The sequence below is a fragment of the Diceros bicornis genome, chromosome 2, assembly GCF_020826845.1.
Source record: "Diceros bicornis minor isolate mBicDic1 chromosome 2, mDicBic1.mat.cur, whole genome shotgun sequence".
Classification (NCBI taxonomy): domain Eukaryota; kingdom Metazoa; phylum Chordata; class Mammalia; order Perissodactyla; family Rhinocerotidae; genus Diceros; species Diceros bicornis.
Window position 1 is genome coordinate 64,114,899 of NC_080741.1, and position 72,089 is coordinate 64,186,987.

At 38.8% G+C, this 72,089-nt stretch overlaps 1 long non-coding RNA gene across 1 annotated transcript; it reads left to right on the forward strand.

Annotated features, from left to right (window-relative positions):
* Nucleotides 1-6,187: 6,187 nt before the first annotated feature.
* On the forward strand, nt 6,188-29,893 carry LOC131418364 (uncharacterized). The gene is made up of 4 exons (XR_009222890.1): nt 6,188-6,344; nt 18,559-18,651; nt 26,230-26,278; nt 29,523-29,893. It is a non-coding gene; the product is annotated as an uncharacterized LOC131418364 (long non-coding RNA).
* Nucleotides 29,894-72,089: the final 42,196 nt, after the last annotated feature.

Here is a 72,089-nt window from a genome sequence, read left to right on the forward strand (position 1 = left end):
GCTGCTGTAAGTCTTTTCTTAACCAACATCGTGCTCCACAGTGCCCATAAATGCCATTGGTACATTCCCCATGTTACCCAAGAGATGGGATTAGGGAATGAGCCTGGCTCTGTTTTCCTATATGCTTCCCTTGGGGGCAGAGACGTGACCTTCAAAATGTCAAAACCCACTCCTGTTCCCAGGAGGACTGTTAAGTTACTTTCCTATCCTACTTCAATATGCACTGACCAAGAAAGACACTAATGTGGAAAATTCTGAATTCAGCTACATGCCATCCCCAGTTTGTCTTCCAACAAAAGCTCTGTGTATCTTTTCTTATAAACCACAATGTTCCCACCAGTCAATGGGAATTCGATCCTAAGGTAAACATGAGTAATTCAGATCTTTCTTTAGACCAAGTATTTTGGGGACTTTAATGATTGGTGGCCCTAGAGTTAGAGAGTCTCAGAATTTACTTAATAAAGAAGTCACAAGAGGTCCAGGAAAGGATAACTTCAGTTTTATTAACACCTAATGAGTGGTTCTCAATTGGGATGCACATAACAATCACCTGGGGAGCTTTGAAAAATCTTGACGCCTAGGCCACACCCCAACCAAATTACATCAAAATTCTGCGAGTGGGACTCAGGCTTCAGTAGACGAACTACATGATTCCAATGTGCAGTTGAGGTTGACAACCACAGACCAGTGCACTAGATATGGGGTCACTGGAGATGTAGTCCTGTAAGACTGCTCACTGATCCTCCTCCTCCCTCTCTTGGTTCCCCCTCTCCTGTGTCCAGATGATCAGTCCTTCATTCATTCATTCAGCAGTTATTTATTGGAAATCTGCTATGTTCTCATTTGAAGCTGGGAATCAGAAATTCAAAAATCCTGCCCTTGTGGAGCTAATAGTACCACAAACAAATTTGTTGTTTTTTTTAAATTTTAGATATGAATAGGTGCTATAAAGAAGATAAAATAGGGTGTTAGTGTAGTATGCAGACATAGCCTCCCCGAGAAGGCGACATCTGGGTTCTGGATTGACACCTGAATTTTGGGAAGGACAGAGCCATAGGAATATCTGGGGAAGAAGTTCTTTAGCAGAAAGAATAATAAGTGCAGGTAATGGGAATGAGCTGGGTAAATTGAAAGGACAGATGAAAATGTCAAGGTGGCTGGAGAAAAGTGAATGAGGCATGAAGTTAAAGGAAAGGAGATCATAGTGGCAACCAAGAACCAGATGGTGTAGGTCCTCATTGGCCATAAAAAAAGAGAGTGGAAGAGATTGTTTGATAAATAACTGTAACAGTGGGAAAATATCTACACAAAAGACTATACCAATCACGTGAACAATGGCCTATATTCTAAGATAATAGTGCTTTTGAATTTTTTATTTTACTTTAGTTTTTGGTAAGGTGGGGGCAGAGTTGGTACTGTTCCTTGTGAACACATATTAGAATTGCCTGAGAGAGGGGTTCATTTGAGCTGTATGGCACACATTGTCCCTCTTCCCCATAGGTGCAATTCTCTTTCACTCCCCTAGGGATGTGACCCCTACCCATAGTGAGCGACTACTACTACAGGAGGGGGCCACACCCAGTGGTATTGCAAACCAACAATAGCACACTCAGGACTTTCAGGTCTATATCTTCAGTCCAGTTTATTCACCCTAAACTTCAAGATCTGTACCCTCTAAATATGTCTAGCAGGATGTCCCACAGCACCTCAAACACAGCATGATCAAAACTGACTCATCTTTATTCATAAACAGACTGATATCGCCTCCTATAATCTCAATGTCAGTTGGTATCAACAAATAGTGGTTGAGTCTGGATCATCTGATGGTTTCTTCACTCACAAGTCTGCTGCCCAGGCTGGGATGGCCAGAATAGCTGGGTGGGAGCTAGTCAGGTCTCTCTATTCCCTTGTGGCTAACTTGGGCTTCCTCATAGCATGGTGATGTCAGGGTTCTTGGACTTCTTATATGGTAGCTGGTTCTCCCTGAATGAGTGTTCCAAGAGACAGGAAGTGGAAGCTGCCACTCTATTAAGGCCTGGACCTGCAAATAGTCACAGCATCACTTCCTCCGTATCCTCCTGCTCAAAGCAGTTTCTGAGCTCACCCAGATTCAAGGGGAGGAGTCGTAGACTCACCTCTCCACGGGAGGGATGTTGATAAGTTTGTGGCCATGTATTGTTCACAATATAAAAAATATATATATATATCTATATTGTCTGGTACATACTAAATTATAATCTTTCAAATAGAATTTACTATAATAGTATCTAAATGCTATCCTAATTACCTTATAGTGATGTCCTCCAATCTTTTCATAAACTTAGTGGAAGATGGAATCAGCAAATGTGTGGGGGGGAAACAGCGAAAGAGTGACCAATATAAGCATTGAAAAGAAACATTCACTTCCCTGTCAGAGGCATGAGTCACCCTCCATTTGTTGGGCACTGTAGGACTGCAGGAAGTTACTATCATAATTCTTCCAATGCAACCATTGTGAGGTTGCACAGAATAGGGGGCAGCCAGGGAGACTCATCTCATTACCGATATAGGGTGTTCTGAGTGCTGTTGTGTTAAAAGGTGGCACCATCAGCAGGGAACAGGATACGCTAGTGTGACAGTGAGTCATCGAGGGAAATCATGGCTTCTCAGGTTCTGATGCCTGCCATGCTGGGAGCAATAAAATTGTCTCAGTGTCTCATCCCCTCCATGGAAAGATCAAAGGAGTTTCATCTTGGGACATATATTAGGAGAGGAAAGAACTTGGTGCCTCAGCTATTTTCATATAAGAGTAATACTGGATTGTTTTTAAGGGCAAGAGCGATCCACAATTTTTTAAAAAATACATTATAATGAAAAAGTGAAATAAGCCAACCTAAGCAAATAGTACGTTATATTGGAAGATAATTCATTATGACCAAGTTGGGTTTTTCCCACGTATGTAAGGCTAGTAGACATTAGAAAATCTAATTGACATAATTCACCACATTAATATATTGTGGTAGCTTGTCTCTAAAGATGGCCTCTTGGCATCATATCGTTGTGTAGTCCCTCTGGTTCTGAATCTGGGCTGGTCTGTGACTTACTTTAACCAACTGAACGTGGCAGAAGTGATGCTGTGCCAGTTCCAGTAATATTCCTTAAGAAGGCCTGGTAGCTTCTGCTTTGCAGTTTGGGCCACCGTGTAAGAAATCAGCTACCCAGCTGAAGAGACCACGTGTAGAGGCCACAGAGAGAGAGAGAGGCCCTGAGACTACATGGAGAAAGAGAGGTCCAGCCATCCCAGCATCCCAGCTGCAATGACTTCCAGCCATCCCCACCAAGGTGCCAGATAGGTAATGAGCCATCTGGGACATTCCAACATCCAAGATGAGCTTCCAGATGACTCCAGCCCCAGATACCACCTCACTGCAACTGCATGGGGACACCTACATAAGAGGAGCAGAAGAACCACCTTGCTGAGACCTCCCAACCACAGATGTGTAAGGGGTAATAAAATGGAAGTTCTTTTAATCCACTAAATACTGGCCTGGTTTGCTACAAAATGATGGGTAAATGAAACATTAAAAGAGAAAATTCATAAGATTATCTCAAAGGATGTAGAAATGCAGAAAAAGCATTTGAAAAAAATTCTATATTCATTCACCATAAAATAGAAAACCTTGTAGCAATCTAGGAATAGGAGGGGCCTAACTCCCTTAATCTAATACGGGAGATCTACAAAATAAACGCCAGCAGTTATCATACTTTAAGGTGTATTCCCACTTTGAGATCAAGAAAAAGACAAAGTTGCCCATTATTGCCACTTCTAATCAGAATTATACTGAAGGTTCTAGTCAGTGCAGTAAGGCAAGAAAAAGAAATAAAGGCATAAGGATTAGAAAGGAAGAAACAAATTTGTCACTTAAAAATGATATGATTTTATATGTATGAAACCCAAAAGAAACTACAGATATATTATGTGGCTTAATGAGAGAATTAAATATGTTTTCTAGATATAATATTAATATAAAAAATTAATTGTACTACTGTATACCAGCAAACAAAAAATAAAAGTTTTAAAGAGATAGCATTCATAATAGCATCAAAATATGTAAAAATAAATCTAACAAAAGAGTTAAGACTTCTACTGAGTAAATTATAAAGTATTATTAATGGACAGTAAAGAAGACCTAAATAAATGATCATAGATTGAGAGCCTTAATATTGTAAAGATAGAAATTCTCCTCCAATATAATATATCCCAATCAAATTTTCAAAATTTTCAACAATATGATAAGCTAAATATAAAATGTATATGGAATTGCAAAGGATGAATAAGATGAATAAGAGCCAAGAACAACAAAAACAATATGAGTGGTGTGCTCCACCAGGGATCAATAATTACTGTATACTAGAATTAACTGTGGATCAGGGTTGGGCAAACAGACCAGTGGAACAGAACATTGAGCCCAGAAACAGAACCATGCATGTAACATGGGCATTTGGCACTTGCTGTATGACAGAGGTAGCATGGCAGTTTGGTAGGGTAAGGACAGATTTTAATAAACGTTGCTAGGACAATTGGGTATCCATATATTTAAAAAGAAGAAGAAGAAGAAGAAATTATACCTCTACCTTACATCATATACAAAATCCCAATTAATTTATAATCCAAATAGGAGGTGATAAATTATAAAACTTAGAAAATAATATAGAACAATATTTTCATGAGTGCAGGGTAGATAAGAATGTCTTAAACAAAATACAAAGAACTATAAGGAAAAGGTTGTATATTTCACTGCATTAAAAAAAAACTGTTTATCAAAAGACACCATTAAGAGAGTGAAAAGAAAAGCTATAAATTGGGGAAATGCATATAACCAACAAAGGGCTTGTTTTTCAAATGTAAAAAATCTCTCCCAAAACAAGAAGAAAAAAATAGACAATAGAAAAATGTCTGCAAAAGAGTCAAGTCTTTTGCTTTATAAAAGAGAAAATCCAAATCACCAATAAATATATGAAAGGTATTCAACCTCATTAATCTCACATATGCTGGGGCCCGCCGGGTGGCGCAAGCGGTTAAGCGCGCGCGCTCCGCTACGGCGGCCCGGGGTTCACCAGTTTGGATCCCGAGTGTGCACTGACACACTGCTTGTCAAGCCATGCTGTGGTGGTGTCCCATATAAAGTAGAGGAAGATGGGCACAGATGTTAGCTCAAGGCCAATCTTCCTCAGCAAAAAGTGGAGAATTGGCATCAGATGTTAGCTCAGGGCTGATCTTCCTCACAAAAAAAGAATAAATAAATAATCTGGCATATCCAATAAAAACCAAAATGAAATACTATTGTACATCTACGTACAATAGATTGTACAATAGATTGACAAAAAATTTATACTCTGAAAATATAAAATGTTGGGAGAGTGTAGAATACTTGGAATCCTCATACACAGATGATGTAAATAATATAATCACTTATTTTGGCATTATCTACTCAAGTTAAAGATATATTTATCCCATGACTCAAGGATTTCAGTCTTGGGGGTACACCTTAGAGAAATGGGTGCACATGTGCCCTAGGATTATTGCAGACTGTTAGTAGTGGTACAAATCTGGGATGTCTATTCTGAGTAGAAGGGATAAATTATGGCATATTCATACAGTGGCATGCCATGCAGCCATGTACATGAACAAACTACATGGATAAATCTTACTAATGTACATTGAGCCAAACAGTCAGACACAAAAATATGATTCCATTTCTATAAAAGTCTAAAAACAGATTATTTTGGGATATTCATTCATATTCGGTAAAACTAAGAAGAAAAGAAGGAAATCACAATGGTGGTTACCTCCGAGTAAGCCTGAGGAGTTGTGATGGGGAGAGGCTCATGGGCTACTGGCAATGACCTTTTCCTGGCCCAGGGTAGTAATTGTATCAGTGTTCGTTTTTTTTTATTGTCGTAAAATATACGTAACATAAAATTTACCATTTTAAGTGTACAGTTCTGTGGCATTAAGTACATTGTTATGCAACTGTCGCTGTTCGTTTTTAGAATTATTCAACTAACTGTAAAAATGTTTTATGCACTTTTCTGTGTTTGTTATATCTCAGAAGAAATTAAGCAAAAATATTACAAAGTCAAAGGTGTGTGTTAAAGATTTAGTTACAGGGGTATTAACCATAACACTGTTTATAATATGAAAAAAATCTGAAACACTGAACCACTACTTTGGATTACATGAAGAAATGGATCAAATACATCACCACACACAGAGCCACAGAAGGGAGTTCATGCAGCCTGCAGCAATGATAGCATGGAAGAATATTTCATGGCATCTAAAGACAAGTGAGGTGTATAGCAAGGTGGGAAAAGATATTTGTAATACATTATACACAACTATTCCAATGTTTTAAAATAAATGGCAAATATTTACGCAAGGAAAAAGAGAAATACATTATACATATGGAGAAATACATTATAATGTTAACTATGATTCTATTTGGGTGTGGTTTTAGGAGTGATTTTTGTTTTCTTTGTTTTGCTCATTTGTATAATTTCAATTCTGAGCAATGAATATGGATTACTTTTAAAGGAAATAAAATGGAGATAGTAAATTCTATTGGGGAAAATATAACAACAATGAAAAAAGCCTGGAGATCTTGAAATGGGAATAAGAAACCTGGTATTAGTGAATAGGTATATTTAGAAAACACCTCAACTCCTATCAGCTCCCATCAGTCTATTTGAATATAATAGCTTTTCCCTGCTAGTTACTTTTTTCATACCTGGTTACCTTTTTCCCAGAGTCCTAGCTCTGATAGTAAAATCAAATTCTGGCTGTCTGCTTTGGAAGCAAGTAGGGCAGTGGGAGGCAAAGGCGATCCTTTGAGAACAGCCTGCTCCTAATTAAAAGGGAGTGAAAATCCTCCAAATGTTGCAGGGAGAGTTGATAGATCATCCTTCAGTTCTCTTCCATCTGGTCCGCTGCCTCTTATGGAAACCAAGACAGGAAGAATGAAGTGAACCTAACATAGGAAATGAGGGTAGTCATTGGGATGACATAGCACCAGCTCCCTGTAAAATGTTTGGGGGGGGTGTGGGCAGTGAAACAAAGGGCACTAGTCATAGTGCTCATGACTGACTTCACACTGGGTAGGTAGGTACCTGAAGACACCAACTGATGGGTGAGTACAGAGGTCTCCACAGTCAGTGCACAAATATTCCCAATAACCAGGGTGAGTTCACCCTGTACATACTTGTTAGCTCATCAGAATGGAATTCCCAACTGGTACGCTGTGGTACAGTGGGTTTCCCCATGCTATTGGTTCCCTCAGCCCTTGGGGCTGTGGCCTCCTGTCTGGCCCAGCACTTCATAAATTTATAGAATAGAAGAAGTCACAGAATATTTTATGGCAGGCAAAGATAGTCAAAAAACATTAAGTGGAAAAAAAGACGTTACTGATCCTTTATATGTATATGTGTGGCGTGCAACTGCTGTAATTTTTATTTTACTTGTCTATAGGTATCATGACATACAAAGGATTGGAAAGTATTGGAACTACTATAGGTCATTCTCACATTAAATAAAGTCTGAAGAAAAGAAGGGCTGGGGAGTGGGAGAGGGGCTTGCGGGTTGAGGTACTACTTTTCAATGGAAGTCTAGTTCTTGCTAATAGGTGTGCTGTAAAATAGGTGTAAAGTGAATTTGGGAAAAGCTAAATAAGAGTATACATGGTTTCAGGAATTCCTAGGGTCATTAATTGACTAAAATGCCTTATGACTCTTCAAAAGTAGAAGGAGTATGGAGTTATTGTGCAAAATCTTTTTGACCATAGATATCATCAAAATACACTTTGGAAATTGCTTCAGTAAAGTAATCCTTCTCTTGCTGTTTTATCCACGCAGGAAAGACAGTGTACTCTTCTTTTGCACGGGCTTCATCGAAAGTGTGATGTAGAATGGGTTTATCTCCACACAATGTTTCCATACTTTCCCATCTGATGATATGCTTGTTCCCACACTGGTTTTTCCTTGTGTTTACAGCAAGTGATAAACCTGATGAAGCCCAAACTACTAACAAGTATCAGGGGTTTTCATCAACCAGACTAAGTTCAGGGCCTTTGCAAAATGACCCTCCAGAACTCAGAGGTAGTCTATTGCTGGAAATGTTAATACTTGGCCAGAGAGTACACTTTGTCTTTGTTTTCAATGTATTTTCTTTCCCAGAAGAGAGAAAACAAATGGGCTCAAAGAAATGATTAGAGGAATGTGTAGAAATGCCTTAAAAATGCCATCTCCATGACTTTGCCAAAAAAATGAAGAATGAAGGCATAATTTATCTATGTACTCTCACATGCTTGTCACACATAACTGTCACTCTTGATTTTCTTTGAAAATAATGGAATATAAACATTCAGTCAGAGGGATTGTCCTATAGATGGAGTTTAGTTACGTTGTAATAAGGACTAAATTGAGTAAGAGCATGGCTAAGAATTATGTAGCCTTCTTCCTTCACTTTTTCTAAGCTTCCAGGTAGCCTATTATTTTGCATTAATGGAAATTCCAGCCATATTAGCAAAATTCAAATGAAGTCGACATGCCAAAAGAAATAGAACTTAGCGCTTATTCTCTGCTCCTGCTTCCACTGGGAAGGTGCCTTTTCCCTAAGAAACACGTTTAAAAGGACATAAAAGTGGCTTTCTATTTTTGGCCAGAAGCAGAAAATAAAAGACAATGGAGAAAAAATATTAGCTCAGCTTTTTCAGACTTGAAATAATGTGTGATTTTTGCTGTTTTTCCAACTTTTGAGACCAAGTCTGGTAGAATGCTTAATTCATTCAGCTGGTGAATCACCTTTCCTTTGTGGGAATATTAATGCCAAGCTAAAATTTCTCCATATGAGGAAGGAAAAAAATTTAAATGCAGCCAGGCTGGGGGTATATTGGTAAATGGAATCATTCTGTCTCTACCTCATTAATTCTGCCTTCATCGTTTGGAGGTCCTGTGGGCTGTGCATCATTTAAATGGTACCTTAGGTGTTTCACTGAGACATAATTAAAATTGATGCTGTCATCTGGCGTTTCCTTGTGCAATTTGTCCAACTCCTTGCAAATGGCAAAACAGAGCTCTTCATTATGACTTTTTTCAAGAAACTGCCCCAGATTTCCTGGAAGTCCTCTGGAAAACTGTTTGGCCAACTGGTCACCAAGTTCCCTGCAGGGATTTCCTTAGCAATATATCCAAGTGGTCCATTTGAATGGCCCTGCTGTGACAGGCAAGTCAGTACCCCCAAGACTCTATGTCATAGTTGAACAGCACTAATGAATTTTTTAAAAATCTTCCTTATATTTATTTATTTCCTCAAAAGATCTGTATCAGGCTCATGCTATGAACCTCCCATTGACAAGAAGGCTCGTAGGCAACAAGATCCCATCTCTTAGTGGAGCTCACAGTTTAGCAGAAAGGCAGATGCCAAACTAGTAATTAACAATAACACTTGATGAGCACATCAAGAGGAAGTAACCGGGGCTGTGGATTTAACCTAGGGGTCAGGAAGGCCACCTTGAAACAAATGCAAGAAACTTCCTGAAGGATGCTGAGTGAAGATGGGACTGAAGAGGGTACCAAGTGAAGGGAGAGGCATGAGCTGTAGATTATGGGAAATAAAAGGGCGAGGCACTCACTTTCTGTCTTTCATATTTTGGTCCACGTTTCGCCTTCAGTTTTTACATAGACTCAGACCACTTTCTCCACATAGAAGACTATTAATAAGATTCTGTTTTCTACTGTTTTCTTTAGAATGTAATGACTTAAAAATAAGAGCTAGTATTTGTTGAGCATTCACTTTGTGCCAAGCCCATTGAATTCTCACAAAACTTTTTCTTTTATCCACATTTGAGGGAAACTGGGGTTCAGAAGCTTACCCAGCCAGGTTATGGCTGACCTAGGATCCAAAGCCAGATCTGAGACATTCGAGTGCAAGATTTTAACCACTCTTACTGAGGTTCTTCATGTTCAGATCTACAAACTGTCATCAAAATGATGGGGGCAGTGGAGGAGGGTGACATTTGTTAAAAAGACCAATTCCCAGGGCTCACCCAGCTGTTGAGTATGAGTCTCTGAGGACGTGGTCTGGGAATTTGCATTTTAAGACGTTTTCCAGGTGCTTCCCTTGCATCTGAGAATCACTGAACTTCATCCCGGTTCCATGCGCTTGTGAGAGAGGAGGAGTCGGGGGAAGGATGGAAAGATGGGGAGAGAATGCAGTTTACTATATGCTTATCCGTGTCCTTGGAATGCTCTTCTGGCCATTTGATGAAATGCAACAAAGCAAAATGGTTATAATTTTCAAACTGCAAAGAATTTAGCCTCACAAACTGGCAAGATGTCTAGGCAGGGCTCCGAGAGCTGCTTATTCAGGCTTCAGCCAAGCTGTGAAAAGTGAGGCTTTTTCAGAGGAAGTGAGATAAGACAAAAACTTACAAAAACAAACATCCTGAGGCCGGTGTTCAAAAGGCCACTGGCAAAATCTATAGTCTAATGCGAAGTGAGCTAAACAAACACATTACTGGGCCATCCAGGAAACGTGAAGCAGATGCCTGGAAGCGGGGTGTGTGTTTTCAACCTGGATAGAAATATCCTGGGGAGTGATGATATGGAATCAGACACAAAGTTCAGATAAAAACAACAAGGGGGATTTGCAACAGGCAGTGTATCCAGGATGAACAGGAGGTTCTCCAGTCAAGTGGTTCAGAGCAAGTTCAGGGTAGGAGGGAGACGGGTGCTCCAATCTCATTTAAAGTTGTTTGCCCCGGTTTCCTCCTCCTCGTGGGATTACCTGATGTCTAGTTAACTAGTTAACTAGGGAGTGGCAAGGGAGACCCAGTGACCAGGGCCAAAACTTTAGAGCTTTTGAATATTGAAGAGAATCTGGTGCTGCCTCCCCCCTCCCATTATGTAATTTAAAATAAAAACAATATCAATTCAAAATATGAACAAAGGTAGTTCACAGCAACATTCCGTGTTTTCCTCTGAGACTAATTCAGTGCTTTTTTGGAAATGCAAAATAGCAATTTCTGGCAAAAAAAGGTTTTTGTGCTTTGCTGGTGCCCTTTACACAAGCTTAATTTGGTGATATACTGTTCACAAAGTGCTTATTAAACTCCCTGGCATGGAGGAGGCACTCTCTCAGTGCTAGTTATTATTACTTTTAATAATAGCAACATATGTTCCCAATTACATTTACTACAGCTTCCTTCCCCTTAGAGGAATGCTAAGGCTCTCCCTTCTGTGGATGCATTTTTGCTAGTATTTTTTGCTAATACTTTTGCTAGTATTTTACTATTTGGCATTTTTTGAACTGGCTCTGCAGAAATGAGGAAGTTGCCCCTAGTCCCCCTCTCCTCAGAATCAGACTCCAATTCTCTGACAGTTTTCCCAGAACTCTTTCTTTCCTATCTTTCCCTGTCCCATCAAGACATTTCATTAGCTATCATTTTTTGCTTGCTTTTAATTAAAGAAACACCGTTTGCACTCATCCTGGAATCATTCACTGAATGCCATCTGATTCTTGACATTTATTTAGGAAATATCATTTTGCAGAGTTTTTATAGCATGAATATTTGATGACTAGAGTAATTCAAGGAACTCTCCAAGCACAGGTTCATTCCTCTTCTATAAGATAATACCAGTCAGGTCAACCTTTACATTCATTATGACTCCATCACATTGAAATTTCAACTGCAGTTTGGATTGACATTATCAGTACTAATTGGGAAAATTATAGTATATTTCAAGATAACCATTATTTTTGTTACGCCTTGAAAAATGACATGTATTTTCTCAACAAAAATTTTTCCTTGGGAAGTGATTTCTTTTGCTACCAGCAATTTTTGAACATTGTGGTTGTCATGGTAATGTCGAATTATTATTAGACAATTAGTAAATTGTTCCAGATCTAGATCTGAGTACAGGCAAGATATACTCCAGGAAATAAAAAAGGCAAAAACTTTTTGCCACTATTTCCTTTGTTAAAAAGTTGCATTCAGGTCATTTAATTCTACCCATGACATCAAGGATGCCTATTTTTATGAAAAGCTGGTTTTACAGCAGGAAAATTGGCCCTTTCGTTATGATGCCTAATGATTCATGGTTGTTAGAGAACTCTTTCACAGAACAAAGCAGACTGGCTTCGTTGGTGGAGTTTGCATTCCACCGCATCTCTTAGGATCTCCACGGGGGTCAGGGATTTAGGTCTTGGAAATTGTGTTTGGGCTCCAGGTTGTCCAGTCCCATTTTCTGCAGTCTCTGAGGGCAATTGTAAAACTGGTAAAGACGCAGCAATGTCAGTGGAGGCAAGACACCACTGCCCACGACAAGACTAGGGGCCACTGAGGGTCTCAGTTCTTAGTCATGAGGCAGAGATGCCCCCTGAGAGGGAAAGAAGCACAGGCATAGAGAAAGGTGGCCATAAAAGGGGTGACCAAAAGGCACATAGAATGGTTTTAACTGTTCACAATTACATGGTTATGTTCTCTAAGTCAGCCTTGGGATAGCCAAGGTTTCCTGGCCTCAGAAACATCTCATTGACTCATTGAGGGCTGGCTGTTAGAGGATTTCTCCTATTCACTCTTGATCTTCTTACCCAAGTTCCTGATTCTGTCATTTAGGCCTTTACCTACTGGCCAGTTTTTGGTAATCTCGGGGCTGATCATGTTTTAGTAAACTTAAGCTGAGCACCTACAATGTTCTAGGCCCTGGGGTTAGAGTGATAAATACTGTATGTCCTGAGTTCTACAAATGCCATCCATCAAGTTAATATTGGGGTGTAGGGAGAACACTGTATTGATATTGTAAGGTATATCCCCAGTTCAGAAACTTTAAAGTATGACAAAAAGAGAATTTATCTTAGAATAGAGTGCTTGTGAAATATTCAAGAAGGCAGTCATATTAAGAATATGGCTTTAAATCAGACTGACTTAGGTTTAAATCCTGGCTCTACCATGGATAGGTGAACTTACACAAGTTATTTGACTTCCCCATGCTTCATATTTCTCATCTTTAAATTGGGATGATGGGAACTATTTCATAATTTTTGAGAGACTGAAAATAATGTTAGTAAAGCATCACTATTATCATCTTGATCATTGTTCTTCTAAGGTCTGGGCTAAAGATTCAAAATGTCACAGTTGTCAACATACAGGGACTAGGTGAAGGAGTAAAAATAGTGATTAAGAATTTGGAACTTGATACCTGGGTTTCTATCTCAGCTCTGCTGCTTCCTAGCTATGTGACCTTGGGCTTACTTAACCTCTCAAGGCCTCAATTTTCTTCTTGGTAAATGGAAAAAACAATAGCACTGATCTCCAATAGTTAATGTAAGGGTTAAATTAATGATTAAACATAAAATGATTACCCTAATACTTGGTATGTGGTAAATATTCAATAAATAGTAGCAATTTTCCTTGTTATTATTTTACTATGCTTATTTAAAAATTTTTTATGGTCGTAAAATATACATAACATAAAATTTTACCATGTTAACCATTTTTAAGTGTACGATTCAGTGCATTAAGTACATTCACATTGCTGTGTAATCATCACCATCTCCAGAACTTTTTCATTTATCCCAAACTGAAACTCTGTACTCATTAAGAAATCACTCTCCATTCCCCCTTCTCCAAGCCCCTGGTAACCACTGTTCTACTTTCTGTCTCTGTGAATTTGACTATTCTAGGTGCCTCATGTAAGTGGAATCATACAATATCTGTCCTTTTGCATCTGGCTTATTTTACTAAGCATAATGTTTTCAAGATTCACCCATATTGTAGCATGTATCTGGATTTCCTTTCTTTTTAAGGCTCAATAACATTCCATTGAATGTATTTACGACATTTGTTTATCCTTTCCTCCACTGATGGATATGTGGGTCGCTTCCACCCTTTGGCTATTGTGAATAATGCTGCTATCAACATTGGTGTATACAAAACTCATTAAAATACAGCATCAGGGAGCATGAAAGAGAAACAGTGGGATATAGAGAAAACCCTAGGGAGCCCCAACTTTTGAAGGGCAAGCAAAGGAAGACTTGCCCTTTAGGAAAGTTAGACTCCTTGAAGGGTTTTTAAGTAGAGGGCAGGTTTGGTCTCATTCATGGGCTGTTTGCAAAACATGTCAAGAGTCTGATTTAGGACAGTGGCATTGTACACAGGAAAGAGTGAACATACATTTATACCAAGGAAATATCACAAAAAGAGATTACACCAGCAAGAATGACCATAATCAGAACTTTACAGCACCTTCTAGAAGGATTTGAGGTCCTCGGGTGCTTCCAATGAGCCTGGCACTGTGCTAAGTCCATTACGTTACACCTTTAGTCTTCTCTGCTGCTCCAGAGAGTACCATCCCCATCTAGCAGATGAGGAAATGGAACATCATCTTATACCTGCTGTAATTTCACATAGCTAGCAAGTAGTCCAACCAGCATTTCACCCTGGGGTCTGCCTCCTGCTAAAACGTGGGTTCAAAAGCAATGTACTCTGTGCCAGTCCTAAACAAGGGAAGAATTCATTTCACATTCGGCAGACTCTTCTGAATCCTTGTCTCTGGCCTGATAATCTCTTGGCACTGTCTTCAAGACATTTCAAGAATCAAACATGGTCCTTTGAGTGTCTAATGGACTTGACACACTTATATTTATAAATTTTTAGCTTGCCAAGGAGACCCAAAAAACAGCTCAGCATCTGATTTCCCTGATCTTTTCTTCACTAAATGTTCAAGTTGTGCTCTAGGGATCACAGCATGGAAAAGCCATACAAGGGGTAAATCAGAAGCCGGGAATTTTCCCTGACCATAACCCTCTTCTGTTTCAGGTTCTATAAAATAGGCAATTCAAGTAAGAAAATCGCTTCTAATATGATTTGCTGCTTTCCAAAAATATGAATTTTTATAAATCAGATGTGTGGCACAATTGTGGCATACCACACAATTTACCACTTCCAAGGCAGTCCCTAAAGTTCCATTTTCCTCCTGGGTGAGTTCACTCATTCCCAGTGGGAGAGACATAAGCAGCCCACACCCTGAATATTTCCTTCTAGAAATACTTGACATGTGACAGATTTATTGGTGACTCCTCAATAATTAAGGTGTTATAACAAGTTGAAAAGCCATTTCAAGAGATTCAATAGGCAAAAATACTTCCCTCTCTATAAAATGGTTAGATGCCAGCTATAATTCTAATAGGATTGAAGTGACAATCAAACATGGCAATATATGTAAATCTGTTTTGCACACTATAAAGTACCTTATATATGTAAGAGATTATTATTATTTTTATTAAAAATGAACTTGTTTTACATTTGATGTTACAAACTTGAAAGCACTTTGCATCAGAAACCTATTGATGTACCATGTCAAAATCTAAATTAAATTAAATATTTAACTTTTTCTTTTAGCATGCTTACAAACCCTGGAAATTGGCACATGTGATTATGGGGTTGAAGGAGTGATGTAGACCCGGGTTTCTCAACTTTACAACTATCACTACTGACATTTTGGTCCAGAAAGTTCTTTGTTGTGAGGGCTGTCCTGTGCATTGTTGGATGTCTAGAAACATCCCTGGCCTCTGCCTGCCTCACCCATGAGTCATGACAATCAAAAAGTGTCTAGACATTGCAAATATCCCTTGGGAGGCAAAATTGCCCCAGATTGAGAAACATTGCTCTAGACAATGGAGTTGGAAAGGCTGGTGTATCAGCATGGGTGATAAGTTCTATATTATTTTAGATCTTTCAGTGTTGTTTCTACTTAATGGGACAAACTCATTTTAATCCTTCTCCTTGACAAACTTGAGAAATTGAATTGAAGATTCTAGTAGAGTGGCACTGAATTATATGGCTGACTGTTGAGGCTTCCAGGGGATTAGGGATGCTTGGCTAAATTAGCCTTTGGGATTATGTCAGCATGGGGACCCAGAAATGAGCAAAAGTAAAATCAAATGAGGTGGGGCTTTATTTCCTCTGGTCCAAATATTTTATATTTTTGGTGTAAAAAAAGACACATGGCCAACATTGCCCACACACAACTCAACATAAAACACACACACACACACACACACGCAATTTCTAAAGCCCCCAAGATCCTGAGCTCTTGTTTTCTAGGTGAAACTGAAAATTTCAGAGCCCATCAGCCTGCTAACAGTCACTTCATTTTCCTTTTGTGAACAGAAAGCTTCACCAAGTTCTCAACCTCGAAGAACTTTATCGAAGTTTCTTGATGTTGCAACCTATTAAATAAGATACCAGAATCCTTGGAGCTTATCAGTTTTGGAGATATCTGAAATATAAAATACGTCTCATACTCGGCCCTTTGGTTACCCCTTTCTCTGAAAGGCCACCAAGGACTCTATAGTTTAATTAAGCCTTCAAATTTAGAGAAGGCAACAATGACATAGATTAAGTAATTCACCCAAGGTCATATAGATGGAAAATGGCAGACTGGGAAGTGAACACCAGAGGAATTTAAAAGTCTCTTTTCCTGTTATTTTCCATCCCTCTCCCCTAACTTTTATCTTCTCTTTTGTTTACTTCTGCTGCTGTTAGCTTATTACTGAGGATTCTGTCAACACAGTGCCTGGCTCATGACAGATGCTCAAGAAATATCTATCACTCAATGAAAGAATGACTCAAGCCACAGATACCAAGGAAAATAAATTAAAGCAACTCCCACTGAAGATATTATTGGCCTCAGAAGAATATGGCATTGTGACTATTTAAAAGTGCTGATTGACATCACTTTAAATTCATGACCACAGATCTCAAATGGCTGTTCAATAGTGCCTGGCAATCATACTGTACAAGACATCCAATTCCTTACTTTCTCCAAAACAATAAATGAATACCCTTAGAAACTCCACAGACATCTTTGATGGACAAATAAATACTGAAATGAAAACAAATTTACATGTAGAGTTTGGACCAGCACATTTCAAAACATGTCTGCTTTGATGGAGCCTATCTACAAGCAGTGGAACATGTAAGGTCAATCAAAAGTCTCCACTGGAGCTTTAAAATTAACAGCTCTTGAGCCTTCACATGCTGCCATTTGAAACAGATGTCATGCCTTCCTTTCTTTTCAGATATTCCATGAACATACACACAGAAAAATCAGAAACTCATTACATTGGTTATTCTCTGCCTCCTTCATGCAAGCTCTTGTCAAGGAAATGGAAAAGAGACCAAGGGCAAGTTTACCTCCTAATATTCTTGCCCGAAGAGCTCACTACCATGGCAACCACGTGCACCACACATCACACGCAAACACTTGCAAAACCCCAAAAGCTCAAGTATTTTGCACGTTACTATACTCACAGATGTGGTGCTTTGGATGCTTGCAGTCTCTAGCAATTGACAAAGCTTAAAGCCATAGTAATGGCCTTCTGGCTTCACTAATTGTAATTTCCCCTGAGAATGCTTAATGGAATTCACGCAATACAATCAGACTTATACAAACATTTCACATTCATGTCAGCTTTGACAGAGGTCTGGATGAGTACAGCCAATGACAAGGGAACAGATAAATAAACACATCTCACTTTTGTTCCTCTGCCCTGCTGCACTTGAACTACTGCAATTGTCCACTATCTCAGTTCCCTGCTTCCACTGTCTGTACTCCTTTCCCAGCCCATGTCCTCCTCCAAATAAAGTATGAACATTGCAGCTGGAGTGATAGTTCTGTAATGTAAATCCAGACCATGTCACCTCCCTGCTTAAAACTCTCCAGTGCCATTTCATTCTCTGGGACCATCTGGCCCCTGCTTTAACCACTCTCCCACTGTCCCAGTACAGTCTCCCCATAGCCTCCAGTCAGCCCAAGCTCTTCTCTGTCTCAGAGCCTTCACATGAGCAGCCCCCAGCCTGAGAAACTTGGCCCCTGGCTCCTTCTGCAGATCTCCATTCAGATGGTGCTTCTTCAGACACTTCTCCCCTGACGACTTGAATCTACATAGGTCTCCTCCTCCATTCTTCATCAGAGCACCCCAATTACTTTCCTCGTAGCAACTATCTCAGTTTGCAAGTATTTGTTTATGAATAGTTGTGTTTACTTATTTTCTTATCTCTTCACTCAAAGATTGTAAGAGATTGTATCTATTTTACTCTCTGCTGTAGAGCAAGTTTCTAACTGTGCCTGACATGGAGTGAGCACAGTATTGTTGCCTAAATGAACAAACGATATATATCATTATAGAAAGGATGGCACTTTGAAGGGACACATTTGCACGAGAAGAGACCAAATTTAAGCGTTCTTCCCAATGTTTATGTATACCCATTTAGCCCTCTTTGTCTTTTCTGCTCTGTCATCTTGCCCTTTTACGAAGTCTGAGACGTACAGGAACTCAGGGTTTTCCAGTGTGGTAAGGCCCGAGGAAACCCCCAATCAGTCCATCGCTTGTGTTTCGTTCCCAGATTTTTGACCCCGGTATATTCCGGTATAACCTTGATTCATTTATAGTTGGTGAACTATTTCATCTAATTGCCTTGAATTTTTTTTTTAAATCAAAACCTTCTTTCGCTGACACAGGAAGTCATATTTTGTCAAGACTAGATGAACTTGAACCCGGAGAGGTTTGAATTCTACTGCAACCTCAAAAACCACAAAAATGGAAGATATTTGGTAAGTCAAATATGTCCTTGTGCCTCATCGATAGGGCCTAACATTTTGTTCATCTTGGGAAGATTTGTGTGTTACCAGTTTCACCCCTACCATAGTTTCTTGGTACAGACATGTGATATTATGTGGGGACTCTGACTTTAGAAGGCAGTTTTCACAGCAACCTCTTAGCCTTTAGAGTTTCTAATGTAACCTTTGAAAACAGCTGGTCTAAATTCCATCTTGTCCCAGACCCACACAGACCTCCTCTGCATTATGCTCAGCTTGAGGACAAAGGAAGTTCAGGGAGGAGCAGTGAGCAAGATGTGATTCGGCCAAGTGATTACAGCTGCCTTGCAAGCAGCCACCCAGAATGCAGATTTTATTGTTGTTTTGTTTTTTTAAAACTTTTAAACGACCTATGGCTCTATATGCTTTTTAAAATTTTTTTTAAAGCTGAAATAGAAGCTTAACCCTCCTGCATGTTTTTCTACCCATAAAATAGACCTTTGACATTCACCAAGGATACCTCCTCATGACCTGTTTAATCTCAGATACATGAAGACTACGGCAGCCATTCATTTCCCTCAGTGAGGTACAGTAAAATTTAATTAGATGACATATGTGATACCTTCCGACTTTGGAGGAGAGTTGTATGTAGGCAGTATAGTTTAGGAGAAAAGAGAGTGAGTGACTTCGTGGCATGAATCACGCACCATCAAGGACTACATTCAAAGAGACTAAACTGAAAGTGTCAAGTGTCTACTATTTTTTAAATTTTATGTCCTGGAATTTGATATATGAAACTAATTAAAATTCAACTACAGGGGCCAGCCTGGTGGCGTAGTGGTTAAGTTCATGCGCTCTGCTTCAGCGGCCCAGGGTCCACGGGTTCAGATCCCGGGCATGGCCCTATACATTGCTCATCAAGCTATGCTGTGGTGACATCCCACATACAAAAGAGAGGAAGATGGGCACAGATGTTAGCTCAGGGACAATCCTCCTCAAAGCAAAAGAGGAAGATTGGCAACAGATGTTAGCTCAGGGGCAATATTCCTCACCAAAAAAAAAAAAAATTCAACTACATATGAAAACATTTTCCATCCAAAAATGAAGAGTTTCCCTTAAAATTCCATGTTTGAAAGATATGAGAAAGAGGTATTCCCATATACTACTACTGGGAATAGAAATTGGTATAACCATTTTGGAAAATGGTGCAACAATATTTATTGAATTTTAGTTTGTGCATCATCCCAAGACCTAGCAATTCCGCTTCTCTGTATTTAACACTAGAGAAATGCTTGCACTCAAGAAGATATGTACAAAATATTCAGAATAATGTGGTTTGCAATAGGAAGAAACTGGGAACAACCAAAGAGTTCTTTCATATATAAATAAGAGAGGCTAATTCCCATAAGAAATAACCCTAAATAAATATTTCGACAGATTAACAACTTGATGTGAGGTTCACGGGCAGCCTACGTGATGATCAGTGGCCCAGCCTTGAGTGAAAAAAGAAGCAAGTGGCATGTCACTGGATGGGTTCCCTGGGAAGTAGACTATGAGATGCAGTTTACTGTTCAGGATATTTATTAAGAAATATTCTTGCTGTCGACACCTGAGGAAGCAGGATTGGGCAGAGGGAAAAGTTGAGCTGAGATGCAGCCCCAATAGCAGCCTTAGTCACTCCACAGAGATCTCAGAATCTGGAAAGTTTATTCTGAATTGTCTCAAGCTGGGCCAATGTGGCAAGACATTTATAGTCTTGCATTGAACTTGCATAAGAACTTACACATTAGTATCAAATGGAACTGGGTCAGTTATTGGATATTGGCTGCCTCTAAAAGGGGCAAGGCCGAGGCAGTCTCTGAGGGGGCTGAAGGTGAAGACTGTCTGCTAATAGCATTCCCAGCCGAGGCAATGAGTCCTTCACTGAAGAGGGATATGGGCAATGCATCACAGTGTCTACCCCAAAGCTAAACAATAGAGATAGTCTATTATTACTGTAAAACAAAACAAAAGGACATGCTTATTTTCTCTGACTAAATTTCTACGTAAATATATAGAAAAAACCTGGATAGATTAAAAACTCCACATTTCATATCATTGTAAACAGGTGTCAGGATTGTTGTGTTCCTTTTGAGAAAAGGAGGAAGGTCTAAAACTGAGGGAAGAGGTCAAATAAAACCTCAACTATATCTGTAATGTTTAATCTTTTTAAATAAAGAAAGTGAATTCACATTTCACCTATGTAATAGGAATTTAATAAAATTGCATTTGAGATATGCTTATTATACAAGTATATGTGATAAGGATATCAATCAAAACAGTATTCTACAAGGAGCAAGATCTTCCATTTCCAAAGCATCATATTGAAATAGCTCTTATTTATTCAAGGATTGATCGACTTTCCTTCTCTCTTCTTCCTCCCACAGTTTTTTGGCCATTTTATTGCTCACTAACATCTCCGTCAAAGGGTGACTGGGGTTGGGGGCGCTGGGTGTGGGGAGGAGAGGAAGGAAACTAGAATAAGCAATTTCCATTACTTGCTAGCAACTCTGCTAAATAGGTTTAGTGGGGGAAATGCTGAAAGTCAGTTATTTGGATTATCTGAGCCTGTCAACCATCCATGTTACACCCTCTTCCCATTAGTACAGACTCATGAGAATCGGCCATAATTGCATTTGCAGTGATGGCAACTGAAACAAGATTGTTTTCAATGATTACATGGTTACAATTAAACTAATTTTTTTTTTTTCTCTTTCAAAAGCCATATCCTAACAGAGCATTTTGAGGAAAGAGACATTTCCTATTGTATTGTCACCAGTTACACATCTACACATCTTTCAGGATGAGATAGTTAATCTAGACAGCCCAAGACAATTTCCTTGAAATTGAAAGGGCACTTTATCTTTTGTTTTGGTCTGGTAATAGAATAGTTTATTTGGGATCCAGGTAGCAAAAAAGGCATAATGTAATCAATAACAGGACACAAATAGATATTTTAATAAATATTTTTTTAATTTAATGGAATTAAATATTTTTATAATGCCAGTGTTATAACTCTGTCTTTAAAATCTCTATGTTATGACTCTTCATACACTGGGTTTTAACCAAACAACTCAAGCCAATGCAAAGATGAACAATTTTCTCTTGGAATTACCATGCTGTGTTGGAAAAAAGGTTGGAATAAAATTCAAAAGACTAGAGTTCCAATTCACATCACCACTTATTTCACTTAGTGATTTTGAGGCAAATCCCACAGATTCTGCCTCAGTTTGTTCAGCTATAAAATGAATATACAAGGATAAATCCTATGTTTAATATTTTATACATATGTTTGATTTATGATTTTTACCCTGACCCTGGTATTAATGAGCTATAGAAGAGTTTCATTGGTATCAAATGGAACTGACTCTTGACTTAACCACGTATTGGTGGTTTGATGTTAGGGAAGTTAAGTGGCCTCTCCAAGATTCTATGTCTGGGTCTTCATTTGTAAAACGAGATTACATATAGTTCATTTACCGCTATATTGCTGTGAAGGTCAAAAGTGAAAAAGCATGTAAAGTGTATAGCACAATGCCTAGGACACAGCAAGTCCATAAGAAAAGGGAGTTATCCTCAAGCCTCATCTATCCCTCTAATTAGACCCACTCTGTTTTTCTCCGTTCCTAAGGAAAAACACACATTGTAAAATAAGCATTCTTCAAAGACAACTTGAAGACGTCTGGGAATTTCAAAGGCTGAAAATTCCATGAGTTCATAGAAGCTTTCACTAATTCCAGTGATCTAAAGACAAAAAGGAGAGAGTCACCTGTGTGCCCAAACTCATTTCTGATGATTTCTTCCATCCTACCCTTTCTGCCTCTCTGGGGATGGTTGTGCCTGTGAAAAACATCGAAGTTGTCAGGAACAGAGGCAGCTTTCAAGATTGGAATGTCAGAGTAGAGTCTTCTTTTCCTCAGACCAGAAGAGGCTTGGTTTGGTAAGAGTTTCTAGGTCTGAAAGGAGACAGAGCTGGGATATAGGAACTGATACAAACAGCACAAACCCTTTGGAAGAGTGATACATCAAGAGAGGCTAAAATAGGGCAGGAACAAGATCATGAAGCAAGATGAGATAAGAAACCAAAAGACCAGGTCTATAAGCTCTAACATGTGTTGCAACTAGAGGCTGACTACCTCCTACAAAGTTCCAAATTACGTAATTGTAATGGGTAATGGGCACTTTCTCGTAAAAAGGAGAGATTTGTTTTCCCTTTTATGGCTAAAGGGAAAAGTATGAGAAGTAGCCCCACTAGAAAGTACAAAGTATCATCGTGTGAGCTGGTATATTTCAGATGTGTTAGACAGATTAATATAAAACCGGATTGATTTTACATAGAGCAAAGCCTTATTTCTAAAGGTGTTGAGAGACAAGTTGCAGACAGGTATTAAAATGTTCAGGTGCTATCTTTTGTTGTGAATATAGATCATTAAATAATATACAGTTGGGCACAGAGCCAAAGAAAAGGATTCTATTCCTCGCTAGAATGTAAGCTCCAAGAGGGCTTGTCTGTTTTGTTCACTATTGTATATTCCCAGCTCCTAGAACATGCCTGGCCCTTGAAAAGTGTCTGTTGAATTAATTAACCAGCTGTGAGGCCTTCAGAAGGAACCAGTCCATCTTTTAAATGAGGAGGTTGGATTAGACATTCTCTAACATCATTCTAGTTTTAAAATTTTATGGCTCTATCAGAAACTATAAATGAAAAATGGTCATTACATTTTTCATCTCCACCTCCTGTGTCACTTCTTCATTCAATGTCTGTATGATCTATTCCAGTATGGCTAGGTGTAGAAAATACCCCTGGTGGGATATAAGATGGCTTTAGTCCACAGATACTTTTTGTTTATTTTTAAAGAGCTATTTGCTTATTTTAATATGTATTAGAAAAATACAATTAGTTTCTCAACTCCATTTATGATAATGTTGTAGAGTTTACTTTTCAAATAAATTTAAGTTAGAAGCAAGTCAACTTACAGAAAATATTTTAAGTAAATTATAATGCAAGTGGTCTTGAGTAAAAATCACAAAAGTGGAACTTGAGCAACTGCTGTTTGGGAAATAGTCATCTCCATCAGTACTTATGGCATAAATCTTAAAACCTAAATTTGACTAGTGCTCTCAAAGGGAATAAATCACATCTAAAGTAACCATAACATTTAGCTGGGAGCCCTTTAGCACTTTATCCCTGTTTGTGGTAAAATAACTGCTTTAATTGTACTTTTAAAAAATATGCTTGTTCTCCTTCTGGCCACGATGGACTAACTGCTATTGAAGAGACCATCCACCATAAACAATTAGAAAACTGGAAAAAATACACGAAAGCACTGTTTTCAGACAATGGACAACAGGCAGTGCAAGATTATGATCCCTGAAAGAAAGGAAACAAATAAGGTGAGGACATGATAGCCCAGACTTTTTTGCCTAGCGACACTTTCCACATTGCCACTCAGGGAAGGAAAACCCAGGTAGAACATGGGACTTTGCTGAAATGAGGAGACAAAGATCAAAGATTGAGGAAGCTGAAGTGACTGGAATTTGCAGCGCAGAGTACTAGACAGGAAGGAGATATATAGAAAAAAAGTAAAAAAAAATATGCATAAGGGTGCCTTTGAGTTTTGGGCTGATTATTAAGCCGTATAAGGCAAGAATCCACAAGGCAAAGAACAACTACTAGGGAAGGAACAATAACTGAAGAACTGTAAACTGAATGATATCTCCCATTGGGCTGAGATGGATTCAAGTTCCAGCCAGCCAGAGTGGAGGAACATTATTGAGCCCATACAGCATTCAGTAGAGACACTAGAATGTCCATGCCTCGGTAGTCATGCAAAATTATCCCTGGTGACTACTCTGTACCTTTCCTAACAAATCTTAAAAACAAGCCTCAAAAAGATTAAACTAATCCACACAAAATTTAAATGCTTGGCAGATCAAAAAGCAACACTCTTTAAAGGAACATAATAAAATCCAGACATTCAACAATGTAACATCAACAATTACTAGACATGCAAAGGGCTAGGAAAAACATTTTCTCCATAACCTGGAGAAAAATTAATCAACAGAAATAGACTCAAAAGTGACAGAGATGATGGAATTAGCAGATAAGGACTTTAAAATAGCTATTATAAATAGTTTAAGTATTTATTTAAAAACGTGAATGCAATAAGAGAAATGAAAACTTGAAAAAACAGAGAACCAATGAAACTTTTAAAACTGGAAAATATAATATCTGAAGGGAAAAATTTACTAAATGGTTGTAATAGTAGTTTGACGCTGCAGAAGAAAAAGTCAGTGAACTTGAACAGAACAGATTGGGGAAAGGATAGTCCTTAAAAAATTAATGCTGTAACAATCAAATGTCTGTACTCAAAAATATCAACTTTAAACCCTACTTCTTACCACATACAAAAATAAACTGAAAACAGGTCATAGAACTGAGTGTAAAATCTAAAACTTTATGACCTTGCATAAGCAAAGATTTCTTAGGACACAAAAAGTACTAACCATTAAAAAAAGAATTGATAAATTGAGCACCAGCAAAAGTAAAAACTTTTGCTGCTGAAAAATCACCATTAAAAAAAAAAGATGTCAACTCAAAGATTGAAAGAAAATATTCACAATACATATCTTTAACATAAAATTATACCCAGAATAAAAAAGAACTCTTATAACTCAGTAATAAAAAAGATGACCTAATTTTTAAAATGAGCAAAATATTTTAACATATACCTAACAAAAGAAAAAATATGATTGGCCAATAAAGACTAAAAGATATTCCACATTGCAGTCACCAAAGAAATGCAATTTTAAGCCACAATAAGATACCACTCTTTACCCAATTAAATGGTTAAAATGAAAAAAACCTGACATTACCAAGGTTGGCAAGGATGTAGATCTGGAAATGTTACCCATTGGTGGTGGGAGGGTAAAACAGTATAAATATCCTAGAACATAGTGTGGTACTTTGTTATAAAGTTAAACTTACCATATAACTCATCACTTCATCTCCTAGGTATGAACCTAAAAAAAAATAAAAACAAATGTCTATACAGATTGCTTGTATATTTGTATATAAATGTTTGTTGATACATACAATATGAATGAATCTCAAAAACATTTTGCTGAGCAAAAGCAGCCAAACACAAAAGAATACATACCACATGATTCCATTTGTATGAATATCTAAAACAGGTAAATCTAGTCTATATTGATAGCAGTGTAATGACAGCTGGGGTTGGTTTGGGAGATTGGGCAGGGGCAGAAGAGAGTATTTTAGTGTGTTGGAAATTTTCTTTCTTCACTTGGGTGATGGTTACATGTGTTTATGCATATATCAAAATTCATTGAACAGTACATTTAAAATGGGTACCTTCATTTTGTTGTATGTAAATTATACTTCAATAAATTTGATAACATATGTATATTTATACACTTATAGAGCAAAGTTATTGTAGATTTCTGCTTATACATCTTTTGTATCATATGTTTTTGATGTTTCTTTTTTATCAGATTTATGCTATTCTATTTCTCTTCTTTCTTACTCCTTGTTAGTTTCAGCTCCTGCCCCCATGACGGTGCGTGACCAACATAGACCAACACTGTAAGTGATAGCTGTTGTCATGTCTACAAATACCTTCAGTTATAACAAAAAGAAAACTTCATAGACTGTTCCCAATTAGGTGGCATACCCATGAAAGGTTTATGGTATACCAATTGAGACCCACAGATCTACAATCTCTAGCTTATATTAATGCCATAATGCTTAAGCTAATTCTTCCTTATGCAAATCTTTAACGACCCTGCTTTTATTTTTCCTTCTTCTAAACACTACAAACTAAGGATGTTATCCCAAGTCTATGGTCCTGAATGCCATGCGTTGGTTAAGGGAGGCAGGAAGAAGCTTGGAGTAAGATGCAACATGCTTTTCATGATCTCTAAGCCTCTTTGGACCAAAGATAATTTGGTGATAATTTGTGAATTTTGTTGCCAAAAACATCAGACTTTTGGTTTTAGCTCATGATCCAGAAGCTGAAAGTGTGTCAACTGGGTAATAGTATCCAGGAATAATTCAGTCCAATAGTCTTTGCAGACTGATAGATAAAATGATTGTCAATAACATTAAACAGCCAGAAAACAAAAGTACATTGTCAGCTAGCAACAATAAGAGACTCTTAACAGATGTAATTTATACCATTACTGTTGATGAAGTTAGTAACCTTTAGCAAGGAGACATAGAATCAATAGCTGCCTGAGAGTTTGCAGCTGCAGAAATTTAAGTGGGACTTGACCAGGAAGTCAGGTGTAAGAAGTGCTAGCAGAATATTTAAATCAGATGAAAAAATTTAAGATTAATTAATTATGGGCCGGCCCGGTGGCATAGTTGTCAAGTTCACACTCTCCACTTGGGCGGGCGGCCCGGGGTTCACAGGTTCAGATCCTGGGCGTAGACCTACGCACTACTCATCAGGCCACGCTGTGGCGGCGTCCCGTATATGAAATAGAAGAAGATGGGCACAGATGTTAGCCAAGGGCCAGTCTTCCTCAGCAAAAAGAGGAAGATTGGCAACAGATGTTAGCTCATGGCCAAACTCTGTCACCAAAAAAAAAAAAAAATTTAAGGTTAATTATAAATAAGTGACCAAAAATGTGGCATTAGAATAATAATTCCTTCAATTTTGTAGAAAAAGTAGACCAATGTTTATTAAAAATATAGCAAATTTAGAGAATTGTACATTGATGGATTCATGGGAAGGACTTTTGGGTATTTAAATTGTAGCTTTGAAAGTGCAGAATGGGAAAATATATTTTTAAAATTCAATGCATGCACTTCTATTTATCAGTACACCATCTATTTCTCTGCTTAGATTTTCTGGTGTTATTGTTGAGATGCTTATCATACAGCTACTCAATTGGACTATGGTCAATCCATGTACAGAGTTAATCGATAGACTAGATAAGTGATAAGGCCTCAGAGAAGAAGCACATTGGTGCCCAATTCCAACACAATGAGTTGTTAAGACCCTTGGGAACGTATAGCCGTTAAACAAAACAAGAAGGCTAGATTGCTCAGTGAATTCTATGGGATCTAATGGGAATTTCAGAGGAAATTTATTTTTAAGATGTGTAGGAAGCTTAATAATTCAGAGTGCTTTTTCTATTCCAAAGCAAATCATCCCTCCACATCTTTTCATTAACACTGATCAGTTTGCCTAACAGATTACAAAGGGAAAGGATACACTCCAAGTAAAATGGTCCTTCTTATCTTTAAATTTTGCACTTAAAACTGCTTTCACAGCCTCCTACAAATCTATATTATCTCTGCTGTCACAACTTAAGTGCATCTTTTGGCTTCAGGAAATTTGGAGGTGTTTAGGATGCTCACTTTTTATGGTAGTAAAACATCTCTACAAACAAGCAAAAGGTTCACCAAAAATAGAAGATGCCATCAAACTGACAAAATGATCAGGTTATTTTGAGTAACTTCAATGAGCAGAATGAGATGTGTTTATATCCTCAAACATTGCATATTCCTGTTTCAAAATGTTTATTTAAAAAGTGATTAGTAAATAAACCTTGACTTTTTACAACTTTTGGCATTTATCCCTTACTTACCCTTAAAAGTATGTCAACTTCATGTCAGAGAGTAAATAGTGTCAGAGAGTGAATAGTATCCTGTGCATTTTCAAAACCAGTGACTATTTCATTTTAGACTCAAAGTCCAAAGACAGTTGGATCTGCCTCTGAATAACAGAGTAACATTCCATAGAACACTTTCTCGCTTTTCATTGTCTTATTTAGAACACTTTCTCGTTTTTCATTGTCTTATTTAGAAACCACAAATAAAGCACTGCATTCAAACTAAATGAAATTAAGAATGATTTTTATGAAAGAAGATAAAATGTTTAACAGTGACCTTTTTGACTTGGGAAGCTTTGATTGAGGGTTTGAATGCTTTGTTAAGCACACTAGCTCTTTCTGTGGGACCAACTCTATTGTTAGCTGCCTACATTTGTCCCAGTAACAATAGCAACTACAACTACAACTTTTTTCTCTATTCAAGTCACTGTTCTAAGTCCTTCACATGTTACTCACTGAATTCTCTGAATAATCTTATGCATTAGTTATCATTGTCTCCATTTTGCAATTGAAGAAACTGAAGCACAAAGAATAATTAACCTGCCCGAGATCACAGGGCTTAGGAAGAGATGAAACGGGGGTTTGAGCTTTGCACAAAATAATGTGCTTAACTGCACAAGGAACACAAAAGGAGTGGGTCCCTGAGCCACCACCTGTGGATGTCCTTCAGCTGAAAATACCAGCCCGGTTGAAACAGCAAAAACCTAATCAACTGATGGTCAGGTAGAGTCAATATCTTTCTATGCCAATTGTAGAACTGAAAAGATCTCCCTTATATTTAGTGTACCTGAATTTGTATTAAAGAAAGACCAAATTCCAAAAGCAGGGCGGGGTACATTGTGAAATATAAGAAGGAAATTTTAGAATCACTTTCTGGTGGTACCTCTTATTGCTGAAAAGTAATCTCCATCAGAAAGCGACTTTTAAAAAATCACCAACAGTTTAACTGGGGCTTATTGAAAGGTGAGCTGGTCAAAGATGATGGATGTTCGGGTCTATTATTATGGAGTGGGGCATAGAGAATGTTTGCCAGGAGGCACTGAGATTGGCCATTCACATGTGGCATGTAAGGTTAGGAATTGTGTCCTTTTGACAAAGTTGTAGCCTGAGGCTCAAAATGTGTTAAATGTCATGCAGCTACGAGGTGGTGATGTTGGGATTCACCTCCTGGTCGATCTAATGACAAAAGCTCTCACTTTTTCCACTAGCCTACGCTTTGAATCCCATCACAGAAGCCCTAAGCACAAATAAGAACAGATATCATTTGTCGAAGATGAGTTTCAGTTGCCAGCTTATCTGTTGAGATGGACATTTTGGCTTTGGAAAAGAAAATGACTGGTTAGTCTTTCACCTTTATTTCAATTTCTTCTCTTTCAGCGTACACATGAGATGATGACCTTAAAATTTTAATGTTTGCAAACAACTCACGTCTGGTGATATCAGATTAGCTATAGTATTTTCTGAATAAGGTGTAGGAGGGGTAGGAAAATAACCCGACCTTGTTCTTGAGGTCGGAGATGCTTAAACACATATGTGAAAATCCCCCCAAGGGAAAATATTCACTATTTTTCACCAGTTCCGCTCAGTTTCTGTTGCCTAATCATTTTCTTATCGCCAAATATTGCATATTTACACAGGTGCTTCTCTGACTTAATTGTTTGGAAGCAAAGCACTGTGACTCAGCTTTGGTGATGCAGTCCAGCTGGGGTCTGACAGGTAAATAATTACCACCAATCAAAGCCTAAATGAACTCAGGTTCTTCAAAGTCAGATGCAGGGGGGAAAAGAGGGTAGAGGTTATAAATGAACTGTTAGGAATATCAGGAGAAATAACAGCTGGGCAGTCTAGCATTAGAGGAAAACAACAAAGAGAAGACTTAACAACAGTAAGGCTCGGCTGACGTCTGTGTTGTGGTGCAAAGACCTCTAGCTGGGGCTCTGTTACTCCCCACTCAGGCATCATTAGCTCGGTTATCTTACCAGCCTCTCCAGAAAGCTGAGCCCAGTGATGAACCAGGTCCTTTTCCTTCCTCGCAAGCTATAATCTCATGATTTCATTATGGGAAATTCAGATTTCTTGACGTGAAGAGGAAAAAAATTTCTTTCTCTGGTCTCTGTATCAGTAAAGATTGCTTACAGTAAAAATCAGGAATGAACACATTTGCTCCTTCAGAGCAAACCATATGCTCTGAGTGCTTATTAAGTGAACAGATTTAGGTAGGAGGCTGTCCATCATCTAGGGGCCAGTGGATTTTAGTAGAGATTTCCACGGTTATTAGGAAGGATACCTTCCCCAAGGCCTGCGCCCCTCATGATGTATTCACGAGCTTTGAGGACATTTGTTTAAAAGGCAGCCTGTGGGGCTGTAGAAAGCCTTTCAGCCTTTTTTGCAGGTCATTTTTCAGCTTCCCGGTAATGAACAAAACAGGTCTGATAATTTTCAATAATATACTCAGGAAATGTGTGGTGCAAGACTGCAGCTTTCAAGCAGTTGACACAGAAATCTAGTTTAATCAGTGTTGAGAGCCATGCCTGAAGCAGGCGCCTTCTGTGTTTTGGGACCAGCCAGGAGAGCTGTATCAGCCCCAACAAGGCCATATTTTGACTGGCTTTCATCAATTTGACTTAGGTGGGGTTCCCCCCCGCCCCGCCTTTTTTCTTTTAAAAGCATTTGGCTTCGAAGCAGCAAAAGAATTTTTTAGTTGTAACTCAAAGTACTCTCTTATTGTCTCTCACAAAATGTGGGTTGGAGGATTTACCTTATGGTTTGGCTCCTGGCTAGAAGTAAGCACGAGTCCAACAGCAGGGGAAAATATCAAATGAGCACTTGAGTTCCTCTTTATTCTCTTCTTTAGTCTGAAACTGTGATGCCTACCCCTTTGGCCTGAGCAGAATTCACACCAAGGCCTTGAATGTGGGGATGTGGGAGAAACATGTGCTCTCTTTTGTCAAAATGAGCACCCCAAATCTCACAACCCCAAAGAAAAATACCAACATCATCAGGAAATGGTTCTGACTGACTGAGGTCTTCTGAGATGCAATCCTATGTGCTGACTCAAGGAAACTTAGGGCAACATGCTGAAAACATTTGCAGGCCTGGAAAATAACTGGTTTAATAATTCAAGATGCTTTTAAGTTCTGAAAAAAAAAATACATAAAAACAAATAAACCTCCCTTTTCTAAAGTAATGTTGTAGGGTAAACTACTCCTGAAATGAAAAAACAGAGCTTGTAATCAAATGCAAATTCAGCCTTGTGAAACTCCTACACAGTTGATAAAGAACCTCACCACCCCACACCCCAGATGCACGAATGGAAATATCTATTTTGTGACTTCAAAATATTTAGATGAAAGTAAAATATTTAGTCAACATCCCAGGTGTATTTTCATCTGAGTGTCATACATCTCAGTGCTTCCAAAGGGATTTTCCAAGTGTTCCATATTCCTGGATGATTTTAGGATTTTTTAAAATTTTTGTATTGCTACACCGCAGACACTAGGATATACATCAAGGTTTCTTAACCTCGGCAGTATTAATATTTTGGACTAGATAATTCCATCTTTAGTCATTACTCACTAAATGCCAGTAGCACTCCTCCATTTGTGACAACCAAAAATGTCTCCAGACGTTGCAAAATATCTCCACCAAAATTGCCACCAATTAAGAACACACTTTACTTACTTTTACTAATTCAATCCCAAATATACCCTATGAGGTAGGTGCTATTATTATCTTCCTATTTCTTCATGTTTGTAAATAATGAGAATGTGGCTTAGAGTGCATTAAGTGATCTGTTCAATTTCATAGTCTAGTATGTGGCAAAGGAAAGACTTCAACTAGATCTGCAAAGCTGATACTCTTTATCCCAACACGCGAACACCCAGAATTTGAGTTGAACAATACTCTAGGTGTTTTTCTATACCTAAGATTTCTAAAAATCCAGAAATAAATAAATGAGCACTTTCTTGAAAGAGTTACAAAATGACTATGTTCAAATTTTCTCCCAATTCAAAGATGTTCATTGGAAGGCAGGGAAGGACCATAGCGTTGGCCATACCTGGATGTTGGTAACTGAGCCGTATGTAATTGCTTCCATTGGCTTGTTAACGCTTGCTAGTTATTTCAGTTACTTGAATGGATAAGTTTAAAGAGCCTGCCAGATTCACCACAAAGCAGACTGCCACAACACTGATTGGCAACACTACATTGTGACAATAGAAAGAGAATGGAATTTGGGAGTTGGGCACACCTAGGGATTTTTGCTCATTAGCTCTGGGAATTTGGGGAAATTGATTAACTTCCTTTAGCTACGATTCCTTATCTGAAAAAGAAGGACAATCATAACTATCTTGCAAGGTGGTTGTAAGAAGTTAACACATGCAAAGCCCAGGACATAGAACTTTGTATGTAATAGGCACTCGATAGATGGAAACCATTATCATGATTCATTTCATGGTTGTGAGACATAAATGGAAATTTTTTATTTTCATTAGGGAGTTAGTAGGGGAAAGGGCCTTGATAATATTTATTGAGCTTTTACTATATACCAAGCACTGTGCCAAGTGCTTTACATGAATTATTTGACTTCATTCATGAAGTTCATTGCCTGCTGGTTGTATTAGGCACCCTTTTTTTGGTTTGTTTACTTATCTGTTATTTGTCTCCTTCACTTACAAGAGAGCAAGGAGCATGTCTATGTTATTCACTGTTAAGTTCCAGTACCTCATACCTCATTCAGTGTTTGTTGAATTGATAAATTAACGAACTAGTGAAAGAAGTAAGATTCCCACTAGGAAGGATCCTTGACTCTCTTCTTCTACCACGCACTCTTGATTCTTTCATGGCAGCATTTCTGGGATTCATTCATTTCTCATCATTCCTGCAGCCACTAGCCTGCTCCTGATCCTCATTGCCTTGAGTCTGAACTGTCGTAGCCACATGATAATTTTCATGTGGTTTCTAGCCCCTTCTCACTCCCACCCATGCTCCTTGCTCCTGCCACAGGAATCTTCCTCATACATCCCCATCAATGAATTATTATCATTGACCAGGTCCAGGCTAGCATCTTCAACTCAAAATCAATGCCTTTTGTGATTGATTCCAGCTTGCCCTAACCCATCTTACCTTCTACCATTTACCAATGTTATCATCTATTCCAGGCAGACCATTTGAAGATCATCCTGCTGTGTATTTTGTATATAGTTTGTTGAGCGCCTCCTTTGTATCAGGCACTAGGTACTATGTGTGCTGCAACACAAAACGTGATTCCTGTCCTTTAGGGCTTAAAATATAATTAAGGAGAAAACCACCAAAACAATCGCAATACAATATCAATTGATTTGAAAAGGGTTGAACAGGGTGCCAGGTAGGCACCTGGATGTGTCTGTTATCCTCACTTGGGAGGTCAGAGAAAGCTTCCCAGGGGAGGGAGGATATAACCTGACACCTGACACCTGAAAGATGAAGAGAGCTTTGTAGGAAAAATAGTGTAGAGAGAATAGCAAGTGCTAACCCTTCAGAAGGAGCAATATGGCTCATTTGATGAACTGAAAATAGTTGAGACTATCTGGAGAGCAGAGTACAAAGGAGGTGGAGGAGAGGGGAGGAATGAGAGATGGTTTGGAGAGGTGAGTGGCAATCACAGTCATGGGCTTATAAGCCATTTGAACCCCACTCTCAAGACAATGGAGAATCACAAAGGAATGTTAAGTAGATTAATTGAAATGATCTATTTGAGACTCTAGAAGGGGATGGCACTGCCAGGGGCACTTAAATTGAATGAGTTATTTCTTCATTATAAAATGTAGCCTTATAAGGCGAATCCATTTCCTGGAAGGAAAAGGGAATGTAACTACAGTGTAGCAAAATGACTTTTGTCCCAGGACTCTGGAAGAGATCTGAAAAACCCACATTCTGGTCTTCTCTGAGCTCTGTCAACAACTTTGGTGCTTCTCTGTGCCTCAGTTTCCTCATCTGTCAAGTGATGGGAATTAACTGACTATATGATCTCCTAGGCCTCTCCCAGCTCCTTCCTCCTCTGAATCCTGTCCTCTTGCAGATGGCCATTTTAAAGCTAAAAATTTGCTGAGAAGAATCTTCTGAGGAGCTTGTTAAAATCACAGAAGCCCACACCTCATCCTCTGAAATGTAGATATTATAGATGTGAGGTGGGGGGGGGTAAAAAGTGCCCCAAATGAGTTACATATGCTGATCCTTAGACCAAACTTTTGAGAAATTCTGTGATAGAAGGATGACTTCATTTAAATAGAAAAGAGGCCTGGGGAGGCCCACTGTCTCAGGAATTGGCCCCTGTAGAGTTAATCAAAAGGAGCCCCCAGTACCCAATTATACCTTCAGAATCTAGAAGCCAAATTAGAATAGATCATCTTGTGGAAATGAAATGGACAGAGTAAATATCACCCCTTATGGATTTCCTGCTGTGTGCCCTGCCCTGTGCCAGGTACTTGACACCCATAGGCTCCTCCAATTGTCACAACCAGATGGGCAGCATCGCCAGGATCCAACATTAAGGGACTTAAATATGGAGAAGGAGGCCAGTGGCATTTGTGAGTGAAGAATAAGCATCACAGATGGTGACGGACTTTGGTTATCTTTTCTAGTTTCCCATCATCTGGTCATTGATGTTTCAACCACGTATTGGACAGATTTGCCCTTTGCTTTAGTGTTGCTTCCTCAACATCTTTTCATTTTAACCAAACAATCATCTCATCCATATATTACCATAATACATGATTGAAAATATGCCACTCTTTGAGAATGGGCTCAAGGGAATCAATTTTCCATCTCCTCTTTGCCTTCCAGATATGCCATGAAGTAGGTAAGATCAAAATCAAATGCATCAAAGAATTCGTCTGTGGAAATCTTTGCAAGAAATAATGCATCAACCTTTGAGACAGTCAGTCAGGCTCTTAAAACCAGGGTGACTCCTTGCATACAAAACCATAACTAATGTTGAATTAGAATGAGCCTAACATCAGGTAATCCCAAACGGTGAAAGAAATGGAACCTAAGGAGAATTTGATTTCAAAGGCTAAGCGTGGATTCAGGATTAACCAAGGAAATAGGTGTTCTGATATGAAGAATTATTCCTTGTTATCACCATCCAAATGTCCGTGGCATTGAGGGAGATGACACAGTAGCCTGAAAAGGATGAGTGTACAAAGCTTTAAAGCAACATTTGCCTTGATTTTTAGTTTAAGGTCACTATGCCTCCTTCGCTGCAAAGGTTAGTTTCCAGAGGGAACTTACTCATCAATGTCCATTACCAATTATGTTGCCAGTGTAACTCCCGTGGAGAAGAAGAAAGCTCCCATCTTAGATGACAAGGTGGCCTAGTGGGGCAAAATAGACTCAGAGACAGACAGATCCGGGTTGAAATCCTTGCTCCACCGCTTTGTAGCTGTGTGTCTTTGGCAAGTTGCAAAACTTCTTGGAGCCTATGCCTCCTCATTTGTAATGAGAATAATAACCAGTGCTTTGAAAATGTAGCATAAAAATGAGAGTTTACAAGTGTAGTATGCTTAGGACACAGCTTGGTAAAAGAAGGCATTCCACAGATAGTAGCCATGATAACTGAGTAGCATTTGAGTGAATTGGTTTCCTTAAGCTGAATCACAATCACCACCCTTCCCTCAACACAGGGGTCTGTTACAAAGTGAGTTTATGAACCTGCAAAGCTGTTCATTGTTCTATACACACCCTTGAGACTCAGCCAAAATAGGCTGCTGCTTTCAACAATCTCCACTGTAGTACAAAGCCTTCCTTACCGTTTAGTAGCAGGCATTGTCCCACACAAGAATCTTCAACATTCTTATTGCCAAAAACTCCATAAAAGTGTGTTTTGAGACTCTTGTATATCAAACAGATGATGCTTATTAAACAATAAACTTATTTTCCCACTCTTTATTGCCTTAAGGAGTAAATAATTTTCTCACATAGATTTTGAATTGACATCATTCATTCATCAGTGAATATCTATGGACTACAATGTGTTACAGGCTGGGGATAAAATGCTGGCCAGGACTTGGTCCTTGCTCACAATTTGATAAGGAGACAGACAAGTAAAAGGGCTGAAGAATGATGAGAGGTAATCAAGGAGGAAGACACAGGAAGAATGCTTTAGGCAAAGGGAACAATACGTGCAAGGCTTCGAGGTGAGAAAACAAAGTGAATTCCTTGAAGGAAAGATTTTGGGTATGGCTGAACGTGACCTTCCCAATGTATTTAGTCCTACAATGCCTCATGTTGGTCAAGTGTTTGATTTCAGTTAGACTTACTGCAAATTTCCCCTAGATCACTGGTGCTTTCACAGACCCCCTAAAGATTTGTAGAATCACAAATGAGAATAATAAAAGGCTTTGGGCCAAACGAATCTAAGCTAAATTCCCAATTCCACAGTTGAGTGTCTACACAACCTTGAGCAGATCACATGTCATCTTTGAGCCTCAATTTTGATGACTATGAGTGGGAAAATGATACCAACCTTGTTGAGTAGTTGTAACCATTAAATATAGTGATGATTCGGTTAAAGTACCTGATGTATGCCCTGACACATGGTAGGCACTCAATAAATCACAACCATTCACTGACAGCTGAAATCTGTAAATTTCCAACTGGCAAACACTGATAAAGTCTGTGATCAAAAACCAGGTATATGAAACGTAGAGTTTTATGTGTTGGAGACCAAAACCTCTCAGTAATAACAATCATACAATGATAATACTTGCTACTATTGAGTACTTACTCTGGGCCAGACACTGTGGGAAGTATTTATCTTAAATTCCTAATGGACTCTTACAACCATCCTATGAGGTCATTTGAATTTCATTAAACACTGCTCCCATTTTCTACAAAAGACGAAAAGTTCATGAACTCAAATGTATTTTGACATTTTGGATTAAAGAAAGTTAAACAGGTTTATTTCCTTCAGAACTTCTCAGGGATTTTAATCTGACAATATGCGTTATCAAATCCAAGATAGAGGAAAAGGGTCTAAAGGGTTTTCCAAATGTATTTGACCACTGAATCCCTTTTTGGTTGGATGCATATTAATATAGCTTTTAAACATATTCTGTGAAAGGCTAAAATAAGAATTATCTGCTCCATTTTATACCTGAGAAAACTGGGGCTCAGAGAAGTTAAGTAACTTGCCTGATGTCACACCATCAGCAAGCAGAGTAGACTATAATTTGAAACCAGCTCTTTCTAACTCTAAAAACCACATTCCTGGCCACAGGACAATTATTTTTAACGTTGCCCCAATTCTTAGAGACTGTTTCTGCTGCAAAAACATAGGCTGCTGTGCTAAGCTTTGACAGTTCTGGGTAGAATGGCCTCCTGAACAAAACCGCAGAAAACCTTAGGGTATCAGACTCAGATGACTGTCTGAGAGGAGGGCAGTCATCCTCTGTGCTGGGAAAAGGAAAAAGGACCCCAGGACCAATTCTCTCCTGCTGCGGAGAGTCGCTAAGCCCTGGACACAGAGCTCAACGGGACATCTCCCTTTTTGCTTCCAATAGTACCCTGGGCTGTTTCCCCCAAGTCTCAGGGCACATGCCCCGCCTACATGGCCCAATTCTTCCCCACACCTCTCACTATTTTCGTGGTGCTTAGTGATCGCTCACACCTGGCTGTTCCCTCAGCAAAGGCAACTGCAGCCCACCACTGAGCGTATTGCTCAAGTAAATAACCCACTTAGCCCAAACCTAATAATCCCTCCACAAAACTCAGAGAATATGAAAAAGAATTACCCCATCCAGTTCCCTCGGCATTATGGGAACAGGCGAGACTTTCATTGACTCCAGCAGTCCATGTGTTTGAAGGTCAAACAACACCTGGGTATTTCTTTGAAATAAACTAATTGAGCCTAGATGATTTAGAGTCAGTCTTGCTGAAAGCTCACTGGATCACCAATGGTAAGGCAAGACCTGCTTTTGAAAACGCTGGATCCCCCAACCCCAGCTTTGTCAAATGGCAATGAATATTTGATGCTGTTCAAAGATTAAGACCTGGACAAAACTGAGTAAAGAAAAAAATAAAGGATTGCTTTCAAACTGCTATGAAAAGCAGCCTTGGCCCCAGGTGTTCAGGGTGGTAAAGAAATCAGAGCCAGCCAAAGGAAAATCAGGCAGAGGGCCTAAAAAGGAATGGTTCTCAGCCACTATGTGTGCATATAAAGCGCCTGGGAAACACGTTAACAATGCAGCCTTCCCAGCTGGCTTTTCCCCTTTGTTTCCTTTTTAGCTGGTTTTCATGGAAACCCTGTTTATAAGAACAACACAGAATTAACACATACAGAAACCAGTTTGATTCAGAATGGGAGAAAAACATGGACTTCACCTATTTGGTTTGCATCCCATGCCACCATGTACACCAATTGGTTGGCTTGGTTTGTGGACAGGCAGCTTCCACCCGAGAGCCAAAGGTGGGCTTAGGGATGGAAAACCCCCTCCCTGCTTAGGCTTGGCCTCCCAGGTTCACAGACACGTGGGACCTTGTACTTATCCGTAGCATTTATTAGCACTGTGGTGAAATATATCCCCACTGGACTGTTAATATCTTTTTCCCCACTAGACTGTCAATTCCATGAGCGCCATGCCCATCACCACCACATCCCTCGAACCTAGCATGGTACATTCAGGTCCTCCCTAATTATTTGCTGAGTTAATAAATGAATGACATTAAAAACCAATGACAAGGCTAATAAGGATTTCCTGGAGCAAATATATTGGGAGATGAATAATTTTTGGAAAAAAATTGAGACGTTGCACAGGCATTGATTTTCATCTCATAATTTAAAAATGTACATTCTTGTCAAAAATTACACTGTTTGGTTTTAGCCACACTCAATCATGATCGAAGGAGATTTTGGAAACTGGAATAATGAAATAGCAGTGGAGTCATAATAATAATGATGGTCAGACCTAACATTTATCAAAGACATTTGTGCCTGGCTCTGGGCTATGTTGTGTCCACGTGTTACCTCGTTTAGTGGTCTCAACAAGCCCATGAGCTAGTTATTCCATTTTATAAAATGAGGGGACTTGGAGATGACCATGAGAATTCCAGTCAGTCTGTGCTCTCAAACAGTACGCAGATACTGTATGGAAAAGTTCATTCATTTGTGCATTCATTCATTCAACAAATACCTGAGCATGGGCTCTATTCTAGTACTAGACATTGCAGACAGTAACAAGCAAAAACAGAAACTGTCTCAATTCTTTCAGAATTTGTAGTGTAGTGGGGGAGACAGATGTTAATAAATAACCATACAAATAAGAAAAAAAATATAACTGTTTTAAGTGCTACCACGAAGCAGTATATGGTATTAGGAGGAATTAGTTGTAGTCAGCTTTCTTGAGCTAAGACCTGAAGGAAAAGTAGACATTAACCAAGGAAGGAGGAGAGGGAAAAGCTTTCAAGAAAGGGGGAAGAGCTGTGCAAAGGCCCTTTGGTAGAAAGAAACCTGGTGTTATATAAGGGAATGAAAGAAAGCTATAAGAGGTTAGAATGGTGAGATCAAGAGGCCAGATATAGTCAGAAAGGTAGGCTAGAGCAGTGGTTTTCAAATGTGAGTAGACACATCAGAATCATCTGGAAGACTTGCTAAAACACAATCTTCTGGACTCCATCCCCAAAGTTTCCAATTTATTAGATTTGGGGTGGAGCCCAAGACATTGCATTTCAAAACACACACCCAGGTGGTACTGATGCATTCTGAGACTACACTTTGAGAACCACCACCCTAGACTATATAGCACTTGGTGGACCAGAGTTTCAGGATTTCTGATTGTGTCCTAAGGAGAATGAAAAATTATTGCAGGATTCTAAGCATGGGGGTGACATGACCCAATTTATATTTTGAAAAAAATAAAGTCACTCTAGGTGCAGAGTAGAGAAAAGACTGTGTATGCAGGAAGGCCACTGTGGATACAGGTAGACCAGTCAGAAGGTAAGTTGCAGTCATTCAGAAAAGAGATAATTGATGGCACTGGAGATAGAGAGAAGTGGGTGGATTTGAGAGAGATTTAGGAGAGTGACGAATACAAGGGTTATGAGAGTGAACAGTTGCTTGGCTTCTGCTTGAGCAACTGGACAGACAGTGGTGCTGTTCACTGAGAGAGACTCTGGAAGAGGACCAGGCCTGGAGGAGAAGACCATGAGCTCAGTCTTGGCCTTGCTGAGTGTGAGATCCTTTTGAGGCATTCAAAAGATGGCAAGTAGACTGTTGATATATGGGTCTGGAGTTAAGTGGTGAGATCAAGACTAGAGGTAAAAATTGTGAGTCATCTGAGTATGTGTGTGATATGAAACCACGGGAGGTAGATGAGATCACCAGGGGGAGAAATTAGAATAAGAAGAGCAGAGGGCCTAGGACCTCCAACATTTAATGGCTGGGAAGAAGAAGATGAGTCGGCAAAGGAGAGAGACGAGGAGTAATAGGACAAAAATCAGAGAGAATTGTGCTCTGAAGCCAAGGGAGGGGAGCAGCAGCAGGTAATAATGCAAGGGCTGCTCAGAAGTCCGCTACCATGAGGACTGAAAAATGTCTATTGAATTTAGGAAGGCGGAGCTGACCACGATGAGAACTATTTTGGCAAAGGGAGAGAGGAGAGATGGGGAGTAGGCTATAGCTGAAGTTGTGGGGAGAGAGTGTTTCATCCCCAACCTTCATTGGTAATATTTTCAATCTCCTCCCTCTCCAGTTATAGCCCAAACCCATTACTTCCCCTCCCTATTCCTGCCAAACGAATCAAGAGTTCACTCTTTCCTTTTTTACCTCTCATTGGCTCTTCCTACCACTTTGATTTGACTTCTAGTCCCATTACACTTTTGGTAAATACTATATCCATTTTTTATTTGTTGTACCAACTCAGTTGCAATTTGTTTTGCAACTATAGAATAGTTGCAAAAATTTACCTACTCTTAACAAGAAAGATCCCATCTCCTGTTTTTGGTTAAAAGGCTATCTCAAGAATGCAAGGCCCTAGGTCCTGTTCTTATTTCTCTCATTGGCCAATTACCTTCGGAAAATGGACAGGCATAGGAAGATTTGCTGAGTAGGCCAGTGGAAGGTAAAGGCAATGTAAAGTTAAAGATCACAGAAGTCCTTTACTTTTGTGAGGAGTCTATCTGAATGTCTGTGGGGAAAAAAAAATTTTTTTCTGGCCCAAATCACTCCCAGTTCAACAGCAAACTTAGAGCTTGGAATTCAGAGCCACTTAGGTTAGGACACAAACCTTGGCTCTGCAACTTACCAACTGTGCAACCTCTCACAAGATGCGCAGCCTCTTTGAGACTCATTTATTAATCATGGATAAAATAAGTGTAAGGATATATATCTTAAAATATGGTTGTAAAGGATTAACTGCTTGGCACAGTGCCTAACTCTTGTTAAACAATTAACACATTATAATGGTGACAGTAGCAGGCTAAGCAAACAGAAAGAAAGATGAGAAGCAACCCTGCAAGGTGTTATTTTATAAAAGTTATCCTTAAATCTCGAGTATTTATTTGGGCTTTTCTAGACTAGCCCCTTTAAAGAATTTTAAAATACATTACACTTTTAAATTCAGTCACTATGGATTGTGCCTTCTTCAGTTTTGTGCTCTTCCAAAAAAGAGCTCATTGAAGTTGCTTTTTAAAATTAAATACTCCCAAGTTTTTACTGTTTAGCGTCTATTTAAAAAAAAAACAAGTAACGAGGTGGGTTATAAAACAAGGGGAAAATACATGAATTGAACTGAATGGTTTTGTTTAGGGTTATGAGGATAAAACAAACATAAAAAAAAAAAGAAAAAGCATGGCCTAATACATTTCCCTAGGGAAGAGAACCAGAATAGACAATGAAATGTATATCATTCATTCAACAAATCAGTTCTGAACATTTACTTAGTAAAAGGCCCTAGGCGAAGATCAAGACCCAAAGAACCAGATTTTGTTGTTGTTTTTAAACTCCCATCCTGCCAGATACAGCCTTGACTCATTGTTTAAAGCAGAAGGAAAGTCAACACATCGGATGCCAAAGAGAAGAGAAGAGGTGTGATTTATGTGTGGATTTTCTGCAATCTGGTACAAGGAAACCATTAAATTACTGCATTTAGCTTTCCACCTCAAGGTCACTATCCACCTATTGCCAAGTTAACAGCAAAAGAAACATCATTCAGAAAAATTTCTCTATTCAGTAGCATCACTAATCAACTCATGTCAATGATAGTAATAGTAATGGTGGTGATGATGATGGTGACGATAATGACGTAAACTTTTACCTCTAGTATTTAAAAGCAGTGTACATGCATTTACTTGTGTTATCTTACCCTGGTAAAAACCTTGTGGAAGAGACACTATTATTATCCCTACTTTATAGATAAGAAAACTGAAGCCAGGATGGGTTAAGAAATTGTCCAAGGTCACAAAGTTTAAGTGGCAGAACTGAGACCTAAGAGCATGTGCTCTATGGTGTAACTCCTCCTTTAAAATTAACTTGCTCTTGGGTCTAAAATTTTAAAAAACTCTATTTCTGATTTTAAAAACTCTACATCCTTGTTTACCCTGTCCATTGACTCTAAAGCTCATAATGGTCCCCACAAATCAAGTGTGAAACTACTGTTTCTCCCCCGCACTTTTTTTGTTATTTTGAGCTGCTCTGTAAAGCAGCATGGGTAGTCAGCTCATTTTTCATCTTCCAAAACTAGACTTCCCACCACCTCTACAAGCAGGGGAGCCCCATCTAATTGGCCCTTGAGAGCTTTCTGCAAATTAATCACTCTGAATCCTGAAGCTCAGCAAAAAGTTTCTCATTCTAACCCGAGTGCAACAACTATTTCTGGCACCGAAGGAATGCTTTCACTTACTACCATGAAGACCCTTGAGAATAACCAAAAGGAAATGGCAAGACTGTTCTTAACTGTAAGGTCATCAGTGCTGGTGGCCCGGGGACCTAAAGAAAAAGGATATTCTTTCCTTGGGGTAAGATTTTTCTAGCCATAAACTTGTTGTTTTATTGTATCTATTGTTTTTTCAAGGACGGCGTCATCTCCCTAAGGAACTTTTTTGCCTTTCAGGGGTCATTTGGAATTTTCACTGAGACTCAACCCTGGTGAGCTAAGCTTCAGAGTCCTGCACTATTTGGGGGTTTACTTTCTTATCATGTATATTAAAATTAAAATTTTTTTTTATTGAGCTCACATTGGTTTATAATATTGTGTGAATTTCAGGTGTACATCATTATATTTCGGCTCCTGTATAGACTACATTGTGTTCACCACCAAAAGCCTAGTTTCCAGCTGTCACCATACATATGTGCCCTTTTACCCCTTTGCCCTCCCCCTCCCCCCTTCCCTTCTCGTAACCACCAATCTATTCATATATAAGATCTAATCATGTCATGCTAAGGGCCTATACACTTTGTGAAGTTCTGAAGGCCAGTAAAAGCACAAAGATCCTACTTTCCATTCAGCGTAAGTTGTTGTGTCTTTAAACCAAGGACATTCTTGGTTTCCATTTGAATAAACTTTTTGGACTACTTATTATATGCTAGCCTCTGTGCTGAAAGGTCGTATATACTATTGCTTTTATTATCCTTATAAGAACTCTTGGATGTGAATATTATTATTATTCTCATTTCATTGCTGAAAACATGGTTAAATAACTTGCTCAAAATGTGGACAATTTTTGAAGCTAGGTGATGGGTACATGAGAGTTTATTGTACTATTTTCTCTAATTTTATATAAGTTTAAAATTATTTATAACACAATGTCATTGATGTTGTTTTTATATTAACTTCCCCAAAGGCTCCTAGCTCATGAGTAGAGCCTGTGGTTTCAAACCCAAGTCTGTTAGCCTGCGAAGCCCAATCTCTTAAACTGATCATATTGTTGACTATTGGCCACTTGACAATGTTAGCCAATGTCTAGCTAATGCCAGCACAACTTCCTAGAAAACCAAACCCCAAACCAAAACGAGTCAGTCCATTTGATGTACTCAGCAGCAGGCAGCCATCCTAAAATGATTCTTGGATTGAAATTCCTGAGTGTGTCACATTACAAAAAGCATTTCCTAGGTGAAAATGTTTGAGTGTTTTTTCAGACTGATCAAAGCCGCATACTCTGAAGAGGCTTTTTAGTTTGATGTAGTCCCATTTGTTTACTTTTTCTATTGTTTCTCTTGCCCCGTCAGACATGGTACTTGAAAATATGTTGCTAAGACCGATGTTGAAGAGTGTACTTCCTATGTTTTCTTCTAGAAGTTTCATGGTTTCAGGTTGGAGAGGATGTGGAGAGAAGGGAACTCTCATACACTGCTGGTGGGAGTGCAAACTGGTGCAGCCACTATGGAAAACAGTATGGAGACTCCTCAAAAAATCAAGGATAGGGCTGGCCCCGTGGCTTAGCGGTTAAGTGCACGCGCTTCACTGCTGGCGGCCCGGGTTCGGATCCCGGGCGTGCACCAACGCACTGCTTCTCTGGCCATGCTGAGGCCGCGTCCCACATACAGCAACTAGAAGGATGTGCAACTATGACATACAACTATCTACTGGGGCTTTGGGGGGAAAAAAATTAAAAAAAATTAAAAATCAAGGATAGAACTACCATATGATCCAGCTATTCCACTGCTGGGTATCTAGCCAAAGAACATGAAAACACAAATTTGTAAAGATACATGCACCCCTGTGTTCACCACAGCATTACTCACAATAGCCAAGACTTGGAAGCAACATAAGTGCCCATTAAGGGACGAATGGATAAAGGAGATGTGGTATATATACACAATGGAATACTACTCAGCCATAAGAAATGATGAAATCCAGCCATTTGTGACAACATGGATGGACATTGAGGGTATTATGCAAAGTGAAATAAGTCAGAGGAAGAAGGCCAAATACCGTATGATCTCAATCATAAGTAGAAGATAAAAACAACAACAAACAAACACGTAGAGACAGAGATTGGATTGGTGATTACCAGAGGGGAGGGAGAAGGGAGGAGGGTGAAAGGGATGATTAGGCACATGTGTGTGGTGATGGGTTGTAATTAGTATTTGGGTGGTGAACATGATGTAATCCATGCAGAAATAGAAGTATAATGGTGTACACCTGAAATTTATACAATGTTCTAAATCAATGTGACTGCAATAAAAGAAAGAAAGAAAAAGAAGCCTCATGCTCACCATGAATAAGCTTTATTAATTATTTATTTAGCATACCATTTGTGGTATAAACAGCCCCCTCTTAACAGGTATCTCAGACCCACGAACAGCAAACATGGCATCTGGCTGCAATCCTAGCATAAAATGAGCACCCCATTTGCTGTTTCCTGGTTATTTATCCCTCAAGATAGAAATTCATCTCAAATAACGACCAGGGGATCTTTGAGGTTGGGTCTAGACGATCCTTTTATTAAACACCTAAGAGCAATACAGTTTCCATAACCAATCACTATTGATTTTATGGCTTCATTCTTTTGTTTCTTAAAGTGACATATAAAAATGTATTTGTTTTCTTGGTGAAAGCAATAAGTTTATTTTCTCCTGGTACAGTCTTATAAGCTCCTGCAATCCATGCTGCCATCCTCAGATATTGGGAAACCAGGCCCAGGATTCACCCTGGCACCAGTTCTCTAACAACCTTCATGAACAACTTCTAGCTCCAACTGTGAGAAACCTTATCCTCAGGCCTCACCATTTCATTGCGTCCTTGAGGAAACATGCGATTTTTCCCTCTTGCCAAAGTTTGGTTTAAGTGGACCTCAGACTTGCCTGAGGGATGGTTTCTGGAGAAACGTGGCGTTCTGGGAAGCATCAGCCATGTGTCAGGGGGTGGGGGAAGCATTACTTAGTTTGTAAAAAGAAACCCCGTAGAGCTTAAGAACATAAACTTAAAAAAATAAAAAAGACTTGGGTTGCGTTCTTTACTTATCACTAAAATGACTTATTCAGACAAATCTTCTCAGTGGAGACCCTTCTGATGCTGTGGTTTCTGAACACGAGGAAAACATTTTGAGCCACTGACAATGCTGATAAAGCAGTCACACAACAGCCATTTTCTTGGCCAAATCTGTTGTTTCATAAACATCTATATCAGATATGAGTTATTTAAATATTGTAAAATATGTTAAAAGGCCTATCTACCTCTTGTTAAAATAGATGACTGAAAATTGATATATTTGAGCAAACATCCTCTTGGCAATAGGGAGGTAAGACCAAAAGTTGAACAAAGGTTCCCTCCACTCCATACCCATCCCAGCCCCTGCCCCCACTACCAGGGAATTTAAGCAACCATGTCCTTGGAATTCTCAGGCTTGATGTCTTGAATCCAGGAGTTGTTATGCTTATCAAACCCTACATCCCCTTTCTATTACAGATATTTGATAACATAACCAACTTACATGCACAATTTGAAAAAATATTAACATGATGACCTCACTATAATATAGAGGAAAAATAAAGAAAATTAATTTATAATAAAATAACACATTTTAAAATATGTGTCAGGCGTGATTATACTAAAAGATATACTGATGCTTCACCCACTTATAACAAATCACTTTGGATTTAGGAAAAGTTAGAGTAGTCATAGAATGTGTCCATTCTTTCCCTTTCCATTTGACATTTTGAAATGAGAACTAAATAAGTACATTCATATACGCAGACATAGAATTACCATGAGTGTGACAGCTATAAACTCAAATTGATACTCAATCTCAAATTTTCACAAGTGGTATTGTCATCGGTGATAAGATTTTCTGAAATGGTGAATAATGCTTGGTAAAACACTGAGGGTAATCAATTATAGCCTGCCCTCTGTAGTTGCATTCCTGGAAAATATAATGATATTAAACCATTATCTATCTATCTATCTATCTATCTATCTATCTATCCATCTATCATCAAATATCTAGTCTAGGTTCTACATGAGATAATCATATGCAGGTTTTTCAACCAAATGAATATCCAGCAAGATATCTGAAAGTCATACGGGACTCAGGAGAATTTCTCATGCATTCAGGATGCCTAACACTCCTAGACTCGACCTACTAATTGCCAGCAGCATCCCCCCAATTATGAGAACCTAAATCATCCCCACAAATTTTCCAAAAAGTCTCCTGGTGGTTGTTCTCCCTTTGAGAACCAATGTCTAATGGAAACACCAATGCTTTCCTGAGCAATTTGTACTGTGGTTCCCACAAGGGATGCCCTACCCTCACCTTCTTCCTAGATACGTCCTTCATCCGTTTTAGAGCTCAATAAATTCATTCCCTCACCTTTGACCTGGCCTGCCACTAACCTTCTAGCTGGACTAGATCTGTCCAACCTCTGAATTCCCATTACACTGAGTATTTCTCATGTTCACATCAACAAGTATTATTGGCTAGCCCATGCTGATACTTAAAAGTTTCAGATGAACATGTCTTATCCCTCCATAGTAACTGTAAATTCCTTAAAAGCAGTCTTTTCAGTATTTCGATTAACACCATTCTGTAGAGGTACTTGTGGAATGAGGTTGAGTTAATAAGCTAAAAGTCTGAGCAAGTGGATTTTATAATTTTTGGATTTGTGAAAATGCAAATTTGGAGCAATCCAGACTATAACTCAAACTTCCAATTTATACTTCCCCCTACATGTTATTCCATAGTACAAATTCACTGTGATCCCAATTCACAGTGCCTGACACTCTGGCTCATACCCATTTTGAACTTATTTCTATGACTCTCAGAAACTAATCCAACTACCTTCTCTAAACCAGTGTATCTCAAACTGTCGTCTGCGTCCACTACCTGTGTCAGAATCAAGTTGAGATACTTGTTAAAACAAAATAAAACAAACAAAACGATAAAACAATATTGGGAGTTGTCCCCTGGAATCTACACTTTGAGAAACACTGCTCTGTATAGTATACTTCCATTCACTTAAACTAATTCCTTCATCACAAAACCATCCATGTTTCTTGAATGTGAATAAGTCTTTTACATTAAATAGGGAATCCAGTCAAAATGGTAAGGCAGCCTCTAAGTCCAACCTTAAAACTCCATAGGCAAATCTCACGAAAACCAAGGTCAAAGAGTGGAACCATTTTGTGAGTTGACTTTTAGTGATACTGTCTAATTTATTTCAGGGTTTCAGCATTTGGCATTTTCTCATTATTCTATCAGTATTTTGCCAATGTGATGCATTATTTTGCTAGTCAAAATCTATATTTCATTCCCTGATATACTCATATATATACATTTGAAAAAAATAAATTCATACCAAAAGTGCTTGAGAAGATAATTTCCTAGGAGGAAGAATAAAGAATGGGTAATTCCCTGCAATGCATTTCTTCTGCTGGGTTTGAGACTCCAGGAGGGCAATGAGGGTCTATCCTGTTTGCTCCTGTTCTGTCTTTCCTTCCTTGGGCCTGGCACTTATTGGACAATTTATAATTTATAAGAATGAATGAAGGAAACAGTCATATAAAAATATATGGACTGAAATACTACTCAACATTAAGGACAAGTGATCATTCCTTCATTTGATAAATATTTGTACATTTCCTACTGTGTGGATTTAGCTCTGCGAGGCGACTGCTGCTGTTCACAAGACGTTAAACTTCCTATAATCACAACAGCTACATTTATGGAGTATTTCATCTGTGTCAGGTGCTGTGCTGAGTGTTTCACAGATATTATCTCACTTAATCCTTATCAACCCCAAGGCGGCAGGTGCTACTCTTCCTCTTTTGCCAATAAGAAAACTAAAGTTTAGAGAAGCAAAGTATCTTTACGCTCATAAGCAGAAGAAGCAGAATTCCAACCCAGATCTGTCTGCCTTCAAAGTCTGTACTGTTAATCACGCCACCCTTCTGTTCCAAGTTGGGGTGATAGAAGATACGGGTACAATCAAAGACAATGATCGGAGAGCTGGAGGTCACAGGGATGAACAGGATGAAGCATCAGGGAGCTAATAATAATTGTGTAAGGGACGAGTTCATGCTAGAAGGTGGCAATGGAGGAGTGGGGGTTCAGGTCACTCTTGGAAGGAGAGTGGGATATAGCAAATAAGAAGGCATTCTGGGGATGGAGGCCAAGGAGGAGGCAGCACTGTGCCCCCTAAACACATGGGTGGGGGTAGAAACCCCTAGGGAGGAAACAGAGTATGTGATTCAGGAGCTTGTAGGAGATTCAGCTGGAAGCAAACACCCGGGGAGCCCACACAGCATCCTGCATGATGCCTCATGAGTTTCCTGCAAACAGCTCTCATGCATCTCAAGCAAGCCCGTCTCCTTTGTTTTCTAGCTTAGCCTAGCAAACCCTGTGAGTCAGGCCCTGGCCCCTCACATCTGTTCTTGGCCTGTTGTCTGCAGCTACCCGAAAGGAGGGTGGATGAAAGATGAAATTACCTATCTGGGTTTCACTGCAGGCTGGGCCAACTGCAGTCATTGGCTGGGAAACCTCTGGAATTCAGGCCCAGTTTGGAGAGTCACCAAGAAGTGGATTACGGCTGCGGAGAGTTTACAGCCACAGAGAAGTGGATTACAGCCGCAGAGATGTAGATTACAGCTACAAAGCCCACCCCAGCACCATGAGCAAGAACAGCTGGATCTGAGGCCATGGCTAAGAGAGAACCACCCTGTAGGTGGGCTGTGGAACATTCATTTTGTGCTCCTTGTCCCTTCCCTGAGTCTAGAGAGCCATTGAGGCCATCTCTTCTCCCTGCCTGCTCCCCATGAAGACATGGCCTCCAGCCTCCCTCCTCAAGCCTATTTGAGAAACAAGAGTAGGAGGCTCAGCACATGTTTTAGGAGTGTGGAGGAGTGTGCACCTCTGTTAAGCTCGGTGCAACAAGGTGAATCCCTCACTCACCAAGAAGTGACACTTATCCTCTAGGAAAAATCTCCAAATCAAATTTAACACACCGTGAAATGTTAAATGCTTAGGGAAAAGGCGCCAAACCTATATGTCAGGCCCAGTACCAGACATTTTATACAGAACCGTCTTATGTAATTATGATCATAACAACATTTTGAGGCCGGCACTGTGATCATCCCTGTTTACAGATGAGAAAACTGAGGCAGAGCAAGGATAAATACAGTCAGTTCTGCTCTAACGCTGGTTTGGTCCAACATAATTGATATGTTAGGGAACAACTTGAGCCTAATGTGAATTTATGATTTTCATGTTTGCTTATGCTCAATTCTCACTGCAAGAAACACTGGGCGAATGCAGAAACTATGCTCGGCTGAATGGGCTGCATGGAAATACACAAAACGCACACCTGCACACACCTCAAACATCCACCATCCACTGCAGTTCACCACCGGTGTGAGGGGCCACACCATCCACATCTGGTGCTACGACATGTCTTCTCATTTCAGATGACCCTGCTCCCACCACGTCACAATAACTCACAAGCAGCAGCTCTTCCAACGCCCATTTCCACAAGCAACGCCAGGTCTTTTTCAAGGCAAAGTGCAGTATTTATTGTTGTATTTCTGTATTTCCCAGCTATTTAACAATGTAAACTGTCTACTGTTTATTAGATTCCTATCTTTTTTTTATGTTTTACTGACGAGTTTTTGTGGTCAGTAGCTGTAGTCCCTAGCCTCATTTCCTCATAAGCTTTGTGGTTTTTATTGCCCAATTTTGCAAAGCACAGTGATTTTTAGGAACACATATGTTGTGCTATAGCATAACTATTTGTAACTTTCCCAAGGTCACGCAGCTAAGCAGTGGCCCAGCAGAGATTCAAACACAATCTGCCAGAGGACCCAGCCTAGCTTCTTCACCGTTGGGTTTTTCTGCTTTGACATACATGATCTCTTCTAATCTTCATGGCAGCCTTAAGAGGATCTTATAATTCCCATTTTACAATTGAAGAAATTGAGATTCAGAAAGTGACTCACCCAAGGAAACCTTGGACCAGGTTAGCCATAGGGGTTACTCTGAAATTCACACTCAGGTCTGTTTTGCTCTAGGTGCTTACCCAGGTCAGGATTCCAGCAGTCTATACAAACGGTAAGAGTTTGTGGTGAAGAGGTAATGCCAAGGACCTAAACAGGTCTTCACTGACAGTTCACTTATTCAACTCTCCTTGACTAGGCGAGGAATAAGTCCTCAAAATTTGGAGCCATTGTCTGAACTATTTATTTATGCGCTTTTTTGTTTTATTCTTTGGTTCATTCATTCCTTCATCAAGTATTTATTGAGCGATATAATGTTCCCTCTGTCTGGAATGCTTTAATTCCAACCTAACCTTTATGTCTTACCTCAGACATCACTCCCAGGGCTGCCTTCCATAATCTATGCCCCATCAGGCTGGGTAGGAGGTTCCCTTATTAACAGCATCCTTTGTGGGTCCTCCCCAATCCTTATGACTAGCGAAGATAGCAGGATTATTTGTGAAGAATTCTTTGATCGTGTTCCCCTATGTGATGGTAAGCTCAATAAGAACAGACCACAGAACATGACTAGGAACAGACTAGGAACATGGTAGGTGCTCAATAAATACTTGACTGGTTTACCAGTCAACCTTGGACCTGGCACTGATGTAAAAAGAAGCCCAGAGTACAGAGAACATCGTCAACCTAGAGCGGTGCCTCTTTAATAATGAAAGTTTTGAAGGTTATTGAAATTCTTGTGCAGGAAGGATATATCCCTGCAGTGTATGCACAGAAGACCTGTAAAGAAAAAGCAGCTGATGGACAGAAAACTGATCCACAACATCTTCTACAAACCGACACGAAATCATCAGGCTCCTTGGTCTTTCATTTGTTTCTGGATGGAATCCCAGGCAGGGAAGATAACCTTCAACTCAGAACAATGTGGCGCATCATATGTAAATGTAATGAGATGATGAATTATTCCGGTGTCATGATGCCCATGATTTATGGGGAGACATTATCTGCTAAAAGTCAGGGCTGAAAGAATATTGATTTCACTTTTACCGAGACAACTATCTAAAACTTTTTAAAGAGAGCGAATGATTGTTTAGAAGACCTGCTTCAGAAAGGCCAGTTGCAAACCATTTGGTGGGGAGGGTGGGGAGGGAGCAGAAGCAGTGATGCTTTAAGGGCCAGCTGGACAAAGTGAAGTCCTCTCGTTCTACCTTCTCCCGGAACACCTTGTACTTCTCCTTTGCAGCACTTGGCTGCACTCACAGGATTTTATACCAAGTTCTGCTTTAGAACAACTTCTAGGTTCACAGCTGAATTTTATGTTTTTCTGGGCAAATAATTTTCTTCATCCTTTTCGCTCCATTTATTTTGAAATCCAGAAGCAGCAGGTTGATGCTATTTGGTAGCGGTGGTGGTGGCGGGAGGGAGTTTTCTTTTCTCCTGTAAATGAAACAACACAATTTTCTAAATCACATGCTATCGTGCTGATAGTAAATTGTGCTTCCCTCAGAATATAGGGAGAGCATACATGGTGAATTTTTAAAAAGGAGGAAATGACAATATGGAACAGGATGATAGATTTGGGTCTATGCTAGTGAATTTGAAGAAATATTTTCTTGTACTCTATATCATCGGCTATTCTATGGCTGGGTTTTCTGTCAAACAAAAGGAAGGAAGAATATTAATATTTGTTGAGTACCTTCAATATGCCAGGCACTTTATAACCATATTTCATTTAATCCTCTCAACAAATTTTCGGGATACCTACTGTCATCCTCATGTATCGATAAGGCAACTGAGGCTTGGAAATGGTAAGTCTAAGGTTACAGTAACAGTTGACAGAGCCTGAATTTGTACCCAGTACTATTGGGTTCCTAAATCTCTTGCTCTTTCCAGAACCTTCTTTGCATATCAGTTTATAAGATCAGATGTCCCCACCAAGGAGGAAATTTTAGTCTTCAGACTGTGTTGTTTTAAGTTTGGAGTTAGCAACCAACTCTTTCTTTTTGTCTACCAGGACTGTTAGGCATAACTTTTATTCCTCATTTCCCCATAATTGTTGAGACAAATAGACTCCATAGGTAGATAGATATCACCAACTCAAGTCACTGTTGATCCTGTATACTGAACATTAATTCCTTTTTTTCTAGGTCAGACTTCTCTGCCATAAAATGAAAATCCTGTAGCTGAAGAGAATCTTAGAGAGAAGCTATATTAGGCAACACAAATTGGTGATGTATGGACTGAATATAACCCAAGGCATGTTTTTTGTTGTTGTAGTTCATTGATCGTTTTCTTTTAGCTAGCATATTCTCTTATATATATACACTTATGAGATATAATGCACATATGATACAATTCTCCCATTTAAAATGTACAATTCAATGGTTTAAAGTTGTGTAACCCTCACCACAGTTAATTTTAGAACATTTTAATCACTCCCAAAAGAAATCTGTACAAATGAATAGTCACTCTCCATCCTCTACAACCAAATCCTCCAGCCCTCGGCAATGACTAATCTAATTTCTGTCTCTATATATTTGCCTATTCTGGACATTTTTTCATATCAGTGGAATCATACAATGCATGGTCCATTTGTGACTGGCTTCTTTCACTGAGTACAGTGTTTTCAAGGTTTATCCATGCTGTAGCATGTCATTATTTCTTTTTATGATTCAATAATATTCCATAGTATGGATATACCTCATTTTATTTATCCATTCATTGGTTGATGGACATGTGGATTGTTTCTACTTTTTGGCCCTTATAAACAAGGCTACTAGGAACATTGGTGTACAAGTTTTTGTGTGGACATATGTTTTCATTTCTCTTGGGTACGTATCTAAGAGTGGAATTGCTAGATCATATAGTATAGTAACTCTAAGTTTAATCTTTGTAGGAACTGCCAGACTGTTTTTCAAAATGTCTTCAAAATTTTAATTTCCCACCAGTAGTGAATGAGAATTCTCATTTCTCCATATCCTCGCAAACACTTGTTATTATCTGGCCTTTTTATTATAACCATCCTAATGAGTGTTAAATGATATCTCATTATGGTTTTCATTTGCATTTCCCTGATGGCTAAAGATCTTTGCATGTGCTTATTGGCCATTTGTATACCTCCTTTGGAGAAATGTCTATTGAGATCCTGTACCCATTGCTTAATTGGGCTGTCATTTTATTGTTGAGTTGTAAGAGTTCTTTATATAATTTAGATGCAAGTCCCTTATCAGATATATGATTGCAAATATTTTCTCCCATTTAGTGAGTTATTAACTTTTCTCTTTCTTGATGGTATCCTTTGAGTGCAAAAGTTTTTAATTATGATAAAGTCTAGTTATCTATTTTGTTGTTATTGTTGTTGCTTATATTTTTGGTGTCACATCTAAGAATCCATTGACTGACAAAGTCACAAAGATTTACTCCTATATTTTCTTCTAAGAGTTTTATAGTTTTAGCTCTTGCATTTAGGTCTGTGATCCATTTTGAGTTAATTTTTGTATATCATGTGAGGAAGAGGTCCAAATTCCCTCTTTTGAATGTGGATACCAAGTTGTCCCAGCACCATTTGTTGAAAAGACTATTTTTACCTCCTTGAATTCTCCTTGTCCCATTGTAGAAAATCAATTTACTGTAAATATGAGGGTCTATTTCTGGATTATCAATTTAATTCCATTGTTCTATATATATGTCCTTATGCCATTACCACAGTCTTGATTACTAGCTTTGTAGCAGGTTTTTAAATTGGTGTGAGTTTCCAACTTTATTCTTCCTTTTCAAGGTTGTTTTGCCTATTCTAGATCCCTTGAATTTCCATGTAAATATTAGGTTCATTTTGTCAGTTTCTGCAAAAATCCAGCTTGGATTTTGAAAAGGACTGTATTGAGTCTGTGGATCAATTTGGGGAATATTTCCATTTTAACGATATTAAGTCTTCCAACTCATGAACATGGAATGACATTCCATTTACTTATGTCTTTAATTTCTTTCCGCAATATTTTGTAGTTTTCAGAGTATAAGTTTGTACTTCTTTGACAAATTTATTCCTAAGTATTTCATTCTTTTTGATGCTAATGTAAATGGAATTCATCTCTTAATGTCATTTTCACTTTGTCCGTTGCTACTGTGTAGAAATACAATTGATTTTTGTCTATTGATCTGTGTCTTGCAAAATTGCTGAACTCATTTATTAGTTTTAATTTTTTTTATTCTTTAGAGTTTTCTCTAAACAAGATCATGTCATCTGCAAATAGAGATAATTTTACTTCTTCCTTTTAAATTTGGATAACTTTTATTTTTTTTTCTTGTCGAATTTCCCTAACTAAAACCTCAAGCATAATGTTGAATTAAAGTGTCATAAATAGACATTCTTGTCTTGTTCCTTATCATAGTGGGAAAGATTTCAGTCTTTTGCCTTTAGGTATAATGTTAGCCATGGGTTTTTTGTAGATGCTTTTAATCAAGTTGAGGAAATTCCCTTCTATTCCTAGGTTATTGAGTGTTTTTGTCAGGAAGGGGTTTTGGATTTTGTCAAATGCTTTTCTGCATCTATTGAGATGATTACATGTTTTTTGTCCTTGATTCTATTGATATAGTATATTGCATTAATTGATTTTGGCATTTAAACCAAACTTGCATTCCTGGGATAAATTCCACTTTACAATGTAAACTCCTTTTTTCATATTGCTGGATTCAGTTTGCCAGTACTTTGTTGAGGATTTTGAGTCTCTATTCATAAGTAAGATTGGCTGTAGTTTTCTTTTCTTGTGATGTGATGGTTTTGGTGTCAGAGTAATACTAGCCTCATAGATTGATTTGGGGAATGTTCCCTTCTAATCTATTTTTTGGGACAGTTTGTGAAGAATTGGTATTAATTCTTTAAATTTTTACTAGAATTCTTCAGAGTTCTGGGCTTTTCTTTGTGGAAATTGTTTTACTTACGAATTCAATTTCTTGTTACATGTCTAATCAGATTTTCTATTTCTTCTTGAGTCAGTGTTGGTAGTTTGTATCTTTCTAGGAATTTGTCCATTTCATCTGGGTTATCTAATTCGTTGGCATACAGTTGTTCATAATATTCTTTTGTAGTTATTTTTATTTCTATAAAGTTATTAGTCATATCCCCTCTTTCATTCTTTATCTAGTAGTTTGTCTTCTCTGTCTCTCTCTTTTTTCTTGGTCACACTTGCTAAAGACTTATCAATTTTGTTGTTTTTTTCTAAAAAGCTTGAGCGTGTGCATGGTCACCTTGGGATGATAGTGTTTTTAGCAGGGATCTCTTTGTCTCTTTCCCTAATCTTTCTGTTAAATTATCTGCCTCCATTGGTATCACACCCAGCTATTTGGCCCCACTAATTGCTGACTTATTGCTCTATTGTTTTTGGCAATGTCCAGGAGCATAAATTGCTCCACAGTCTGATACAAATAAATTCAGGTGCCTTTGCATATTCCTTTGGAGGAATATGGGTCCCTAATGAGTTTTTGACACCACAGGAGCTTTGGACTGTAGCAAAACCTAATCCTAACTAGTATACTATACTAGTCCCCTGATTTAGTAACTCATGGTCACCCAACTCCTCCCTTTGTACATGAGGAAATTGAGACCGGGAGAATGGAAATAATTTGTCCAAGATCACTTCTACTACAAAGAGTGGAATCCAGCAACCAGGTTTCCTAACTCCATGTCATCTTTCCTCTATCACTTCATGTGAATTCAAGAAAGGCACATTCATTTTAATATTTTCCTGAGCCAAACCTGAACAAAACTTAAAGCTACCATGGCAGCTTGACTACAAAAATGACGGAAGTCTTCACTTCTCCCTGACTCAATGTTCTCTGTAATTTCACTCTACAGCCCCTCCTATGAAGAGGTAGAGTCCATTTCCTTGTTGCTTGAATGTGGGCTAGCACTGCAATTTTCTTTGGCCAATAAAATGTGGTGGAAGTGAGGGAGTTCCAGATCTCAGCCTAGGCTCAATAGGCCTTATGGCTTCCTCTTTCTCTTGGAACCTTGAAACTTGGGAACAAGTTTAGTATAGGCTGTTGGAAGATAAAAGATGCAAGGTCCAGTCAATGCAATACTTCAACGCAAAAGCCAGACAGCCACCACGGATGTGAGTAAAGCCACCCTAGACCAGCCAGCCCCAGCCAACCTGCCAGCTGTCCATGAACACATGAGCAAGCCAGCCAAGATCAGCCAAACCTGGCCCAGATCAGCAGAACCACCCAGCTGACCCATAGACTCTGGAGCAATATAAATGGTTATTGTTCTAAGCCTCTGAGTTTGGAGGAGTTTGTTACACTGCAATAGCTCATTGATAAAGCTGCCAAAAAGAATAGCACCAAAATCTGTTATAAATATAAAATGTAAACAGTCTATGGATTATATGCAGTTATGAATTATCTTTACTTTTGATCTCATCTAAATGTGATATGCATAAAGCAGTGGTATGTAAGATAATTTAAAAATAATATGCACAAACTTTTAAAATTTTAATAGATATATATTTAGAACAATGTATATTAGAAAACACTGGTTCTCTATGAACAATAGTCATATAAAGCTTTTGCCTTAAATAAACTTTTTAAAGCAAAAATGTATCCCAACTTAAAGATATTAAGTAAACAGTGGTACAAATGGTAAGCAGAAATAGTAAAATCTGTGAAGTTGGAAGATAAATACCGGGGTTTGGGAAACATTGTAGGAAGGCAGGTGGCCTGACGTTGGCTGTGGCTTTAATGCTTAACCAAAGTTCTTACCTAAGCATTTGGCAGTCCTTGGAGAACACTGGCCTGAAGGAATTTATGTTCTAGGTGTGGGACTACAAAACTAGCGTAAGGCGTGTTAATGTGATGAAGAAAACAACTTTGTCAGATAATTCAGTTTTGTAGACCTAGGCCTACATCTGTATGTGGCGAGTATGTATACAGACATACATTACTTATTGTTTACACAGGGTCTTATCTGAGGATCTCATTACCCATCACAGGCTTTAATTAAACCCCGCAATACCCCTGATAAAACAGCTATTATTCTGGATGGGTAAATTGAGACACTTAATCAAGGCTCCTCAAAATGATGAGGCAATCTGCCTAAGGACACGCAGGAAATGATTATCTAAACTGTGAACAAACCTGCCAATTTTTCTCTTAGGTTCCGACTTGAACCACTTTACCGCAGAGCCTAGGGGAAGAGAAATTACCTCTGTTTAACCGTTTCTTTGAGTAATGTGAGACTGTCTCTCTCCCTGGGCCTTACTCATATGAAAGTAAGAAAGAACAGCTTGCTTCTCTTTTGTTGTTGTTGTTTTTTAGTCGCAGATAAATAAGTTCCTTCTTCCTTCCCGTGGAGAGTATCCCAAACAGAGGCCTTTTTCAGAAGTGTTCTGGAATGACCTACCTGTTGCGTTAAGGTGAACACCAAGACTCTGCTTTTAGGGAGCATTTTAATTAACTCCTTATCTTAAAAAGCTTTGTCAGTATAAACAAGCTTGAAGCTATGCGTGTTCCCCGCCAACGTTAATGATCCATGGCCAAGCATTATTTTTGGTTCATTTAGACTTCCTGGAACCATGAGTTCAAATCCTGCCAGGTCAGCTTGGGCCTTCATCCTTCCAAATTAGATAAATACAGCAGAAGACAATTTACCACACTGGATTTCTTGGTTGGCTTAAGACTTTGGAAACCAAGGGTCTAATTTAAAGGTTTGGGGGTGTTAGTTCTCTAAAAGAAGTTCTTAGCTTTACCTTGGATAAGTAGATCAAAGCTAAAGGCTGCTAGGTAAGCACCTCTCTAAAAGGACTAAAAATATTTTCTTTTGGAAATTTTTGCCAGATTTTTTTAAACAGAGGCTATGCATGAATGTTGTCTAGGGTAGCAGGTAATTCTTCTTGTGTTGTTTACCTTGCATTTAAACACACACACACACACACTTGAATTGCGAATTCTTAATACGTATTATTTACTGATTTATATCTTTTGTTAAATGTTCATGCTGACCTGGAAGCAGTGCCTCACGGAAGCTCATAGGAAACAGTCACTTGGAGCCAATGGGAGTGTTAGGAAAAAGATAGTTCTGATTATGACACTTCATGTCACTTTCATTGACTTTGGAGAAGTCTCTCAACTAATCTATATCTTAATTTCCTCATAGAAAATGAGGATGATAATCACTGGCCATCTCGTACAGCTGCTGTGAACAGAATGTATGTGAAAGCATTTTGTGAACTATGGAGAATTATGGAAGTATAAAGGGTTAGTTATTTATGTAATAATTCTTAGTTCATTCATTACTTATATGTTAATCTATGCTGTCAAAGTCTGTCTGAAGAAAATATGTTACTCCTAAATAATCCAAAGTCTTCCTCTAGTGTTTTATTCAGCATACCACTTTGATTGTGAGCACCTTCATCTTAAACTGTCTTAAACTGAAAAAAGAATTGATTGGCTTGTGGCAGAGCCAAATTCAGCGGTCAACAAGATATAATTGAAATAATGGAATTTTTATGAATTTTGCCATGTGTGTTAATAGCATTGTAGTTATGTTTTTGAAAACTCCTTATCCATTGGAGATACAACCTGCAGTACCTATGGAGAAACGAAATGATGTCTAAGATTTGCTTTAAAATACTCTAGCAAGAAAAAAAGAGGAAAGAAATGTTGGGGACAAAGAGGGACATATTGGTAAAGTGTTGATAATTGGTAAATCTGCGTGATGGACATAAGTCAGTGTGGGAAGTTCATTATACTTATCTCTCTATTTTTATGTATATTTGAAAATATTCATAATAGTAAGTTAAAATATAATATAATATTTTAAATGCCCCCACCAGGCATCAGTCACCACTTCTCCATCTTCAGCTCTGTCTTCCTGACTCGGCTCCATCCTCTCTGAGGTGCTCTCTTTCCTTTAGTGATAAACACGGGATGCTCAAGGCTGACATTGTCCTTCGTTTTTGTTTTGTTTTTTTTTATTGAGGTCCCATTGGTTTATAACATTATATAAATTTCAGGTATGCATTATTATATTTCAATTTCTGTGTAGACTACATCAGGTTCACCACCCAAAGATTAATTACCATCCATCACTGTATACGTGTGCCCTATTACCCCTTTTGTCCTTCCCCCACCTCCTTTCCCCTCTGGTAACTACCAATCCATTCTCTGTGTGTATCTTTGTTTGTTATTGTTGTTTATCTTCCACATATGAGTGAAGTCATATGGTGTTTGGCTTTCTCCATCTGACTTATTTCGCTTAGCATAATACTCCCAAGTCCATCTGTGTTGTCGCAAATGGCAAGACTTCATCTTTTTTGCGGGTGAGTAGTATTCCACTGTATACATACACCACATTTTCTTTATCCATTCATGTGTGATGGGCAATTAGGTTGTTTCCAAGTCCTGGCTATTGCGAATAATGCTGTGATGGACATAGGGGTACATACATCTTTTCTAATTAGTGTTTTCATATTCTTTGGATAAATACCCAGAAGTGGAATAGCTGGATCATATGGTAGCTCTATTTTTAATTTTCTGAGGAATCTCCATACTGTTTTCCATAGTAGCTACACCAATTCACATTCCCACCAGTAGTGTATGAGAGTTCCCTTTTCTCCATATCCTCTCCAACACTTATTTTGTGTCTTTTTAATAGTAGCCTTTCTGATGGGTGTGAGGTGATATCTCACTGTGGTTTAGATTTGCATTTCTCTAATAATTAATGATATTGAACATCTTTTCATGTGCCTGTTGGCCATCTGTATATCTGATCCTCAAGAAAAGATGGTGCCATTTTTTTCTCTTTGGCTTCAGCAAAACTCCCAGAAGAGTCTAATTGGGCTGGCTTGGGCCACACCTCCATCTCTGAACTAATCATGGTGGCCCAGGGATAGAAGTGTTCTGATGTGGTAGCCTAGAGAATGTAAGGCAGGATAGTGCTGTGGTTACATCAGGCTAGGTAACCTGAGTTCAAATCCTGCTCCTGTCACTCACCATGGCTGGACAAGTTATTTAACTTCTCTATATCTCAGTTTTTTCATCTATAAAATGAGAATGATAATAAAAGTACCTACCGCATGTAGGTACTTTTAAATAAGTACCTAAACTTTTAAATAAGTACTTAAATAAGGTACTTTTAAATAAGGATTAAATAAGTTAGTACATGTTAAGTGTTTAGAACGGTGCCTGGAATATAGGGAGTCCATTAATATTGATAAGAAATTTTCGTATATTGAGGTATATGGGGTAGCTATTCTGGTTTAAGCCTGATTCAGCCTGAACTAAAGAAGGCTGACTTATGGCCTGTCAAATATACATTGTACATCTGCTTTAACCATTAAGATAAGGATGCATTAAACATTATCTCAAAGAAAAAGAATGCATTCTTTGAAGATAAGACTCTATGAAGCCAGTATTAGCAATGTCAATATCAGTACTCCTGAAGATAAGTTTCCTTTCCCAGACTTTAGGGTCATGTTGACCTGCTAATCTGTAACTAAATATCTCTTTGAAACTTTGATGAATATGCATCCTGGGTGTGTTTGATGTATGCTCTTTGTTCTAAAAAGGTATAAAACTGTACTGAAAAGCATGCTTCTCTGGAACACTTTCTTCCTTTGTGGAGACTGCCTTCCCGGACTAGTCCTCAGCTTGGCTCGAGTAAATCTCACCTCATCTCTCTTATCTATAGAATGGTTATGGCTTATTTGCATTTACAATATTAAATAAATAAAAATATATCATTATCTGCCAATCCCTGTCGTGGTAAAGGTAAAGTTATTCCTATGAGAACCATGGGGGATGGATTACCATGAGCAAAAGGAAAGTTTCCAGGAGATGGTGAACTGAGAAAGCATGCTGGTCAGATAGAAACTCTACAAATCCCACCATTGTATGCACATGCTTCATTGGTGTAGCAAATCTTTTCTTCGTAGAGAATTCAAAGATAAACTTTATTCTAAATCTGATGAAATGCCCTCAAATTCCAAATTAGAAGGTTGTAAACTAAGGTCACTTTGCTAGGTGTTGCTTAAAACCCCTCCGAGAAGTATTCATTTACATTCAGACAGAAAATTCATTAACGTTAATCTTATCTATTATTAAAGTGGGCTTTAATTTAACATTCTACTGGCTATTGATCCTTGACTTAGGAAATTAAAACTTCAAGTCTTCTAAAAAGCCCTTTAATTCAGACATTTATTAACTCCGATAGTTTCACACCATCTTCTGCTGAGAACCCCGTCCTAGGTTTTAAGCATATTGAAGGTGAAGACTGCATTATTCATCTTCTTTATTTTAGCATATCTCACACAAAGTATCCATTTAATCAAGAAATATTAATTGGCTCTATACCTGGCTCTGGGGATGCAATGGTAAATGAGAGAGATACAGCTTATGCATTCATGGATCATATGTTTAGTAGACAAAAAGAACAATATTAAAAAGTACAAAGAATCCAGTAGGATGACTATTAGGCTGGAAGAATTCCAGAGAGATGTGAGGATATCTTTCACTCCAGGAGTCAGGACTACTCTCCTGTGGAGAGAGAGTTAAGTGGATATTCGAAGGAGTTGATCTGGGGAAATGGTTGGAGAAGACTCACTCCAGGCGGGAGAAATACATGTGTGAGAAGGACTTGAGGACTGAGAAGACCTGAAAGCGCCTCACTGCAGTAGTAGCGTACACTGTGGAAAGGAGACTGGCCAAAATATTCTACAAGCTTCCTCTGAACAAACTAGTATTTCACCAGGTCAGTCGTGTGGCACTACTTTAATACAGCTCATGATGTAAGGTTTCTTTCTCACCAAGCCTGGAACAATTTAGATATAATCTAGATGTGCTGGCCATGAGAATGCATCTCTCAGATCTCCTCCTGCAGGAAGTGCAGTTGGTCATGGGTTGTAGCATTTGAGCTTTGACCTACCAGCTCATTACATTGAGGCCATTCTTCCCATTGGCTCCCAGTCAATGACTGAGCACAGTAGGGCTACTGAGGCAGACCTGTTCCTGGGAGACGGGAGCTCTTCTGATGGGCAACTGTGGCTCGAGGATTCCCCTTCAGGCTGCAGTCTAGACTCTTCCTACCTGGGCTTCTTTCCTTCTCTCTTTTCTCACAGGGTCAAACTTGCATGCAGTCTGATGGCTTTCCCTACCTCCACCAGGTCCCTCTCCATTTTCCTTCACAAGCATTTCCCCCAGTGAAGTACTTGCACATCTAATCCTGTCTTGGTGACCCAAACTAACACTCTAGACAACAATCTATGTATCTTATCATATAAAGGGAGATGGCACAATCAGTTATAAATACTTTTACTGTTAGCCCGTTAGGCATAGACATGGAATCCCAAAGACTATTTAATGAGTTCTTTTCTTAAGGCAGAAGAAATAATCATGGGCCAGGTTGTAGAGAGTTTGTGACTTGAGAGAGAGAGAGAAAAAGGGAGCAAGAGGGAGAGACCAGTGAAAGGGGGAGGGAGGAAATGAGAGGAAAGCAGGAGAGGGGGAAAGGGAGAGAAGGATGGAGAGGCAAAAAGGGAGGAGTGGAGGAGGGGAGAGAGGAGGAAGACTTAAAAACAAAAGAAGTTTGGTGGAGGAGGGTGAATGAAAAATATAATGCCTGTTACTAATTCTGTTGGAATAAACAATCTCTTGCTCTTCGAAGGCCTAGTCTTCTCTTTAAGAAGGTTTCATCGCTATAATAGAAGGGAACTTGTATGATCACTTCAGTCTAGGACAGAGAGGCACTCCTATAGGAAAATATAGGAGAAAAGCCTATATATCATATAGATTTATAAATCTAAAGAGTCTAACTTTTGGAGCTTAAAATATCTGATTTCTTTTTTTTGCTTTTATTTATTGGGAGGCCAGGTCACGTGGGAACTTTCCCCCCCTTCTCTTTCAGGGTCTAAATATCCCTCTCTAAAGATTGAGAAGGAAAATGTGAGGGAGTTGAAAGCAATGACAATCTATGCCTGACATCAGACCCAAGAAGAGGTTAGACCTAGAGAAGCAGGTGTTGAGGATGTGAAACCTGCACCGTCCATTATGGTAGCCACTACCCACGTGTGGCTATCTGCATTTAAACCTAAATTAATTAAAATCAAATAAAATTTAAAAATCAGTTCCACAGGCACACTAGTGACATTTTTAGTGCGTAACAGCTACGTGTAGCTAGTAGCTGCCATGTTGGAAAGCACACCTAGAGAATATTTTCATCATCACAGGAAGTTCTATTGGACAAAGCTGTATTAAATAGACAAAGGTAGAATAAGTAAAGAAGGCAGGGGATGGAAAAGTGAGGGTCCAAGGGAATCTTGCTCTCTGACAACTGGTTCTAGGGTTGGCCCCATGCCATGACCAGAGAACATGAACAGTTTAAATAGATTAGGAGAGCTCCTCCCACATATTCAACCTGTCATGGGTTCTCTGTGAATTGGATTATAGAACCTGAACCTTGAATTCAAATGTATTAAATATTCTCAGGTATTCCATGTATATGCTAACAGAAAAAAAATTTTTAACTGATTGTGCCATGCTTTCCTTCTAGAACAGAGTTTCTTGACCTTGGCACTATTGACATTTTGGGATGGATAACTCTTTGCTGTGGATTAATTCGTTGCTGTGGGGAACTATTCTACGTGTTTTCAGTTGTTTAGCAGCATCCCTGGCCTCTACCCACTAGATGCCAGCAGCATTCCCACCTTCCCATTGTGACAAACATAAATGTCTCCAGACATTACCCAGTGTCCGCTGGAGGGAAAAATCACCCCCCTGTTGAGAACTATTGATCTAGCATACGATATCTGTATCATCTGGTGTCTGTTATATACTGATATGGTCTTGGGCCTGGTCAAAAGTAAGTGCTGCCTCCTACCCTGAACCATAATCAAGCAGTGGCCTATGTCTGACCTGGCAAAATAACACTTTGTTTAGAGGAAGCTCATAAGATAATTTTGGCCAGGAGGATAAGCTAACCTCAAAATAAGTGCTTGAAGAGAGTAACCGCCCCCCAAATGCATGATGTATACTATAACTGGGATTGACTTAACTAGGGTGAAGAAATCCTATAATTTTCTGTGTCTACAAATATGTAACTAACCCAAATGTGTGTTTCTTTTTTTGGTATCAAAAGATAATTCTAGAATAAAATTCATTGTCACAGTCATTTTAAAGTACATCCACACTGTCAAAAGTCTAAATAACTACAGTTTTCACTCTCCTCTAAAAATGGAAGGCACTAAGTAATACAACACTATCTTTTAACCTGAAGATTTTCATACTCAATTCTAAGTCAAAAATATATTTGCTGACATCTGTGCTTTATGAAATAATTCCTGTGTGATAATTATGTACCTTGAGCAGAATTACCAATGCATTTGTCTTGAACGCTTAATATATTCTATGGAAAGTGCCTTGAGAATTTTCAGTTCTGTCGCTGCCAAGAGAAAGAGGTATTAACCATTCAGAATGAGACACTCACATTAGATTTTGTGCATAAAGAAAATCACAACTAAGACTTTAAGATTTAAATAAATTTTTCTCCAGAGCCTACAATAGTCACTACTATTCAAAGACGGTAGACTCCTTGAGGATGGGGACTGCATGTCCTCCTAGTACCTCTAATCGTGTGCTGCACGTATTAGGCACTCAATAAATTATTTGTTCATGAATAAACTAGCTCAGAACTAACGCTCTGAATATATTGCTATAAAATTTGGACCAAGATATGTCTCTTGATTCCCAACCGATTTTGTTTTCTAATGCAAGCAATATAAGAGGCCCTATATCTAAGGGCCTAAGTCTATTTTTAGTCTGCCCGCTCCACTCACTGGTTATGTGTTAGGTGACCTGGCTAGTTCCCTAATTTTTCTGAGTTTCAATTTCCTTACCCATAAATTGAGAGTAATAATAATTCCATATTATTTTGAGGTCTAAATGAGAAAATCTATGCAAGGCTTTTAGTATACTGCCTGGCACATAAAAAGTGCTTTCTAAATGCTCACTATTATTTTTATAACTTATTTCTCCCGTAGATACAAGATTTTTCATACTTTCTAAAAAATGATGGTCGCATTTTTAAAAATTATTAGTTTTTATCTTTTGAAAGTCAAACTTCTCAACACTTAGCTTGAGAATTACAATAAATTTGGGGATCTGAGAAACAGTGTTTTCTAAATATTTACATATTATTTAGGAAGAATTCAAGTGGCAATGAGAGGCCACTTTTTTAGTAACAATCTATTTATACCCTTTAAAAAAACAAAAAAAAAGCAACCCATAACAAGCGTATGCTTAATGTTAAGAAGAAATGGGATATAAGTGGTACAGCCTTTTTAAGTACAGGAATTTAATAATCTCTTTTAGGTCTTGAATTTATATTGCGCTGAATTTATAGATCAATTGAGGAGGCTTGATATAGGGATGATACTGAGTCTTGCCATCTAAGAACATGATTTCTTATTTACGTAGGATTTTCTTATATCTTTCAATGATTTTAGAATTATTTTTTGAAATTCGTTTTCAATTATTTTCAATTATTAGTCAAAATTTTTGAATTATTTTTCAAAATTAGTTGTTATGGATTTGTGAGTGGAATATTATTATTATTATTTTTGTTATTACATTTTCTAATTGATTTAAGCAGGAAGAATATGTATGCTTTTGGATATTGGTCTTGTGGCCTGCAAACTTGCTGAATTAATTATTGCCGATTAATTAGGTTAATTAGTTTAATTAGTTAATAAACTAATTAGTTTGCAGATTCTCTTGTATTTGCAATGTTGATAATCATATACAAATAAATAAAAATTTTGTGTCTTCCATTTTAATTTTTATATATTTTCTTTTTCTTGTTTTATTTATTTGGCAAGAATGTCCACTTAATGTTAAATGTAAATAACATCCAAAGGAAATATTTATTTATATTTTTCCTTGATTTAAAAAAAGTGCTTCTCTGGGCTGGCCCCATGGCTTAGCAGTTAAGTGCACGCGTTCCGCTTCTGGTGGCCCGGGTTCGGATCCCGGGCACGCACCGACGCACCGCTTCTCCAGCCATGCTGAGGCCGCGTCCCACATACAGCAACTAGGAGGAGGTGCAACTATGACATACAACTATATACTGGGGCTTTGGAGGAAAAAAAAAAAAAAAAAGGAGGAGGATTGGCATGGATGTTAGCTCAGGGCTGATGTTCCTCGCAAAAAAAAAAAAAGTGCTTCTAACGTTTAACTGTTAACTATAATGCTTGCTATAGATTTTTCATTTGTGAGGAATTCCTTTTTCTAGTACAACTGGGCTCCATTGCATCATTGGATGCTTCCTTTAATAAATAGATAAATAAATAGATATGTAGATTTCTGAAGACTTAGACAAAGAACTTTCAACCAATGAACAGACTTTTAGTTTAATAGTAGAAAAAAGGAGAAAATGACAGCTAAAAAGTAAGAGAAAGTAAAAGAAATAGAAACGGCTACTTTAATGGACAAAGGAAATTTACTTTCTGTTGCTTTCCTAAAAGGTCAGTCTGGACTAATTCCTTCTCACTGAGCCATTCCAGGGTAATGAGCAGAGGTTGGTAGGGTACCGGCTATTGGGTGACAGGCCTGCATTGCACTGTTTCGCCACTTTCAGTATTGTGAGACCACAGTGTGTCCAAAATGTAGCAGCACACAAGAGATTTCTGGCTTGCATTGGCTTCTTTGCTTGCTTTCTGTATCTGCTAAGAAACATGGCCTTATCCACTTGAGATCAGCAAATAATTCTGTGTACCAAAAATTACCAAAAAATGTATGATATTTAATAAGCGATTCCCTGTGACTTCTTCCCTTCACATTTAGCCATAATTGCCATGTTGTTTCCTAAGTGTGGGTCATGCCCACATCTGCCCATTCACCACCCTCGTCTACCATGCCCCAGAGTGCTGCAGCCTGACCTACCTGTTGTAACTTTAGATCTGTTCCCTCTTTTAGCCTCAAATGGATCCTTAGAGCAACTGGGTGTTCCTTTATCACTTTATAATTTTCAAACAAATATTCATAGTTGCCGTTCTAGGCATTCTTCTCTCTTCTAGAGCCACCAGACCAACCCTTCATCCTGAAGGCTCAGAGGACTCAGTGTCTGATTTCACGAAGATGGTAGCCAGTAGCCTTGTCCACAGGTCAACATTGTCTTCTCTTCTTCTTGGTGTCAACCTTAGGGGTAAAATGAACCTCCATGGCCCCTGGAGAGAATGTATTCCTCAGAATTCCTTCAGAGAATCAGTTCAAGAAGGGCTGGACCTTCTGGGACCACTCAATACAGAAGCAAATCTCTTCATTGTCACTTGCCAAGACATGTGTTTCTAGGATTGAGGAGCAAAGTGAGATTTTGATGAGCTGTTCCACATGCCATCGAGTTGCCTCACTCTCAGTTTATAGCATATCAAGTAATGTCCTAGAAGGTTGTTCTTTCTTTGAAAAAGAAACTTCTGATGATATAAGTAATATGTGCTTATGATAGAATTTTTCATATAGAAAAGTATAAAGAAGATATTAAAATCATTAATAATAATAATAATAGTAGGTAATATTTATTGAACACTTAACCATATGCCAGCTTCTGTGCTAAGAACTTTATAAGCATTTTCTTATTCTATACTTACAAGTCAGAGATAACAGCCATTAATATTGGTATACTTTCCTCCATGCTTTTTTTTAAAAAACAGACTGTGTTAGAACAGTTTTAGATTTACAGAAAAATTAAGAAGATAGTACAGAAAGTTCCCATATAACTTGGAGCCAGCTTCCCCTATTATTAACATCTCATACTAGTATGATACATTTGTTACAATTAATGAAACTATTGATGCTTTATTATTAACTAATACCCACAGTTTATTTAGATTTCCTTAGTTTTTACCTAATGTCCTTTCTCTGTTTCATCTATGTTACCACATACTAAATAGTCATAGTGTCTCTTAGGCTCCCCTTGGCTACAACAGTTTCTCAGATTTTCTCGGTTTTTAATAACCTTGACGGTTTTGAGGACTATTGGTCAGGTCTATTATAAGATACCCCTTGACTGGAATTTTCTGAGGTTTTCCTCTTGATAAGACAGAAGTAAGAATTTTTTTTTAATTGTTATTAATTGGAATTGAATTGTATGAATTCTTTCTCTGCTAGTAAGACAATCAGATAGTCTTTCTCCTTAATTTGCTTTTGCAGTGAAGTACATGATCAGGTTCCAAATGCGGTACCACCTAGAATCCTGAGATAAACCTACTTCATCATAATGCATTTTTTAAACTGGGCCTATAATTTTCCTCTCCCATACCATCCTCATCTGGTTTTATTATTGTCTTCGGTCATGTTCCCTGGGAAGCAAACCCTGGGACAGAGATTTACATGCAGGAAGTTTATTGAGGAGGCTCTCAGCATCGATTCCTATTGAGGTGAGGACAGGGGGAGAGTGAAACAGAATGCAGCTGCAGTGGAGGCCTCAGCAGTAGAACTAGGAGGGTCCTTCAATGTTGTCCCAAATTAATTCAGTAGGGCCAGGTTCATATGATTGCATCTGCGAGTCTGGGATGTGGGCTCCAATGGCAATTCCAGGAAGGGGACTTAGCTGTGAGAAGCCAGGAACCACCACTCCCAGCGGCTGGGGAATGCATGCCTTGGTCCTCAAAGGGGGACCTGGGAAGTTTACCATAGCGTCCACTCCAGTAATCAAGAATATGCTTTCCTCTAAACAGGATTTGAGGAGGTTTTCCTTCTGTAGAGTGTTCAACAATCCATGGGAGCTAGAAGTTATCCATTCTGTTGAGGGTATGGTAAAACTTGACTTAAAAACCATCTGGGAAGTGAGTGGAGGCTGGAGGGAGAGGTGAGAGTGGCTAGACATTTGACTCCTAAATCAAAGCTTAACAGCTTTATAAGTCCTTTTTCTCTGCTCAAATCAATGTTGATAATTTATATTTTTTCTAGAAAAATATCAATTGTATAAAAGTTTTCAGATTTATTAGCACACAATTATGCACAATCACCCTCACAATACTTTAAGTCACTATTCTGTCTTGAATCTGTCCCTTTTTTTCTCAGTTTTGTTTTTGTGTGCCTTCCTTCTTTGTTTCTCAGTCTTGCCAGATGCTTATCCACTTTATTAATCTTTTCAAAGAACCATCCTTTTTTTCTGCAGCTCATCTCAATTGTTTGTTTTCTGTTTCATTAATGTTTACTCTTATCTTTACTAGTTTCTTCTTTCTACTTTCTTTTATTTTTTATTTATTTATTTTTTTGTGTGTGAGGAAGATCAGCCCTGAGCTAACATCCATGCTAATCCTCCTCTTTTTGCTGAGGAAGACCAGGTCTGAGCTAACATCTATTGCCAATCCTCCTCCTTTTTTTTTTTTCCCAAAGCCCCAGTAGATAGTTGTATGTCATAGTTGCACATCCTTCTAGTTGCTGTATGTGGGACGTGGCCTCAGCGTGGCCGGATAAGCAGTGCCTCAGTGCGTGCCTGGGATCTGAACCCGGGCCACCAGTAGTGGAGCGCGTGCACTTAACCGCTAAGCCACGGGGCCGGCCCTCTCTACTTTCTTTTTTTTTTTTTCTGTGAGGAAGATCGGCCCTGAGCTAACATCTGCCAATCCTCCTCTTTTTGCTGAGGAAGACTGGCCCTGGGCTAACATCCATGCCCATCTTCCTTTACTTTATGTGGGACGCCGCCACAGCATGGCTTGACAAGCAGTGCGTCAGTGTGCGCCCGGGATCCGAACCGGCGAACCCCAGGCCTCCACAGAGGAGCTCGCGCACTTAACTACTTGCGCCACCGGGCCGGCCCCTCTTCTTTCTACTTTCTTTGGGTTTACTCTGTTCTTTTTCTGACTCTTCAGTTCTGGGCTCATTACTTTTCCATTGTTTTTCTTTTTTAATATATATGTTTAATGTTACAAACTTCCCTTCTGAGCATTGATTTACCTGCATTGTATATGTTTTGACTAAATGTAATAGAGATTTTCAGTTGTTCTACAATTTCTATCCTGCCCTTCTTCCTTTCATGAAAAACACTCAATTTTTAGATGAGCATATGACTTCCCGACTAAGGATAATATTTCTCAGCCTCTCTTGCAGCTGGGGTGGCCATATGCTGGGAACAGGTAGAGAGCAGGGCTCCCAAGGCATTTGTTCCAGGACTTTCTGAAGCCTGGGTCCAATTAGTAAGCAATATGACTTACAGAAACTCCAGGGTGGTGAGCCATACAGACTGCCTAGTCAGCTTTGAGACCTATTTGTCAGGCTAGAAGAGTGCAGGAAAGGGTACTGGCTAGACTCCAGGACTGCTGCAAGAGAGGTTGCAAACTGTAGATTTTTGCCTGGAAACCATTTGTCCAGCTAAAATTTGGGGAGTCCATCACTGAAAAGTGAAGGGAAGAATGGATGCTGGAAACTATTGGCACTATCTGCCATAACTACATATCGACACACAGAGAGGACGCAGCCACGTGATTTTGCTTTGGACAGTGGAGATGTGAGCAGAAGTGATACGTAAATAATTCACGTTTTTAAAGAGAATGAGCATGCCCTCTCCTTCCCTTTTTCTCCTTCCCTACTGGCTGGAAGTTAGCATGATGGCTGGAGCTGGAATGTATGTTGAACCATGAGATGAAAAGAGCGTGTTGAGGGTCGTAGAAGAGGAAACTAAAAGGCTCTGAGAAAGACAGGCCCTAGTTAGGGTCCCCTTGAAGAGCTTCCCTAGAGTCTTCTAGCCTGAGAAATGGGTGTCAAACATGGCCAAGGTGAGCCTCGGGAGCTGGTCATCATGGTGTCCCAGCGAAAGGCAGGGAAGGAATATTGCTAGTGGTGGTAGGCGGCAAACTCTACCCTTATCTGCAATGTGTAATTTGTTGTATTTTTTAC